The 72,089-nt window shown below is 43.9% G+C and overlaps 1 long non-coding RNA gene across 2 annotated transcripts; it reads left to right on the top strand.

The window, feature by feature from the left end:
* Positions 13,381-61,701, top strand: LOC110259999. 2 transcript variants are annotated; one of them, XR_002342638.1, is made up of 3 exons: positions 13,381-14,908; positions 59,943-60,119; positions 61,479-61,701. It is a non-coding gene; the product is annotated as an uncharacterized LOC110259999 (long non-coding RNA). The 2 variants fall into 2 exon arrangements; XR_002342637.1 differs by lacking the exon at positions 13,381-14,908 and having other exon boundaries at positions 58,621-60,119.

The following is a 72,089-nucleotide window of genomic DNA, read 5'->3' as shown; positions in this document are numbered from 1 at the left end:
GGGTGATGCTTTTTTCTAGCATTCAAGCAGAGAGACAAGAACCCCCCATCCCACACAGGGTGGAAACCAGCGTGCCCCTCCTCAGAATGTCTGAGATCCTTGAGGTGCTTACCTGTCTCTTAGTCACCTCTCGCTCAGATTTCTTGCTTCCACTGCACTCTTGAGCAGTGTATGTTTTGGGCATGTCTTGCCTCCTAGAAATGCTCCATTCTCCCCACTGTTTTGTTCCATGCTGGCCTCTGCCCTAATTCCTTCATTCTCTCCAAAGCACCACCAACATGACGCTGTGTTGCCTAATAGTGTTTGGAGCAATGGAGAGGTTACAGGAACAAAAGACCTTGCTAATGTGAAAGCCCATCAATTACGGTCGCCTGGGGAAATTTCCAGCTGACCATATCACCTCTTAGACCCATCTTGATGCCATTTCCACAGGCCCCTCCTTCTCCCCTCTCCAGGCCTTTCTTCTCTTTATGGGGGCCAGTCTTCTCCAAATTCCTCTAGCTCTCTAATCCTTGCTCCTCACGAAACTCACATCTACCTCTGCAGATCTACCAGCTCACTAAGGTGTTTTGCTAAACAGACTTTGGGGTTCTGCCCTTAAGAAGCAGAAAGACCTGACAGAAGCTTTGCAATTACATGATAGAAACCATAACTAGCACATTTGTTCCCCACAATCTCTATAAAAGAGAGGAGGGCAGTATCTTGGTTAGGTTAGGATATCGGAGTGGCTCACTGTCAGAGACCCACAATAACAGCGGCTAAATGAAATGGACGTCTGAGCTGGACTTGGGACACTGCTACTTGAAGTCATTCTCAGGGAGGTAGGTTCTTTTTATTTGATTGCTCTGCTATCCCTAAGGTGTTGTCTTCATCACCTGGCTCCAGGTGGCACAGAGCTATATTCTAGTCCAGCCTGCAAGAAGGAATAGAAGGCCAGGAGAAGGGCCTTCCGTCTAAGGCATAACCTGGAAGCCGCCTCCACCATGGCCCCTCATACCTATTGGCCAAAACATAATCTCAAGCCTGCACAAGAGGCTCTGAAACCAAGTCTTTATTTTGGGTGGCCATGTACCCAGCTAAAAATTGGGGTTACTCCAGAACTTCACTGTCCAGTGCTGGCAGCCAACAGTCACATGTGGCTATTTAAATCTTAATGAATTAAAATTAAATAAAATTTCACATTCAGTGCTCCAGTCAGCCTAGCCTCACTTCAAGTGCTCAACAGCCATGTGTGGCTCGAGGTGACGGCAGTGCCCCATGTAGACAGAGAAGGTTTTCCTCATCACAGCAGGTTCTACTGGACAGTGCTGCTGGAGAAGAGAGAGTGAACATGGGGCACAATTGGCAGTCATTGTCACCAGCAATAGAAAGATTTACTCTGCGCCTTTCAAGATTAAGTCCCTTGGGGTCAGGGACTTTGTCCAGATCTACAGGGTGGCTCTGTGCTGTGGCTGCTCCCTCATTTGAGCTTGTCCTGCAGCTGTTCACCAGGCAATATCAGGGGTCAAGGATCTAACCCGGGCCTGGCACATACTAGGCAGTCACTAGATGTTGGTTCCCTCTCCCTGTGCGCCGCCATCTTCTATGCTTCCCTCCACACTCTAGTCCTCCTCCCCTTTCTAGAACTTACAGTGTCCTGTGCTACTTCCCTGAGGATGAGACATCATTAATCACTCCCTCATCACAGAAGAGAAGATGAGGAGACTTGGCCAAGGTGAGGGAGTGAAGTGCCTCCAGGGTGGGGCTCCAGTTCTCTCTTCCCCTCTCCTCACTAGTGACTGTGCTCTGATACAGGGGAAAGCCTGACAGTGACAGGTAACCACATTCTCAAGCTTTTTTAAGAATCCATGGAAAGAAAATAATCACATATACTTGCTGAAGAGGGAGATGATCCTCTCTAAGCAACGCAGCCCTCGGTCTGCAGGTACATTCATCCTGCACAATGTTTGCTGGGGACCTCATAGGCCACCTAAGAGCACATGCCATATATACACACCACTACACACAAAATCGATCTGTAACAATACAGCTCAGGGAAGCCTACTCAGTACCCTGTGATAGCTTATATGGGGAAAGAATCTGAAAAAGAATGGATATATATGTAAATGTATGGCTGATTCACTTGGTTAATACAACAATGTAAGCTACCTATGCTCCAATAAAATTTTCTTTTTTTGTCTTTTCAGGGCCATACCCGCAGCATATGGAGGTTCCCAAACTAGGGGTCGAATCAGAGCTGTAGCTGCCAGCCTACGCCACAGCTACAGCCACAGCCACACCAGATCTGAGCCGTGTCTGCAGCCAGATCCTTAAACTACTGAGGCCAGGGATCGAACCTGCGTCCTCATGGATGAGAGTCAGATTCGTTTCCGCTGAGCCACAATGGGAACTCCTCCGACATAATCTATATTTAAAAAAGAACCCACATCATATCTTCTTCTGAAGCACTGCTGGGCCCTCAGAACCAGGTCACTTTGTCCTCTTGGCTCTTGGCTTCTGGGTACTGTGGGACCCTAGAGCCCCTTTCTCTAGACCAGCAGTTCATATGCTGTGTCCAGAGCCCCCGGACGGTGAAGGCCAAGGAGGGAGGAGCCAAGGGTGTGTAAAAGTGTCAGCGTTAGTGCCTCATGTCAAATATCTGTGTTTGGGCTCTTGGGAAAGAGGGAGGAAGCATGAAATTGCTAATTCTTAAACTTCGTGGGGTCACGTACCTGTATGAGAATTTGAGATCGTCTCCTCAGAAAAAATGCATGTATACACCAAAATCTACAGACACTTTAGAAAGTTCATGGACCTACTTAATTAAATTATGTTACCATTTGGCGTGGAGTCCCAAATGGTCACTCACTGTGGTTTCTTAAAGTTTTACAAGAGAGGATTATCAGGCTTAAAGAAGTCCTGCAGGGCCCTAAGCTCCTCAAGGGTCGGGCTTAATAGAGGTCATTTGTAGACAGATGTCCCAGTTTATAGGTTCCATTTTCTTTCTTTCTTTTCTTTTTTGGATTTTTTTTGTTTGTTTCTGGGAACAGGAGGAACTCCTTCTCTAGAATGACACCCCAGGGATAAAGGCAGCCACATCCACCAAGGCTGAGAAAATACACAGAGGTTCAGCCAGGAACAAAAATTTCCCAAATTGGAAGATAGGGAAATGGAAATGCATGAGAAATGAAAATGCATGAGGCTCAACGGCACAAACTTTCAAACAAGAAAATAAAATTCTTGATTCGAAATCTCCTTGGGGAGCAGAGTTCTTTGCTCTGTGATGGGAACAAAAGGTTATTGCATTGCATGGTGGATGTTTTCTCATTAGAGTGTGGGCGGCTTGATGAGAGGCTTCCTGAGGCCTCTTGGCTCAAGTGCAGGGAGCAAAACATGAGTGGAGGTTGGAGGGAAGGGTGGAGCAGCCCACAAATGCAGAGACTGGATTATTAGGATGTGTGCTATCACCTGGGGGTACCATCAGTGACGCTTAGCTCTTCCTGCTTTGTCTAGAGCTGCAGCTCATGGGGCAACTGGTGTTCATAGCTTTGGAAGCTCTGCCCTCTTAAATCAGTGGCTCTCAGCTCTGGCTGCGCATCAGGGCCCCCTGGACAAAAAAGCTACTGTTGCCCAGACACAGCCATTTGACTGATCTACAGTGGGACCCAAAAGTCTCTGGAAATAAAAGCTCCTGGGTAATTTCCATGCACACCTAGGGCAGAGAATTACCACTTTAAAGGGTTGCTTGAAACTATAGCAGGTTTTCTGAGGAGCTGCAGAGATTTAGGAACTCAGTAATCAGAGGGAAGTTAAAAGGACTGTTCCTTTAACAAACATGACTCCCTCAGAGATTTAAAAAAAAATTACATCATCAAAGAAGGCTGACCAGGAAAATGGGCTTGTGAGTCTGACATGCGTCCTCCTTTCAGTCCTTAAATAAAAGAATCTGATCAGCTTCGGTAATAGAACAGAACTTCTATTAAATAGTTGATGAGAATTTCCAGGGAGAATTAATCAAGAAAGAGTTTAATACTATTTCAATTACATGTGAGTTAAATAATGCACGACATAAAAATTTAAACCAAACAGAGATCCAGTAGGCTGTGGGAGTCCCTCTGGTTAGGGGTGGAGGTGGGGGGGAGGGGGTTACTGACAGATGGAAGGTGGGGAAAGTTGGCCATGCACATGTCTTGGCAATAAAATCTACTGATTTTACACTTTGACAGGGTTTAATACTATTCCAAAGAGGTGCAGGTTAAATGTCACTTTTCTTCCAACTAGATTATTCTCATGTTTAGGAAGTAGACAGAAGGTTAAGGGTGACACCTGGGGACTGTTCAGTCGTGTATCATGTGTCGGAGCAATCAGTGAATTGGATGTTTTAGTTTGGGTTCCCACGGAAGTATGCTCTAAAACAAGGATTCCAGGACAAGCAGGTCGTTAGGAAGGGGATCCCAGGAAACACTGGAAGGGGAATGGAGAAGGGAAGCTGTGAAGGCAAGAAAGATTGCAAAGGATGTTATCAAACAGTGATCACTAAGGACAACTAGACAACTAGGTTTAACCTCAATGTGCAGACACGCCTCAGTCATCTCACGCGAGATACAAGGAAGCTGGGCTCGTTATCCATCATGTCCCCATCTACCATGGGTTGAAGGCTGCTTCTAGGACAGTAAGCCTCCTCCTCTGGCTCCCCGGCCAAATAAAGGCTCACAGAGACAGGGTGGCAGGGGTGTGAAATAAGCAGCCTTTGGTATACAGAAGTGAAAACAGAGATGATATAGGCAAAGTAGTGACAGTGTCTGCCACACCAGACGCCCTGCTGAGAGTAAAGCTGTTATTCATATGTCCATCCATCCACTCAACCAATAGAATTATCAAGTAGAATACATACGCAAGTCAGAATAAGGGGTAGCCACACCCTCACACAAACTCTTACAGATTTCAGTACAGCGGCTTTGCAGAGAAGAGCCAGGAGGGTACACCAGCCCACCACACTTCTTTTTATCTGCCTGCCAGTTTCCCAGCCCACCCAATCATGAAATCCAGGAAGTATTGTTTTCTCTGACTCTCCGAAAATCTGCCGTGCTTAACACTTCTTCCTTTCATCCCCCACTCCCACACCCAAAACTGGATGACAGGTTAGCAGGTGGGATCCCATTGAACCTGGCCCATAAGGGATAAGGGGAGAAAAGTCACTTGGTAAGAAGCACTGACACTAAAGGTGATGAGAATCACTTGACGGAGCTGGGCTTGGTTCTCCCGACTTTCCTGCCATTATTAAATGCTCTGCTCCTGTCAATGTGACCTTCTGCCTCATCCTCCAGCCCCAACCAAAAGCATGGATTCTTTAACAGCTTCCTGATATTTCTTTCTATTAAGCGATAATCAAAGAGATTCTCAGCAGGGAGAAGCCAGAAGTAGACAGGAATCTAGGGTTATGACAGGGGGAGGAGAGGAACCATCTCTGGTGAATGAAATTAGAATGCAGTCATTTTATGGGCTAATCCTTTAACAGGGCCAAGCAAAACCACTTCCAAAATAACCTACTAAATATTCAGGCTTTACAAAGTAACCAGTGCTTTGGGGGTTAGTAGATGCAAACTATTGCATTTGGAGTGGATAAGAAATGAGATCCTGCTGTATAGCACAGAGAACTATATCTAGTCACTTAGTCACTCGTGATGGAACATGATAGAAGATAATGTGAGAAAAAGAATATATATATATATGTATGTATATATATACGTGTGTTTGTGCTTTGCTGTACAGCAGAAACTGACAGACCATTGCAAATCAACTATCAAGAAATTTTTAAAAAGTAACCAATGCTTCACAAAACCAGATCATCTCCCACAATCCTTGACCTTCCTTTCTGCAGGGCAGCGTTTGGGGTAAGGCAGGAATCAGGGAAGAAGGCAGTAGAGGGAGGGGAGGCCACAGATGGGGAGTATCTGGGGAGAAATACTGGCATCACCTGGCCCAGAGAACCAGGCTCCTGTGTCTGCTCCATTTGCTCAGCTCAGGAGGTGGCATCAGTCAGAGAGACAGCTATTGCCCCTTCTCTGAGAGTTTGCGTATATCTTAATTCTCCTCTAAAATTCTCTGCTCCATCCACTAAATCGATAACACTTTGTGGTGTCAGGGGCAATGAGGACATTTGAACCATAACATCTTTTTTTTTTTTTACTTCAGAATGCCTGGAAAAATGTCAATTAAATTTCTAGTGCTTCAATACTTTCAATTAAAGACATACATTAAATACATTATGCTTCCTCCAAAATTATGATTTTTAGAGACAAAACTAATGTAGCCTGAGAGTCTCACCCAGTTCTGGCAAACTTTTAAAATTCTCTTTACAGCCTTTTCTGATTATAAAAATAATTCACCTTATAAAAATTCAAACAAAACAGAGATCAAGTAGACTATGGAGTCCCTCAGGGTCAGGGTGGGGATTATGAGCAGGACAAAGACGGGAGTGTCTGCCATGCATATTACTTGGCAGTAAAATCTCGTGACTTTGCACTTTGACAGGGCACTAATGTCAAAACGGCTTCATCACACTGCCTCATGGGGATGGAGGGGAGGAGGCAGCAGCCTCCTGGCCTGTCCTACTATACATATCATACAACATGGTTCCAAATGAGTTCTCTGAGTGCCAAGCACTGAAACGACATGGATGAGCAGGGCAGAGTCCCTGGCCTCCATGGTCTCCCCTCTCCAAGCCGGTGGTGAAGGGAGATGGATCTAAATAAAACAGCAACACTCTTCATGCACCATTATAATCAGTGATGAGAACTGCTAAGGGAAGGAACCAGATTCTCAAGAACAGTTAACAGAGAACTCTGCCCTAGAACGGGGTTGAGGAAGACTTCCCTGAGGAGATGATGCTAAGATTAGAAGGAAATGTTAAGCAGAGGAAGGGGAGATGGGGAGCCCTGGGCATTGCAGATGGTAGGAATAGCATGTCCAAATGCCCTGTGGCAGGAGGGGATCTCTGCAGTTCTAGGGGCTTAAGGAAGGCTTGTGGGGAACAGAGGTAGTGGATAGTGCAGTGGAATAGGGCAGGGTTTGTCAGCCAAGCTAGAGATCTGGGAAAACTCAGGAAGGTTAAGCAGGATGTGCAAGCATGAGGGTCAGTGCAGGTGGAGGCAGGCTCATGCTGGTTACAGTTGGAGGGTAGGCTGGGCAGGGCAAGAGGAGTGGCAGCATTGTTGATGGGTGTAACCCCAGCTGGTGGGCTATTGTAGTTGTCCTGGAAAAAGTAGCCAGAGGCTTGCCTGGAGCCGGGATGTGCCCCCAAGCCCTCCTACAGCCACAAATGCAGCATTATTACTTCGGTACCTGGCTTCCAGGCACCAGTCCACCCAGCCAGCCCAACTGTATCAGCTCCCCTGAGGGAGCTTCCTAAGCTCCTATACACATTGGTTCTCATTTAGTAGGTCAGAAGAGGGCTTGGATATCTGGAGTTTTAAAGCTTCTCCAAGTGACTCAGATGTGCATCCACATATTTTCCATTTTCTCCACAAAAAATTTCCTTGGAAAAATGGTGTTGACCCCTGGACAGGAGAGGTGTCAGCTCAATTGCACCACTCCTGTCAGTGTGACTTCAATCAAACAGTTTCACCTCATGAATCTCAGTTTCACCATCTGTAAAATGGGCATGATCATTTTCTTCTTGTGTGCCTGGGAGCTTGTTTTGAGGGTCTAATGAGATGATGAATTTGAAAGCATAACACAAATACCTGGTATTCCTTAACTGCAAACAGATAATAATTTTCAGTGTGGAAAAGTCATTCAGATTTTTTTTTAATGGCCACACCTGTGACCTATGGAAGTTCCTGGGCCAGGGACTGAATCGGAGCTGCAGCTGCGACCTCAGCCACTGCAGTCAGGTCCTTAACCCACTGCACCACAGTGGGAATGCCATCATTCAGATTTTATTACTTGGTATTTTGGCTCTTTATTCTCTGACTATCTGGGGTAAGAGACAGTTGTCTAAAGGCGCTGATGCCGATTCCAAATGCCCCCCAATTCTCACTGAGGAGAGGGTGCTTCTCCCTCCCTCCTTCCCTGAGTGTCTGCCTTCCTTCCAGGCAATGGCCACCAAGTCCCCATTCACCTGCTTATATGCTCATCCCCACTGTGGTCAGTACTGACCATTCCTGCTGCTTTTGGTTGTACATCAGCTAATGTTTGTGTCAGGCACTAAACTCTCTACACATATTATTAAGAACTATCCCTGTCATCTCCTTTAAGAAATAAGGGAATTGAGCCTTAAAAAGGTCAGTCATTTACCGAAGGTCAGGTGGTCAGGAAAGCAAGGAGCCATTGGAACCCATTAGTCATTCAGTTGTACCATCATTTGTAAGAGAGGCCATTTCATTCCTCCCTGAGGTATGACTCCTAAAGCCAGGGTGGCCTTTATTTCCACTCTTTTTTAAAAAAAAATTTTTAATCTTTTTTTTTTTTTTTTTTTTTTGTCTTTTGTCTCCTTAGGGCTGCACCCTTGGCATGTGGAAGTTCCCAGGTCAGGGGTCAAATGAGAGCTACAGCTGCCAGCCTATACCAAACACAGCAACGTGGGATTCAAGCTGCGTCTGTGACCCTCACCACAGCTCACTCCAAAGTCCGATCCTCAACCCACTGAACAAGGCAAGGGATTGAACCTGTGTCCCCATGGATCCTAGCCAAGTTCATTAACCATAGAGCCACGACAGGAACTCCCTGTTTCCACTCTTTACCTGCCTTCTTAATCCCTGTGTCCAGAGATCTGATCATTAGGCTCAAACTTCACCTTTGCCTTTCTTCCAGAGGAACAAGGTGCCATCAGGCAATGGTGACTCTCGCAATGAATGGAGATCTAACCTTGAGCCTCATCAAACAGTGGAAGTACTCATAAAGTTGTGAGGCCCTCGATAGCAAGGGCATCATTCATCTTTGTGACTGGCACAAAGCAGGTGTTTGGTAAAGTTTGTTGATGAATGAAGCACTGGCAAGATGACTATGGAGGAGAAAAAGCATTTATCAATCTAGCGCTGGCTTCCAACAACTTGCTTTGTATTTGGAACAATAGCAAAGCTAACTTAAAAGAAGAGTGGTGCTTTACAGTTTATACACAATGCATCAACATAATATTTATCCCACGAGGTGATTTTTATCTCTATTAAAATGGAGACAAAACTAAGGCTTGGGAGGTTAAATGACTTGCCAGGCTGCAGAGTGACCTGCTGCACAGAACACCGACAAGGAAGTCAGACAGATGGATTATAGTCTTGAATGAACTAGTCATCAGGTGGCTCTATGGCAATGAACTAGGTACTCAAGCCCTAGCATCCCCCCTTAACTAAGACTTAAATGGAAATGATTATAGCACCATTTACACAAGATTTTCTTTTCTTTCTTTCTTTTCTTTTTTCTTTTCATTTTATTTATTTATTTATTTATTTATTTATTTATTTAATCTTTTTAGGGCTGCACCTGTGGCATATGGAGGTTCCCATGCTAAGGGTCTAATTGGAGCTGCAGCTGCTGGCTTACACCACAACCACGACAATGTGGGATCCGAGCCATGTCTGTGACCTATGCCACAGCTGAAGGCAATACTAGATCCCTAACCCACTAAGCAAGGCCAGGAATTGAACCTGCATCCATATATATACTAGTCGAGTTTGTTACTACTGAGCCATGGCAGGAACTCCTGATTTTCTTGAATATTAAATGAGATCATGCATAAAAGTATCAGACACATAGTAAGTGCTTAGCAAATACTGGCAGCTTAATAGAGAGATCTAAATAATCCAGAACTAACTGGAAACATAAAACATTTACGGTCTTAGCCTCTTAGCTGCTGACATAGAGTTAAAATGTTAGTTTATAGGCTTCTTCCTAAGCAATGCGTTTATTCTCAAAGAAAACGTGTTCTCACTTTCAGATCACATTTTCTGAGTGTCCCAAACCCAGGACTAGAGCTGGCAGAGAAGACCTAGCTATAATTTGTGTCATGTCTTTTCATTTGTAAGAAAGGCAGATATCTTACACAGGACCTGCCTCAATAGAATCAGGTTGAGGAGCAAATTGAAGCATGTATGCAAAACCCTTAGCACAGTGCCTGGCATGTTATGAGACATCATTTGCTAACTCTTTGCAGTGGATGTTTGGTGTTGGTCTGCCTGGCTCCCACCTCTCCTTTGGGGAACAGTTCCCGTCCCATTTCACATGGCCTTGGTAGGAGTGGAACCCAGACTGGGCTGATCATGATAGCCTTCTTCCCAAATGCAGCAGGAGAGAGGCCAACATGCAAAAGTGAAAGCTGGGTAGACAGAGCAAGGGTCCTGCCGTACTTGGGACAAGCTTTGATCCCTAAATCTGGGTTCCTATGCGATAGCTCCTTTTTCAACTCCATGAGCTGTCCTAAGATAAACAAAAAGTTCCCCTTTGTTTCAACAGTTTGAGTTGGGTTTCTATAACACACCATTAGGCTCATCAGGATGTGAAGGCCTGAGGCTGTAAGCCTGCGCGACAGGAGGGTGGGGTGAGGCGACGCCCTTTCAGGTGCCCGCACCTGAGAAGTGAGAATGTTCTCGACACATCCTCGACACATCCTCCATGTCTTAGTCACTGACAGTTCAACAGCTCTGCCTCTCACCTGTCCTGCATGAATTACATCATGTGGCTCGCCTCCCCTCCCAGTCTCAGAGACAAGTAAGCTGAAAACTTAGAACGGTGTCTTAGCGATGGGAATACCCCTCACCTGATTATCCGAGGTAGAACATCCAGCTATCTCTGTAGGTCAGTCACGGCCTGGGCCAGCGGCTAGAAGAGAAGCAAAGTGGGCATAACAAGCAGTGAAACAAACTGGAAGACAGGGCGGGTTCTGTATTTTACCCGCCTTTGGATCCCTGGGGTGAGCACAGCATCAGGTACTTCACTGAGTTCCCTATTAAGGTCGCAGTGAGTGGAAGGAATCTGACCAGGCAAGAAGCATGTCTTTAGTTCACTCCAGTTATAAGGCCACACTGGACGAGGCCCTATGGGGTGAGCTGAAAAGGCATGAGACTAACTGCAGATGGGAAGTGTGGGAGGGTCGTGGAGCAGTTTCTGCTAGCATGTTCAATTTTGTTGACCAGGTAGCATTTGACCTTGACCAACTGGAGGGGTGCAGGGGGAAGGGTGCCCTTTGTGGCAATGGAGTGGTATGGGCAAAGTGCAGGTCCTGAGAAGCAGCATCAGCAGCATCCAGGAACTTGTCAGTAAGGCGAATCCTCACCCCACCCCAGACCTACTGATTCAGAAACTCTAGGGGTGCGACCCAGCTGGCTGCATTTTAACACGTCTTCCAAGTAATTCTGATGACTGGCCTAGTGCAGTCAGCATGCAGAGACGGTCTGAGGGGTCAGGCAGGCAAGGTGGGCTGGCATTTGACTGCAGGATCCTAAATGACAGATTCTAGAACTAGGGCATTTTCCCTATACCATTGAGAAGCTACTAAAAGTTTTAAAACATGAAATCATTTTCACTCATTCATTCAACTCCTATTTATTGAGCACCTAACATGTCCACATTGGGCACCCGGATCCAACAGAAAACACACCCATATTAGTTTAGGCCAGTGTTTTAAGTAGCTTATTTGGATACAAGATTGCTATTGTCTGTCTTTTTAAAAAAATCTGATTTACTAATGGAACAAACACCTATGGGGCTTTCCAGAAACAACTCTGCCTTTGTCTCTGCCCTCAGAAGCTGTTCAGCTAAACAATTACACAAGTTTCAAACACAAGTGATGGGAACTGATGGAGGGAAACAAAGGCGCACGCATGCACATGCACACACACACACACACACAGACACACACAATAGAAAGGAGTGGGACAGGAGGGCCAAAGGAATAGCTTCCAGGTATAAAATAAGTCCCAGGGATGTCACCCACAGTACAGTGACTCTAGTCAGTACTGCCGTAGGTATATCTGAAAGTTGCTAAGAGAAGAGCTCTTAAAAGATCTCATCACAAGGAAAAAAATCTTAACAAGGTGAGGTGATGAAAGTTAGCTACAGTTATTGTGGCGATCATTTCACAATATATACATACATTGAATCACTATGTTGTACACTTAAAACTAATACACTGTTATATCTCAATTGCATCTCAATGCATTTTTTACATAAAGGCGTGGGGCCAGGGTGAGCACTTTCCTTTAGGTGTGCTGCCTGCCAAAGAGCTGCTGTTTTACTGAGTTCTCAGATGGACCTGCAGTCTTGGACTTTGGAAGGTGAGGGCCAATTAGCTCAAGGTGCTTCTGAGTTTACCTAACAGTTTCAGGAAGTTGTGCCCCCCGGGGCAGCCAGGGGGAGGGGAAGAGAACGGAAGAGGCAGGCTGTGGGAGGCTCTCTCCTGTTCTCACACATCAATTCTGCAGGTTGCTTGAGGAAAATGGAACTTGGTTTCAAAGGCAAACAGGTCTTTCTTTCGAGTTGAATGAAACAGCCCCTGTGTTCTGGAGGGTCGGCCATCCTCAGGACAACTTTCAGCCCTCTTTCTTGTCTGGACAATGGTCAAACTGGGGATAAAGATGGGGAGGCTGGAGAACTTCTGGGATCTGGGTCTCTGGCCCCATGACTCCTCCTAGTGCCCACCTGGCAAGCTGAGCTTGGTGGGCGGGACCCTCTGCTCAGGAGAAACCAGCTAAGGCGAGTGGCACCAAGGGGCTGAGGACAGGATTCAGAGGTGTCCTGGGGCTATTTCAGTTTGCACTTTGACTCTCTGGCCTCTGAGAAAACAGAGACAGGTTTCTGATCTCCCCTAAACCCTCTGTCTCCTGAGTCAGCTCTCTTGTCAGGATCCCAGAAAGACTCCAATTCCTCTCCTACCTAATAGAGCAATCCTTCACTTCTTCCTCTGAGCAGTCCTCAGCTCGCTCCAGATCAGAGGAAAGGACCTGGAGAGAGATGACAAATCTCTTTGTCTAGCATCACCAGGACCGTTAGACCTGTCCAGTCTCCTTGTCCTATATTTGATAATGAAACAGCAGCCTGACTGATGCAAAAGCCCCCTCCTCATTGGCTTCCTGGGGAATGTTTATTGGAAAAGAGCATTTCAGAGAGCGAGCGCCAACTTTAACATATCCGTAGGCAGTGTGTCCTCACCCTCACTGTGGATCTTATTTTAAACTAATTACATTACACAGGGGTGGGTGGCAGGGAGGAGACGGGGTATTATAATTGGGGAAATTTTTTTTTAAAGACCCAGTTTTAAAAAAACAAACCCTCAGACCTAATTTAGTAAATTTCAATTACAAGGGGAGTTACTAAGCTGAAGATCATTTGCATTGTATCCTTAATTACTGCTTCATTTGTACCCGAGATCATCAATAGAGATTCTGGGGAACGCATAGTCAGAGTACCTGATGGATCCTAATGAGGCCTTTGTTCTTCCTGAGCCTTTCTTGTAAAGCTCTTTCCTCCCTCTGTGGAGAGGCACAGAGTTCTTCAAACTGGGCGGAGATGTCTTAAATTAGAAATGGAGCCTATGAAGAAACCAAGAGGTTTTGAAGCTAGCTTCACCATGGCAGCTTCATGCCACCTCTGCTCTCTACCGGCCCCTCCTCAGGGTTTTACTCCTCTCCCCTTGAATGCATGAGCTCTACGAGGCTGCTGCAGACGCATCTGCTCCCACGCTGGCCACAAACGTCCATCTTTCTCAGGCAGCAACAGAGGAAATAAATAGCCTTTCCGGGCCTTCCTCTTGCAAATAATGGATATGCTGCCATAGATCTTCCTGCTTCTGCTTTTCCTGTCTCTAAAGGAAGTGCATCCAGTGGTCCCTGGCCACTGGGTCTTTGTTGGAAAAGCTGTTTTCCAAGATCATTTGGCTTTAAAAAAAAGCGATGAGCCCACAGGGACTTAGAGATTGTGTGTGTTGAGATTCACTCTATAGGAGACAGCCTCTTTCTTTGGCGGGGCAGAGGTAGGGGGAGGAAGTAAGAAAAGGGCAAAGTGAATAAAAATCTCACCTAAATCCTGCTGACGCCTGCTGTTCCTTCAAATGCTACCTCCCACCCTGCAGGGCTTTACAAAGCACTTGTTCATCTATTGCCTTGTAGGTGGAAAGAGAATTGCCCTCTTTCAACAAATGAGAAAATGAGGCTCAGAGAAGTTAAGTGACTTGCCCAAAATCACTCAGCTGGGGGTGACAGACTAAGGATTTAAGTCTAGGTCTCTTAATCTTATGTTTTTTCCAATACCCCAAAGCACCTCCCATGGGCTGCCAGCAGCCTGAACATTTAGCCCATTTGTGGAGGCTGGCATTTGGATCCCACTGCAGCGTGTTACCCACTTAAGCTTTATTTCTGAATCTGTATATTTAAGCAACAATTTTGTTTCAGAGGACTCCAGAGAGTGGCCTTATTTAACCTTCCTCTGGAGGTGTGTCTATCTGGTGGAGAACCATGAAGGGGCTGGGAGAGGAGGGGAAAGGAGGAGCCAGCAGGGAATTTTCCCAGTTTTCCACTGGGTGAAGCTGAGGTCCAGGGAGTCAGACAAACCCAGGATCCTCCTGGCATTCTGAACACTTGCCAAAATCTCTGCTCTTTGCTCTCATGACTCGTCTGGGCTGGTTCCAAGTGTGGAGGAGTGCAGTCAGCAGAAGTGTTTGTGCTGGGGGTAGGGGGCGGCAGGACTGATGCTATGAGGAAGGAGGGTGTTTACACCAAGAGTCCAGCCAAGCCTGGGGTCACAGGGACTGGTGCAGAGCAGAAAGTGTCCTCTGAGCTGGAGGGGTGTTGATCTCCTCCAGAAATTCTTGGATACAATAGCTTCTTCTGCACTAGCTGGCTATCCCCTCATGGTGCAGATGGAACACTCTGGTGAAAAGTTTTGGAGCTAAATAACTGGGTTCAAATATCATCTCTGCTGATTAGCTGACAGATCCTGGGTAAGTCTCTTAATCTCCCCAGGGATCAGTTTTTTCATGTTTGAATGAGAATATTAACATCCCCTCTTTGGGCTGTTCTGAGGTTTAAATGAACGATGTAAAGCAAAGAGCAAATGGTGACTTTGATTAGTAGGGGGTTTGAGGCAGCCAGGAAGTGGGAGGATAATAAAAAGAAGCTTTTTGTGATACAAAGACATTATCAAGGAGCAGGAGTGGGTTCGGTGGTGAGATCGATTGCAAGGACTTTTGTAAATAGCCCATATGCTAGCTCTGGGGGAGCACTGAGAAACTAGTTTGAAAAGCATAAAAGTCATAAAATAGCACCAGTATTTTTTTCCCTTAGTGTGAGCAAAAATATTCAAGCAGACAAACCCAAGCCAATCTTCTGGGAATAAGACTCTAAATATTACTTGTGAGTCACCTCAGCTTCCTTCCAAGAGAGAGACACCCCCATCCCTTCACGAAACACCCCCATCTATGACGCATTAGGGTTGTAGCTTCTCAGCTTCTCCCACCAAAATCATAGTCCCTCTTGGGCTGGACGACAGCCCTGTGTTCTGGTAATGTGTCTCCTCATTTCTGTCCCTCTGGTGGTTAAAGCCAGTTTCCAAAACATCCCATCAAGAGAACAGGACGCTCGCCAACTCCTATAGCGGACAGTAGGTGGCGCTGGACCCCATGTTATTCAGGCAACTAACACTGCTTCTCTTCCTGGAAAATTATTTCTGCAGTGAGGTCCTCTCCTTCCCAAAGAACTGGGGGGCTACTTCAGTTTATGCCACAAGCATAAAGGGCCACAAGAAGATCATCCTTGCTTTTCTGCTAACTGGGACACCGTCCTGGTGTGGCTGCACAAGGCAATTCCCAGACCTGAGGCTGAAGACCTAGCGGTCATTTGCTGAGCTATATATAACTTGTTAGGAACAAGTAGCCCTTTTCAGTTTCTGCTCTGCCCAGAGAGGCAGGAAGGAACAGAACTTTCTCCCTTAGGAGGAGGTGGGTGTAAAAAAAAAAAAAAAAAGAGGCAGAGTAAGTTCTTTTGGATGGTAGTGGGTTAAGGATCTGGAGTTGCCATAGCTAGGTCACAGGCAGCAACTGCAGCTCAAGTTCCATCCCTAGCCCAGGAACTTCCACATGCCGGGTGTGGCCATTAAAAAAAAAAAAAAAAGGCAGATCTGTAAGGCTCCTTGGTGAGCTGCCCAGCATCTGCCCTTTCCTCTGGGACAAGAGCTGAGGGACCCCAGGCAATTTCATTCCAGGCCCTGCCCCCCAGGGGGAGACCATCCAACCTCAGCAACCCTGAAAAACTGAGTTGTGGATTGTTTTCTGTCCAGGGATGGGTTGCTTCCTTTCATTGCACTGAAAGTACACCCTCGCCTATATCAAGAGCATATTGGGACCCTGACTGCTGTAATCACAAAGCTCTTACGAACAGTATAAAAATAAGTGCCAGTGTAAAGGAATTTCCAGTTTTCTAAGAATTATGAGCATTCTTTATAGGTGCAGAGGCAGGTGAGTTCCATTTTCTGTTTGCAGATGAAGTGATGACACCCCAGTGCCTCACTGGAGCTGCTGGGACTGATGCCTCTTTGCAATGATGATGATCATTACTGCTTATTATCATTTTCACAGTTATGTTCCCTTCCATGTGCAAGAGGCCAAATAGACATTTGCTTAAAGACAACTTCTGGCTACTGCTTTCTGTTTGGCTGATACTATCTGGGCAAAGAAGGGCTGAATGTGGAAAACCACCAAAGGAGGGTGAACACTGAGCACACCTTTGACTTCTTGGCCAAGGGTGTGGGGGGGTTTCCTTCAGAGGAAGGAAGGAGGTTAGGCTCCGCAGAGCTGGAAGGCAGATGTGCAGGGAGGGCAGATGTGTTGGCAGAGCTGTTAAGAAGGCAACTGGGAAGTCCCCATCAACCAGCCAATGAACACATTCGTGGTACCTACCATATAGAAAAGAAATGGTGTGCCTCTGTGAGGTCACAAAGACCTTTAAGTTTTTGCCTCTAAAGAGCTTATGGTTCACTGTCATTGGGACAAGTATGGCATACACGATAAAAAGAAAATAATGACTCAGAGAAGTCTTAGAGAATGTCCTAGCTTGGTTGTGTGGAGATTCCCTTTGGAGCAATGAGGAGGGACTCGGGGGCAGGGGGAGGAAGGGACTAGGTTGGGATTCCTGGTGGTCTTGAGTGGACCTTGTCATCTGTATAACATGTGGCTTGCCCCTAGGTCATGTCTAGGCTATAGATGTCCTCCTGGGATGAAAGTGGAACCAAAGGCCCAGAGTGCCTGGTGATATTTTGTACCTGCTAGATGCTTGTGTTTTGACCCGGGGAATCAGAGAGCAGTCACCTGGGGCAGGTGAACTTTCTACCTTCTAGCCCTCCTCCCTACAAGGTTCTGTTCCCCAGGTCCTTGGAGGTGTGGGTGCAGTTCCCACATCCACCATCCCCACTTCCAGTCAGTCCTCAACTCTGCTGCTAACGTTCCCCTTCCTCCCCAACCCCACGCACCACCAGTGCCACAGCTGAGGCCTCATCACACCTGGTCTGCTGGGCTTTTCTTTTTAAAATAAATAAAATGATTTCTATAGGAAATAAAGCCACATGGAAATGAATGCACATGCATAAATCTGACAAAAGCATTTACAGTAAAAGTAAGCCTCCCTTCACCCTTGATCCCAGGTCCCTTGCCTCCCAGGTCCTCCCCCAGAGGCAGCCACTGACCCCCCACCTGCAGTCCACCCCCTTCTCTCCCTACCAGCCCAAGTCTTGTCCAACAACCCTTTTCTGCTCTCTAGGACCTTGTTTTTATTTTATTTTATTTTATTTTTTGTCTTTTTGCCCTTTTTTCTAAGGCCGCTCCCACGGCATATGGAGGTTCCCAGGCTAGGGGTCCAATCGGAGCTGTAGCAGCCAGCCTATGCCAGGGCCACAGCAACGCGGGATCCGAGCCGTGTCTGCAACCTACACCACAGCTCACGACAACGCCAGATCCTTAACGCCGGATCCCTAACCCACTGAGCAAGGACAGGGATCAAACCCACCACCTCATGGTTCCCAGTCAGATTCATTAACCACTGCACCATGACGGGAACTCCACCTCGTTTTTTTTTTAAAGCACAAATTGATCCTGTTATTCCTTGTCCTTGGATATATGAAAATGCAAACTCCTTGGCCCAGCCTGCAGGCCCTTTCCTATCAGGCCCCACAACCTTCTCCAATCTTCTTCCACCTCCAGCCCCACTCGCAAGCTCTGTTCCAGCCAGGCTCAAGCATTTACAGGGGCCTATATCTGTACTCTCATCTGACACAGTGCATTTTTTTTGTCACACCCTTAGCATGTGGAAGTTCCCTGGCCAGGGACTGAACCTGCGTTGCAGCTGCACCCTGCACCACAGGGGAACTTCCTGGCATGGTATAATTTAAAAAATAGGAGTTCCCGTCGTGGTGAGGTGGTTAACGAATCCGACTAGGAACCATGAGTTTGCGGGTTCCGTTCCTGCCCTTGCTCAGTGGGTTAGGGATCCGGCGTTGCCGTGAGCTGTGGTGTAGGTTGCAGACGCGGCTTGGATCCCGCGTTGCTGTGGCTCTGGTGTAGGCCAGTGGCTACAGCTCCGATTGGACCCCTAGCCTGGGAACCTCCATATGCCGCGGGAGCGGCCCAAAGAAATAGCAAAAAGACAAAAAAAAAAATAAAAATAAAAAATAATTTTTGATTTACTTTTTTGAATAGATAACACAAATATACACAATCCTACTCCTCCACCCACCACTATTTACTAATTTCTTATATTTCCTTCCAGATAATGTTGATGCATATTCCTTTTTTGCCCAAATCATAATATGCAATTCATACTTTATTTCGCCACTATATCCTCCCCTTTTCATCCAAATGATAACATGTAATTCTCATTGTCTATGTCTACTTTTTTTTAAATTTAGTAATGAAACCCTAGAAATCTTTCCATAGCAATTCATAAAGAGCTTTCTCATTGTTTTTCGCAGCTCTGTGGTATTCAATGGCTTGGATATACTCTAATCTGGCAAACTTTTTCTATAAAAGAGCAGTCAATAGTTGAGGTTTTGTGGGCCATCCAGTCTCTGTGAAACCACCCCCCTCTGTGCTCTAGTGCAAAGGCAGCCCTGGATGGTGTGGAGACAAAGGGACCCAGCTGTGTTCCATATAACTTTATACATGGACACTGACGTTAGAATTTTATATGATGTTCATGTGTCACAAAATAGAATTCTTCTTTGGATTTTTTCAACCATTTAAAATGTTAAAATGATTCTTAGCCACAGGCTGCATAAAAGCAGGCAGAAGGCTAGTTTAATGAGACTTTGCTGATCCCTAACTTAGTTTATCAGTTCTCAATTAATGAGCATTTAAATTGTCTCTAATCTTTTGGTGCAATTTATAATCATGTACATATGTCCCTTCACATGCATGCAAATAGATCTCCCTGGAGGGTCAGGTCTGAGAAGCAGAGTTGCTGGGTCAGAAGGTATACGCCTTTATTTTGCTCAAGATTGCCAAATTGCCCTTTTGGGGCTATAACTAGTGTACATGCCCACCAGCAATAGATGTGAATGTCTGTGTCCTCACAACTAACCATGTTTTTTCAAACTTGGGTTTTTTGCCAAGCTAATAGGTTAAAAAAAAAGCATCTCAGCACTTTCGATTTGTATTTTTCTTACCATGAGGGAGGTTGGACATCTTTTCAAATGTTTAACAGCCATTTGCATTTCTTTTCTGTGAGTTGTCTTTTCATATCCTTTGGTCATATTTTTATGAATCTTTTCTTTAGAGATTTGTTTATATTTTCATAATTTTAGGAGATTAGCTCCTCCGTCTGCCGAGTCACACATACTCTTTGCAGATTTTCGTTTGTTTGTTCCTTTGCTAATACTTGGCTTGTTTGGTGTGCACAAGCTCTTTTTAAAAACTTTTATTGACTAAATTTATCAATCTGTTATTTTATAGTTTGTAATTTTGAGTCATAATTAGGAAGGATTTTCCCACTCTAAGATTATAAAAGAATTCTCCCACATTTGCTCGTGGTAGTTGTGTGGTTTTATTGTTAACATTTAAATGTTGAATCCATTTGGAATTTATTCTGGTGCATGGTGTGAAATATGGCTTCAACTTAATTTTTTTTAGATGGCTACCCAGGAATCTCAACACCATTTATTGAAGAGTCACTGGATTTAGCGTGCCACATTTATTACATGCTAAATGTATTCATATTCTTCCTAAACTGTGCTATTTGTCTATCTATTCATGTGCTATGAAGTTTTCAATTATAAAGGTGCTATAGTATTTTTTGCTTATTGGTCTGGTCTAGTGTTTCTCAACCTCGGCACTACCAACATCTTGAGCCAAATATTCTTTGCTGTAGAGGACTGTCTTGTGCATTGTAAGACATTTAGCAGTGTGCTATTAGATACAAGTAGCAGATACATGTGTGTGTATGCACACACACACACACAGTTTGTTCTGTGAGCCTGGAACAGGGTGGTGCTCTCTCAATACTGCTGGATGAATGCATAAGTGGGTACTTCTTTTACCCTTCTCCCACCAACAGCCACAAATTTAGTCAAAGATGAGAGGAAGATGGGATTTGTTACCCAGAGTGCAGCCTTGGTGCTGAGAAGCAACTGGGGGTGGGGAATGTTTATGTGTATAGAGGGCCTACTATGTGCCAGGCACGCTAGCAGATTAGATGTGAGCAATCTCCTGCTTAATACCCTGCAGTCCACAGTTACTAAGATGCACTAAGCTGCTTAGGAACAGGAAAAGGAGAACTGGAGACAGCTGGCCCCTGTGGTTTTTTGGGAGAGCAGGATAGTGTTGACAGCGTGAGCCCTGGAGTCTGACAGCTTATGTTAGATTCCTACTATATTCTTTACCAGGTACTTAACCTCTTTAAGCCTCGGTTTCTTCATTAGTAAAATGGGGATATTAATACTTCTCACATCAGAGCGCCTCTAATAATGCGAGGTGTTTAAACTGATGCATAGTCATATGAAATATATGGTAGGCTCTTATTATTTCATTTACTAACTTCAGACTGCTTGAAATTTTTTCCCAGCTGTGGGCTGGTTTAAAGGGCTCTGAGACTACTGAAGACTCAGAAAGGGATGGTTTTCCTGGGGTGGGGGTGCCTTGCAAAGAGCCAGGGAAGACCTGGCAGGAGCCTCCAGGAAGCAGCAGTGCCCCCTTTGGCCAGTTATTTATAGCCTAACAAGTTTTCCCTGGTCCCTCACCGTGAGAACCTTGGAGAGAGGAGAGAGACAGATGAGCACTCCAAGGTACAGGCTACACTGAGGTATAGGCTACAGTGTGTGGGAGAGAATGTTGGTGTTTGGGGGCCTCTGTCTGACTTGACTCTAAGGTAAGAAGACCCCAGCACAGATGTGGGCCAGAAGCCAAGAAAAGCCAGCCACCAGATAAGAGGTGTCCTCCCAAAAAGTTGACACCGAAAGCATTTACCCAAGATCTTAAATGAAGGGAAATTATCCCATTCTATGCACAGGAGAAAATAATAAGTAGCACCTATTGAATGCCGCACACTGTGCTCGCTGGTTTACAGACAGTTACGTGACCAGCCCTCACACCTCCCTCTCTCAGAGCATGTCTGCATCTGGTGATGGAATGGGGTGGAATTGCTATAGGCAGCCCCTTCCCCCATTATCACTTTCCTTATTAATTCTAACCCTGTTTATCTCCAGCCTAAAAGCTCTCTCCCACTGCCACCCTCCTGCTCTGTGTGGGCTTGGCTGGGAGCTAAAAGCACACTGAGTGAATCAGATATGAGTACATGCTTTAGTCTTGGTTTTAGAGGCATTTAACGAACAGCCACTCATGGAGGAGATGGGGCTAAACAACATGACCCTGGCTGTACCCTCATACCTCCTGCCTACAGCACCGTAAAGAGCATGCTTGCTCCCAGTGAAACACTGCAAGAGAGTAAACAGAAGTAATCCAAAGAACACATGCTTCTCTTTTGCATTTCCCCTGATACCTGCCTGGAAGCCGTGAGTGCTGAGAAGATGTCGCTAATGGGTTTGCCCTAGTCTTAGTTGCATGTCTATGGATGCGGCCCATCCAGACAGTGGGGTACATAAGCCGTCTCCTTTCAGAGGTTCTTCCAGAAGGGAAATGGTGTGGCCCATTTATTTCATTTCCACCACAATCTTTGTCCAGGAAGTCTGTCACCTTATCCCCCCCAAATCCACAACCCTTTCAAGGATGTCTCTGTCCTTAGCCGTAATTTACCTGCCTATCATACTGTGATTTATAATTAAGAACATAGATTTGGTCTTTGACTTCTCATTTTACTTAGTGAAACTTTACCTGGTTAATGCCTCAAAAGGCATGTAAATGTCACTTCCTCAAGAAGGCCATCACTAGCTCTAATGACTCCAAATAGCATCACTCATCACAGTTTCAATTTTATATTATTTGTGCAATTATTAATGAATATTTCCTCTCCCAGTCCATGACGGCAAGTGGTATCTTTTTTTTTCTTACCACACATCTTCAGTGCTTAGCAAAAATGCCTGAAACATAGCAGATACTTGACATTTATTGAGTAAATAGAGAATGACAGTAAGCCTAGCAGATATTGCTAATATTTATATTGCAATAGAAATATTATATTTAGAATATTTATAAATATTGTCGTGAACATGTTAGAAATGTTGTGATCTTGCTAACAACCTATCAGGTGGGTAGTATTACCCCTACTTTACACATGAGAAAATTCACCCATGATCTCATAACTACTAAGAGGTAGGATTTGAACCCAGGGAGCTGGCTCCAGAGGCTGAACCTTTAACCACTGTGTTATTCTAGCCTGTGCTTTTTTTCTATGTTTTTGCAAATCCATAAATTTCCTTTGGGCTTAGGTTATTATATCATGCCTTGTATCTCTCACTTGCAGTGACATTACAAAATTTTTTTGACAAAGTGTTTTATCTGCCAAATAGCACTGTAGTAATATACATACTGTGTTTTAGCCAAAATAAATTGTATGTATTAATAAGAATTTGGTGGCAAAGCTATGAATGGACATCACAGTACATGGGTTGAGAACCACTGGTCTACTGGCTGATAACAAATCATTTGTATATTTAATTGTTCCATTCTCTTTTATGATTACAGATAAAATTTTTCTCACCATTCCCCTGAGAAAAATATGTCTTCCTGGGCTTGGTGACACGCTTCATCTTTCTGCTTGGCAAACCTTTGATCCTGAGGACAGGCAAGGTCTCCTTCTATCCCTAATTCCCCAAGATACCCCTCATCTGACATGTGCAGCAGTAGCTGCCCTTGCCAACTCCTTGCATGTGGAGGATGCCTATGCCACTTCAAGTACAATTGGTCCCAAGGCTCTCCAGGAGAGGGGACTGGTATGAGGGGAAATCTCATAAGGGGGAGACCTTAGAAACCATCTGAACCCGAAGTGCCCGCTATGACAGACTAAATCTTCATTCTACTCAAGCCTTCTCACTGTCTCATCCTCCTTCCACCTCTAGCTCCTTTCATTCAACAGATCTCGATGGAGGACCTAAGATGTACAGACACACTGACCTCCCAGCTCTACAACCTGCGGTCATGTCAGCATTTCACTCAGTGATCTTCCTTTTTTGGGTTTTGTAGTGTAAGTACCAGGGCAATGACTCACACTTAAAATCTACAATGGCGCACATTTAAAATTTTCAAATACCTGAAGAGTACAAATTGTCTATCACAATTTCTTAGTCTTTCAAGAAAGCAAACCCAGTTGGAGGCCAACCTCCTGAAGGCATTCTGCTCTTTTCTATTTTTTCTTTTTTTCTTTCTTTCCTTTTTTTTTTTTTTTTAATCTTTTTGCTATTTCTTGGACCGCTCCCGCGGCATATGGAGGTTCCCAGGCTAGGGGTCCAATCGGAGCTGTAGCCACTGGCCTACACCAGAGCCACAGCAACGCGGGATCCGAGCCGCGTCTGCAACCTACACCACAGCTCACGGCAACGCCGGATCCCTAACCCCCTGAGCAAGGGCAGGGACCGAACCCACAACCTCATGGTTCCCAGTCGGATTCGTTAACCACTGCGCCACGACAGGAACTCCTTTTTTCTATTTTCTGATTGCGGAACACTTAGATTGTCTGGGCTTCAGCCCTCTCCTGTGGCTTCTGAAAAACTGGACCTTGATGACAGCCTCCAACATGGCTTTAGGTGTGGTGAGGCAAGGATCTGAGTGACCCTGGGTCTTACAGGGGTTCTCACTTGGATCCAAAAAGACACTTCCTATGGAGTAGTGGTTATGGATCAGGCATTGTCACTGCTGTGGCTCAGATTTGATCCCTGGCCCAGAAACTTTACCATGTTACAGGACTGGCCAAAAAAAACCAAAAACAAAACCAAAAACAAACAAACAAACAAAACAAAACAAAACAAAACCCTACTTACTTGACAATATAGGAGGATAACTGCCTCCAGGCACACCAGGGAAAATTGCCAACGTGGAAGACAGTAAAGGGATGTTACTTGGTCTTTTGGCCTACAGAGGTTAAAGGTACTTTTTACGTGATAATGAAAAATTCAAAATAACCTAAATGTCTATCAAAAGGAAATAAGTAAGCTGGAGTACATATGTTATTGTGGAATACTAGATTGCCATTAAAAATAACTTGATGATCTATGTGTACTGGCATGAAAACGATGTCTAAAACAGATGGTTAGTGAGAAAAAAAAGTTTCGAAATAGCAAATATAGTATAATTCTGTGACATAAAAATATTTTAAAAAGATGTATTTTTCAAAAGGGGTGTAAATGTGCATGTGGTATTTTACATGTGTAAATTAACAGAACAAAGATGAAAAGAATCTCCGTCAAGACCAGTTACCTCCGGAGGCAGAGGTAAAAAGGATGATGAAGGGGAACTTCTTTAAACCTTGAGGGGTGCTGTGCTTCTGAACACTTGGACCTTTACAGTAAGAATATATTCACATGTTTAAATAATTAACTCCTTCTCCCCAAAAGAAGAGACAGAGAAAGAAAGAACTATTATTAATGCCGAGGAAGGGAGGGAAGGGAGGAGGGGCAGTCAGTGAAAGGCCTCTTTCATTCTGGATTCTGTATACTTCTGTATTATTTAAATTCATGCAACAGGAACACATTCATGTATTTCTTGTGTAGCTATTTTTTGTCATGCAAAGGCTCATATATGCACTAAACAGCTAATATTTTTTACTCTGCTTGATGCTGAACACCGTGCTCTGTACTTGATCTGCTATACTCATCACAATATTCCGTGAGTCACATATTTTCATCCCTTTTTATAAAAGAGGAATCTGAGGCCCAAAGACTGGTTAGTTCAGCTGTCCGATGGCCCATCTAGCTAGCAAACAGCAGGGCTGAGGTTCAAGCAGCTCTGCCTGATGGCAAAGCCCACTCCACAGCTGGGGCATGGTGGTCAGTACCAGCAGGAATGAGGCTTCCTTGCCTTTATGTAAGGGAATCCTAGTCAAGATGGAAAACATGAGAGAAAGGTTCAAGAAATGAAGAGACTGAGGAAAACAAGCAGAGAAATTTAACGGAAAGAATGGCTCAGAGAAATACGCCTAGTGAAGTTGAATGACATCAGAAAGACAGACAGTTTGGTGCCTTAGCATACACGTCAACATTTTCATTTGGTTCTGCACACACTAGAAGCCTCATGTCACACTTTAGCTCTGTCCAGACCATTCTAATAATAGCCCGATGGAATCCTGAGGTTGGAAGAGACCGTGGGAGGTCACTGAGTCTATCCCCTGCCTGCAGAAGGGAGTAAGTATTCTCTTTATGGGAAAACCAAGACAAGGAGTAACTAAAATTACTAGATCAAAGTCACTCTCCCACCCCACCCCCTAAGTTAGCAAAGGAGTTGGAATTGTGCGCTGGAGTCAAGGGTTCTGACAGCCTCATGAATCAGCATGTGGAAAATATATTCATACCGCAGCTCTCTACAAAGGAAACAACTGCCCTCCCCCTTTTCCAGCTATAAAACATCTGGCTGGTGGTGGGGAGAGTGGCAGCTGGGGAAACAGAAAGGAGTCACTCTGATGTCCCTTCTTCTAAGGTGGCTTTGGGAGGAGGAATGGCAACGGTGTTGGGAGCTTAGGGCTGGAAGGAGTTGGGTGTCGCTTGTTCATGCACTGCTGGTGTCACTCTTTCTTCCCGTTACCTACTTCCTCTAGATGTGGCTCTGTGAGCATACTGGATCAGGCCAAGGGTGTTATAAATGATTAAGGGCCTTGGAAGAGATTAGGAGAATTACATTTGTATATTCCATCTAGCCAAAGGCTGAAGGACAACTGCAGGCAAGCCTCTGAATTTTTCACATATGAAAACTAAGAATAACTGAAGCTGGTTCCAGGGCTTAGTGCTCTGAATCATGAGGATGTAATGCAGAGACAAGTTCTCTGAGGGAAAGAGGCTCCTCAGTCATGGGCACTGAGAGGACTCTTAATAGTTGGGCAGGATTTGAATGAAGATTTAAAGTCTGACAATAGCAATCTAGGAAGCAATCCATAGGGCCACCTTTGGGCCACCATAGTTAACTGGGCCAGGACTAGGGCGAAGCTCTCACCTCCAGTGCAAAATATAAGAGGATCCAAAAACAATAGAGAAAATTAATAAAACTAAGAGCTGGTTCTTTGAAAAGGTAAACAAAATTGACAAACCCCTGGCCAGACTCACTAAAAAGAGGAGAGAAAGAACTCAAATAAACAAAATTATAAATGAAAAAGGAGAAATCACAAGGGATACTGCAGAAATACAAAAAACCATAAGAGAATACTATGAACAACTATATGCCAGCAAATTTGACAATCTCGAAGAAATGGACAATTTTCTAGAATCTTACAGCCTTCCAAAACTGAATCAAGAAGAAACAGACCAACTGAACAGACCGATCACTAGAAATGAAATTGAAGATGTCATAAAAGAACCCCTTCAAATAAAAGCCCAGGACCAGATGGCTTCACAGGCAACTTCTATCAAACATATAAAGAGAAACTGGTGCCCATCCTCCTTAAACTCTTTCAAAAGGTTGAAGAAGAGGGAATACTCCCAAAGACATTCTATGATGCCACCATCACCCTAATTCGAAAACCAGACAAAGATAACACCAAAAAAGAAAACTATCAGCCAATATCTTTGATGAATATAGATGCAAAAATTCTCAACAAAATCTTAGCCAACCGAATCCAACAACATATCAAAAAAATTATACACCATGACCAGGTTGGGTTCATCCCAGGTTCACAAGGATGGTTCAACATACGCAAATCAATCAGCATCATACACCACATTAACAAAAGAAAAGTCAAAAATCATATGATCATCTCAAGAGATGCAGAAAAAGCATTTGACAAAGTCCAACATCCATTCATGATCAAGACCCTCACCAAAGTGGGTATAGAGGGAACATTCCTGAACATAATCAAAGCCATTTATGATAAACCCACAGCAAATATAATACTCAATGGGGAAAAACTGAAAGCCTTCTCACTCAAATCTGGAACAAGACAGGGATGCCCACTCTTACCACTGCTATTCATCATAGTTTTGGAAATCCTAGCCACAGCAATTAGACAAACAAAAGAAATAAAAGGCATCCATATAGGAAGAGAAGAGATCAAACTGTCACTGTATGCAGATGACATGATACTATACCTAGAAAACCCTAAGGACTCAACCCCAAAACTCCTTGAACTGATTAATAAATTCAGCAAAGTAGCAGGATATAAGATTAACATTCAGAAGTCAGTCGCATTTCTGTATACCAGCAATGAAATATTAGAAAAGGAATACAAAAATACAATACCTTTTAAAATTGCACCTCACAAAATCAAATACCTCCGAATATACCTGACCAAAGAGGTGAAGGACCTATATGCCAAGAACTGTAAAACTTTAATCAAAGAAATCAAAGAAGATGTAAAGAAATGGAAAGATATTCCATGTTACTGGATTGGAAAAATCAATATTGTAAAAATGGTCATACTACCCAAAGCAATCTATAGATTTAATGCAATCCCTATCAAATTACCCATGACATTTTTCACAGAACTAGAACAAACAATCCAAACATTTATATGGAACAACAAAAGGCCCAGAATCGCCAAAGCAATCCTGAGAAACAAAAACCAAGCAGGAGGCATAACTTTCCCAGACTTCAAGAAATATTACAAAGCCACAGTCATCAAAACAGTGTGGTACTGGTATCAAAACAGATAGACAGACCAATGGAACAGAATAGAGAACCCTGACACCTATGGTCAATTAATCTTTGGCAAGGGAGGCAAGAACATAAAATGGGAAAAAGAAAGTCTACTCAGCAAGCATTGCTGGGAAACCTGGACAGCAACATGCAAAGCAATGAAACTAGAACACACCCTCACACCATGCACAAAAAATAAACTCAAAATAGCTGAAAGACTTAAATATACGACAGGACAACATCCAACTCCTAGAAGAAAACATAGGCAAAACCCTCTCTGACATCAACATCATGAATATTTTCTCAGGTCAGTCTCCCAAAGCAATAGAAATTAGAGCAAAAATAAACCCATGGGACCTAATCAAACTGAAAAGCTTTTGCACAGCAAAGGAAACCCAAAAGAAAACAAAAAGACAACTTACAGAATGGGAGAAAATAGTTTCAAATGATGCAACCAACAAGGGCTTAATCTCTAGAATATATAAGCAACTTATACAACTCAACAGCAAAAACGCCAATCAATCAATGGAAAAATGGGCAAAAGACCTGAATAGACGGTTCTCCAAGGAAGATATACAGATGGCCAGCAAACACATGAAAAAATGCTCAACATCACTGATTATAAGAGAAATGCAAATCAAAACTACCATGAGATACCACCTCACACCAGTCAGAATGACCATCATTCACAAGTCCACAAATAACAAGTGCTGGAGGGGTTGTGGAGAAAAGGGAACCCTCCTGCACTGTTGGTGGGAATGTAAACTGGTATAGCCACTATGGAGAACAGTTTGGAGATACCTTAGAAATCTATACATAGAACTTCCATATGATCCCACAATCCCACTCTTGGGCATATATCCGGACAAAACTCTATTTAAAAGAGACACATGCACCCGCATGTTCATTGCAGCACTATTCACAATAGCCAGGACATGGAAACAACCCAAATGTCCATCGACAGATGATTGGATTCGGAAGAGGTGGTATATATACACAATGGAATACTACTCAGCCATAAAAAAGAATGACATCATGCCATTTGCAGCAACATGGATGGAACTAGAGACTCTCATACTGAGTGAAATGAGTCAGAAAGACAAAGACAAATACCATATGATATCACTTATAACTGGAATCTAATATCCAGCACAAATGAACATCTCCTCAAAAAAGAAAATCATGGACTTGGAGAATAGACTTGTGGCTGCCCGGTGGGAGAGGGAGGGAGTGGGAGGGATGGGAAGCTTGGGGTTATCAGATACAACTTAGAATAGATTTACAAGGAGATCCTGCTGAGTAGCATTGAGAACTATGTCTAGATACTCATATTGCAACAGAACAAAGGGTGGGGGAAAAAATGTATACATGTAAGAATAACTTGATCCCCATGCTGTACAGTGGGAAAAAAATTTAAAAAAATTAAAAAAATTTAATAGGATCAGTCAACAAGAAAAAATTTTAATGCCATACTTTAAAAAAGATAAAAATTAATGCAAAAAATCCATGATAGGCAATATATCAAAATTTCAAATAAAGATCAGTATGGGGCTGAGCCATATAGGAGCCTGAGGCAAAAGGGAAAATGTGTGTTCATGGCTTCAGTGAATGACAACCCATCAATCATATTTTCCAGATCTACTTCTTTGCTTCTCTCATTTTTAATTGACAAAATTATCATGTTTGACCATTTCTCCTAAGGGACAATTTTAAAGATTTTTTTAATTAATTAAGCAGAACTAAAATCATAATAAATTCTATTTGGATATAAATCAAGTATGCAAACTTAAAATAATGTTGTCTGTTTTAATATACCTGTTTTTCAATCTTTCAACATTTTTTTCAACTACTTTAACGTTCCATTAAAAAGTAATTAAAAAAATGCACGTGGGGTTGCACAGCTTTCCTTCCGCCTCAGATTCCAACATGGCCCTGCATGGCTCAGGTGGTGAGTAAAGCACATCCAATGGTCTCCAGTTGGAAATGGGGTGTGTTTGTGTTAAGCATGGGGGTTCTTGCTGATGGCTCCTCCCTTCAGTCTACCTCTCTGGGGTTGCCTTTCAGGATTAGGTTTGCAGGGAATCATCTCATCCCATTTCACACCTTTCTAGAGGCCATGAGATTACTGGGAACTAGGGATAACGTTATTCCACTCTTATTGTTTGACAAGTGAGTCTTTGACCTTTGGGGAGGGGATACCTGGAGTCCAAGGGCACATAGCACATCCTTGATACAGAACCTATTACTAGTAATTTTGTATACCAGGCACCTTTAAGAAACACCATTGGAAGTTCTTGGGTAGAAGAAGCTGAGATAATGACTTTTTTTCTTATTTTTTGTTTAAAATATATGTGTGTGTAGTGGTTCAAAATTCAAAAAGATATAAAAAGGTAAACATTGAGAAGCCTTTCTCCCACCCTGTTCCATACTCCCCTCCCCCTCACATACAAATAGGCAGTGACTTTTAGTGTTTTCTTGGCAATTGAGGCTTCTTTTAAAATAGTATGAAAATGAGTTTATGAGTTAGACTGAGACCCACCCAACTCCTTCTGGACAGGACTATCTAGCTTGTGCAGAGTGCTGAACAAAGTTGTCATATTTTGTGTGTGTGGTTGACACTGGCAGCATGGAGCCAGCATTGTGCTCGGGTGCCACCAGAGCCCACAGGCACCTGGGCCTCTCTCCCAGACTGACATAATGTCTAGTGTTGGTGCTACCGGATACCCCACAGCCAGGCCAACAAGGAATAGGTCTGAGGCCATCAGCATGGCTGGCATCTTGGTCTAATAATAACCTCCAAAGAAAAGGGTATCAGTGCTTCCTAGAAACACATGAGAGAGTTTGTAATGTGTCCCCATTCAGCTGCAAGCAAGCTTCTGCATACTCGGGATTACACGCATCCTCGCAATCGGAATGACATCCCAAACCACAAAACCAACTCTTTGTTTTTGTGGTCACCATGTACCCTTAAGATAACAGTTACTCCCAAAGCAACTGATTTCTCTTGCTCTCTTGGTTATGGTTGAGGAGGTCATGAGTTGCAGGGAGTGGGAGAGAGGAGCAGCCATAGAGCCAGGCTCCCACAGGGGCCTGCACTGGAGTGTAAGCAGAAGCCAGGCTGGGAGAAATCTCAATACCAACTGGAAAGAAACGCTGACTGAACCACCAGGGCACATTAGCTTTACACTGTGCCAAAGGCGTCTTCTCCTCACGCCTCTTTCGGCCATATCCCTACTCACTACTTTTCTCTGTAAAGTTGTTTCCCACTGAGTCACCCTCTAAGGCTTGCTGGCAAACTCTCACCTGCTTTTGGCTTTCAGCCCAGGGGCCCCTCCCAGACTTCTCCACTCATTCCCACCCTTCACAAGGTCTTGGAAACTTTGTTGAAAGCTTGAGTGTGTGAACTGCCAGGTACCACAGTACATCCTGAGCAGAGTGGATGAGGAAAACAGACTGGACCCCCTTGCCCTCCCTGGGTCCTCTAATTCGAATTTAGGAGGACATGAAGACTACGGGGTAAAGAAAAAGTGAACAGTTTGTGGTTCCACCCTAGGGCAACATTACCTAGCTTAGAGCAGATGCATTTTTTGGTTCAGTTCAACTAGCATTAATTGATGCATTCAAGAAAGTGACGATTACCGTGGAGGTAAATTTAAGAGTAAGAATCCTCTGTTGGTGGGGAGGGGTAATGAGTGGTAGCCAGTGTTCAGAGAACAGGAAATGACTAGAGAACTCTGGGAAGACAGACTGTGAAATTATGGCAAGGATCAGATGCCTAAATGCTGAAGGAAATCCATGTGAAGGACAGGGAAGCTGCAGGTTGGGTTCTGAAGGGAGGTTACTTGATGAAGCAAGACCTCAAGCACTTTCCCTAAACCCCAGACCCATGCAAGCCTCTCCCTTCCTCCATTTGTGCAATGCATATCTGTACCGACTTCACCATGGGTGCTCGAGAATCAACTCAAGGAATATTTTTTTCTGCATATATTTTTCTATCTCCTTGGATATCTTTCTCCATTTTTAGAAGAAACATAAGGTTTTAAAAATCCACGTTTTATCTGAAAGACTGATTTCATCCTCACTAGTCCATTTCCTGAGATATAACATATCTCAAGATGTATCTCATGTGCTAGGTCCAAGGAACACTTTGACACGTGTTCATAAATGATCATCAATATGTGCATTCTCAAGGGCTGCTGGGTATTCTTCTGTCAGTTTGTGGGGTAAAGAGTAGAGCAGTATCTCACAAAGTTAGACAAAAACCAAGTACTTAGGCTTTCTAGACTATGACACCTGTGGGTTCTAAAACTATGATTTTGAGGTCACACTGATGGAATTTTCCTTTGTACTCTGACTGCTGTCTGAAAATATTTATTTTCATCATATGGATTAAAGAGAGCTTCTATTTCTATAACTTAATCAGTTTGACCTAGATAGTGGTAAATAGCTCATGCTTCACCCATACCCTTCTAATATAATACAGCACAACCAAACATGCCTTTTGAAATTCTGATTAGCTCAGGGCAGGGGGGGAATGACTTACCTTACATTCCACCTGCTGTTAAAGGAGATTTCTCCTAGGTTCACCCCATAAACACAAACCACCGGGGGGGAAAAGAATCAAGAACTATTTTCTCTAAGACAAATACCATATGATATGACTCGTATGTGGAACCTAAAATATGGCACAAATGAACCTATCTACAAAACAAAAACAGACTCACGGACATAGAGAACAGACTTGTGGTTGCCAAGGGGGAGGAGGGGAGTGGGATGGATGGGGAATTGGGAGTTAGTAGATGCAAACTATTATATTTAGAATGGATAAGCAATGAAGTCCTGCTGTACAACACAGGGAACTATATCCAGTCTCTTGGGATAGACCATAATGGAAGATAATACGAGAAAAAGAATATATGTGTGTGTGTGTGTGTGTGTGTGTGTGTATGACTGGGTCACTTTGCTGTACAGCAGAAATTGGCACAACACTGTAAATCAACTATACTGTAATAGAAAGAAAGAGAGAGAGAGAAACATACAGAGATAGATAGACAGACAGACAAATGAGAAGTATTTTCTCTCACGGCAAAGTGGAATAAACTTGAACTTCCTTCCTTCACATGTGAACTGTTAGAGATCTCTCATCTTACCAAATACCAGTTCCTCCCTCCTATGGGCTGATCCCTGCCATCTTCCCAAGGACTTCACTCCTCTGGGAACCCCTTTCTCTGCTGCCTTGATAACTCTCTCCTGAATCATTCTCATTTGCAAAGAAAATAAACATGAAACACTTCCCTTCTTTCATATCCCCCAGCTACAACCCCACCTCCCTGTTGCCTATCATACCCAAATTTCTAGAATAACTTCTCTGCCCACTGCCAAAGCCTCTGCCTTCATGGCACCACTGAAATGACCCATCACGGCCCCCAGTGACTGCCCTGATACCCAGGTCCAATGGGTGTGTTTTTGTCCTAATCTTTTTTGACCTGACTGTCCCCTCCTCCTGGACCCTAGCTTGGCTTCTACGTGCTGGTTTCCTTCTTCCCTCTCTGCCTTCATCTGCTTAGTTTGCTACATCCAACTTCGAACATGGGGGCAACTGAAGGGTTTGATCTCAGCCTCCATCCTCCTCTATCTATATCCTCCCTGGGTCATCTCATCAGCTCAGGGACTGAAATTCCCTCTTTAGGCTGTTGACTCCCAAATTTCTCTCACCAACCCAAGACTGGCTCACAGAACTACCTGTCCAAGTGGCTTATCTCTGGTCAGTGTCTCATGGATGTCCCACATCCAACCAATTCAAAATAAGGGCCGATATGAGCATTTGAGAACTAAGGGAATTTTACTGATGATGCCTGGTGCTAAAATTTGTGTGTGTGTGTGTGTGTAAAGTGTGGCTAGAGTTCTATTCCCACTCAACATGTGTACAGTATCCTGATAGGGCTTATTTCTATTGCACCATTTGGCCTTTCCCTACTAATTCCATGATTTATTTTCTTCTTCCTCTTTTTATTTTTTTAATTTTTTTTTTTCTTTTTGTGGCCATACCTATGGCATATGGAAGTTCCCAGACGAGAGGTTAAATCAGAGCTGCGGGCCACACCACAGCCACAGCAATGCAAGATCTGAGCTGCCTCTGCAACCTACATTGCAGCTTGCAACAACCTGGATCCTTAACCCACTGAGTGAGGCCAGGGATTGAACTCACATCCCCCCAGACACTAGGTAGGGTTCTTAACCTACTGAGCCACAATGGGAACTCCTAATTCTATGATATTTTTTAATCATGACCCCTATACCCCAACACCAACAAAAGTCCACATCCCACATATTTCTTGGAATTTTGGGAAATGTTCTATAAACTATGATTGCCTTGCAGGTACCACAGGGCCAGGCCATACCCTTTGAGGTGGTATTGGAAAGACAGTTTCCTCTGAAGGAAAAAGATGTTCTTACTGCCGTTCAATCCCAGAAGAGTTGGTTCTGGGCCTTAGATGTAAGTGAGGGAAACCATAATCTCTCTGGGTTCACGGCCTGGGGATACTGAACATGCTAGTAGTGGGCAGGTTTCTGAGTTACACAAATATAAAACAACATTTGAAAGTTTTTTGTGTGTCAATGTACTCACTAGTCCATCTCCCAGCCTGGCTGTCCCCTAAGGTCCTAATTTATCAACCATGAAGCTTCCTATTAAGGGGGATTCTCTGGAGCAAGACCACACAAGAGGGGCTGGCCCGTGGTTCTCCATCCTGCTACACCGGGATTACTGGGGGAGCTTTAAAAACTGCTGATGGCTGGGACCTTCCCCAGAGATTCTGATTTACATGCTGTGTGTGTGGCCTGATTCTCAGTTTCCCAGGGGATTTGATGCACAGCCAAAGTTGAGAGCTCAGCTATGGGCCACCCTGGCATTAGCTTCACAGGATGATTTCTAGCAGTAGGATTTCAGCTCGGGAGAGCCTCGGACTTGCATCTATCACATGACACCTTCTGTAATGTTCAGTGTAGATTTCTCTTTCCTAATACACTGAGTTCTTTGAGGACTGGGGCTGTGCCGCTGCACTGCTTCTCTATGTCCAATACACCATGGAGCTCAATAAACTTTAGCTCAATGCACAGAGGCATGCCTCAAGCAAGGTAAAATAGGTGGTTGTCCCCAAACCCCATGCCCTGGCATTCACCTTTAGAGCCCCCACACCCTCAGCTGCACATTGGATGTCAACCTTGCGTCACAATACATTCCAAACTTGGGTCCCCCATGTTCCCATGCCAGGCACTCTAGGTGGAATTGTCCTCCGTGCTTACACTGTTCTGCTGCTATCTCCTCCACAGGTCAGGGAAACTCACCACCATAGGTTAGTTTCCTATTTTCTATGGCTGAGGACGGTTAGCCCAGAAGGTCTCATCAGCCACTCCAAGCCCACTTTTCCACTGGCCCAGGAATATGTTTCCCTGAACGCTGGAAGGCCTGGAACAGAATGGGTGGTTCTTTGAAAGCTCCTGGAGGCTGTGGGAGCAAGTGTCCATGAGGGATGGTTTCTCTTTGGGATGTGTCACTAGTTTGACACTGTCACCTGTCATTCTCTGAGTCTCAAGAAGACGTCATATAGCTCAGGACTCTGGGCTGGGCGTGGTGGGTGGTGGTGCTGGCATTGTTTGCATTTGAATTGGAGCAGCTCTGTTTCTTGAGACTGAGTGCTTCAGAATGGGACGTCTTAATCCAAGGCTGATAGATTGATTTTAGGGAGGAGGTTCCAGGACTCTCTAAAATTGTATGCAGGATATTCCATCTGATGCATTAAGCACATTTCTCTAAAGAGGGAACCCCCCAGTTTTCTTCATATCTTTGAAATTGTCCATGAAACTGCAAAAGTTTTGGACCATTGACCTCCCACTGTCTCCCCACGGTTTTAACTTTCCTCTGTTTCTAGAAGGCCTTGAGAGGGTGAGTTGTAACATCATTCTAGCACAAGATATGGAATGAGATTGTCCAGGTTTGACCAGCCTCTATAGACACAGAAAAAGACTATAGGTTATTTGGTTTTCTGAGAACTTGGAAGACAAAGGAGTGTATTAGTGCCATCTATCCTCCTCCATTTTGAACGCTGATTTGTGTGTGTATGTGTGTGTGTGTGAGACAGTGTGTGTGTGTGAAAAGTTGAGAGAAAGTGTGAGAGTGTGTGAAAGCATGTGAGTATGTGTGTATGAGTGTGAGAGAGTTGCTAAAGTGTGTGAGTTGTGAAAGCATGTGAGTGTGTGAGAGAATATGTGTGTGTGAGAATGTGTGAGAAAGAATGGTGTGTCAGTATATGTGAATGTGTGTGAGTGTGTATTAGAAAATATGTGTGTGACTGCGAGAGAGTATTTGTGAGAGAATGTATGTGAGTGTGCATAAGAATGTGTGAGAGGAAGTGTGAGTAGGTGAGCATGTGAGTGTGTGTATGGGAGTATGAGAGTGTATTTGTGTGTGAGAAAGTGTGTCTGAAAGTATGTGAGTGTGTGAGAGAAAGTGTGAGAGGTCCCTGTTGGCAGCCCCAGTTTTCCCAGGCTCTGTGACGCTTACTCAAAATGACTATAATCTCCTCAGAGATGAACCCCCTGCCACCAACACCCCCAGTCCTGCCCACCTTTAACTCCCCCCACACACACCCCTCATCACCTGGTTCTCCAGGAGAGGGTGGGTTTATTTTCAGCAAGATACATGCCTGCCTCTGCTCCCTGGCAGGGGCTGTGGTTGAAGGGCAGCCTGTATCCCTCCAACTGCCTGAAGAGGTGCCCCCAGGGCTCACCCCACTCTCCTTGGCAGCCGAAACAGTCACAAGTGAGGACGGAGTCCTGAAGAGCAGTCCCCACCAAGTTGGGGTGACTGAAGGTCTGGAAGGTCAGGCCTGCCTGCTCTGCTCCTGCCCAGCAGGGTGGCCCACAGCTGTCCTAGGGGGTGGGTACCCAAGGATCCCTCACCATCCTTCCCAGAGGGCTGGCAGTGGCCTCCCTCCTCAAGGACCCGGTGCTGGGGTAGTAGAACAGCGGCATGGCATCAGAGGGCACTTTTCTTGGTAGATGCTGGGCCCTGAATTCAGCAGAGAAGCAGCTCCTATGTAAGGAACGTGGAAATCCTGGGCTTTGTTATGAAACCGTGGGGGTCTGAACCCATTGCCTTCTCTCCTTGCCCAGAATTTTCTGTTTAAACCCCACGCATATATGAGCACCTACTTATATACACAGGTTCAGTAGCTGGCACCTGCCCTCAAGGAGGCTGCAGTATAGTGTGGAAACTAACTGCACACAAGAATATCTATAGTTTCCAAACAGTAGCTAGTATTTATGACATGTAGACCACAGCAGATACACTGCTAAGCACCGATGATGCATTTTAATCCTCTCAGTACACCTGAAGTAGGTACTGCTGTTAGAATTTACAGAGGGAAATAAAGCTCAGAGAAGTTAAGTAGCTTGCCCTAGGTTACAGAGTAGGTAAGTGGCTAAGCTGAGCATCAAGTCCAAGTCCATCTCCAGAACCTGTGACAGAACCACTACTGGAAGCTAACCCTACAGGGACGCCAAGCAATGGTGAGCAACCCTGGGAGGGGTACAAACAGTAGGTGATTCAGGAATTCAGAAAAATGAGAAAACCAGGTGATGAGAGAAAGGAGAAGAAGTGGAGTGGGAAGAAGAAAAGGAATTCTGGGAAAGAAAGCTTTAGACTCTGCCAAGAAAAATCATTACTTCCACTAAAATCTTGATATTGAAAGGATGCCTGTGGTGATCTCAAAAACTGTGCTCAATTTCTCCACTCCGACGGGCCAACTTAGCTACCAGTGTGGGAGTCCTTGTTCTGCTCCCAGGCCCAGCCCATTTCAGCTGATTTCCGGGGTGCTGTCTGGGTTTCCTGACAACTGACAACACTCTAAAGCTGTACCCCATCCTTTCAGATCCCTCCTCCTAGCTGTGCGTGCTTTGCTTTGAACAACCTATACCTGTGGCTTCCTTAGAGGCCTGCCCTTGGGCTAATGGCACCACTTTCTCCTTCAGGAGCAGGAAGCTCTGGGAATGTGTAACCATCCCCTCCTGGGTTACCTATAGCCAAGGACTGACTGTAGGATGAAAGGTCAGCAACCATCCCTCAAGGTGGTATAGATGCTGAGGTGTAATTTCCACTCCAGAGCTCCTTGGTGCTGGGCTGGTGCTGGGCTTCACCCAAGGTCACGTGCACATCCCCGCCCTGCTCACTTCCCTACTCCCTGCAACTGCTCGTGGGAGCATGGCCTTCATAATCACATGTGCCTGAACCTCATCCCAGGGGCTGCTCTCAAGAACCAAACTTAAGACAGTGTGGCTGTGAAGTTCTAGCAACATCTCTAGGGAGGCCAGTTGACTTGAGGTGACTGGACACCATGCCAAGCCTGAGGCTCCAGGAACATTTTGGGCCAAAGAAATCCTAAAGGAAGAGGGAGAGCTTCCAGAGAGCAGGGTAAGAACGTGGGCCAACATTCACCCCACCCATAGGAGTACCTGCTGTACACGGTGATTCTGGGGCAGCCATGGGCCTTACTCTCAGAGATGGGACTCTGCCCCACTGCCCGGCTCATCCCCACGTCACCAGCATGTGAGGGGCTAGAGTGAGCAGGAACAGAGGAGGGGAAAAGCGGTAGCTCCTGACAGATATGTAAAGTGTGAGGGAGAGCATTCTTGGAAGAGCAACAAGATGAACGCTGAGGAGGAAGTCCTCCTGGGTCTTCCGTTCTTCAGTGAAGCTAGACCTGGGGCCACAGCCCTGTAGCCTGCTCACTGAAGGTCAGACCCCTCTAAGCTACCTGCAGTGCCCTCAGCTACACGACTGGGACAGCTATTGAATATGAGCCTTTCCTTCCTTCAGTAACTCCTACTCCTTCCAACCACAGCACACTAAGGTGAGAGCAGGTGCTGCTGCCCACGGGGGTTACCTCACCTGAGGAGCCCTGTTCCCTGAGTTTCAGGTACAATACTCTTTAAAGAAGACATACAATGATGTGCACTCCCTCTATAGGGATTCCACATCACCCCCCCACCACCACACACACACACACAGAGCCTCCTGTAGTCTCTCATCCACACGTTGACCTCAGTCAAGGCCTGCTGGGTCAAGGTAACTGATCAGGCCTTAAGGTCTGTTGTAAAGTCAGACTCTGGAGTGTCTGCATTTTCCTGACTGAGTAAGCCCTAGCTCAGAGCCTGACCCAGATAATGACCTGCTAGGGCACAGGAAAAGCGGCAAAGTTGGGAGAAAGAAAGTGAAGCACTGAAGGAACTTGAGACCTGGCTGACAGAACTTGAGAGGGGCCCCTCCCCTGCTCAAGTCATCGTGACTCTCTCCCTCCACACCCGCTCAGAGAGTGTGACCTGCTGCCTGTGGAATGCAGGTGCCTCCCTCTGCAGCCTTGCACAGAAGAAGAACAGCTGTTCTACCTCTGGGGAAAAGGAGTCTCTCTCTCAGCCCCAAAGGGATGCTGTCTCCTGCCTTCTTCCTCATTCCTGGAGTTGTGGCAGTTCTCCCTCCCTCAGTGATGCTAGGCGTGGTCTTCAATGGAGTTCATCCTCCACTCATGGGTGTTTATCCATCATGAGCCAGGAATGTGCTTGCTCCTCTCAGTCTGGGAAGGTCCTGAAATAGTGCACAATTCCTCCTCCTTCATCAGAACTTCCACTGATACTTATCCCCACAGCCAAACTCGGGCCTCAAAGTAGGCCCGAAAGTTCCTAGTGGTATATTTCCCTTTATTCAGAAAAAGCAGGGAGTTCCCGTCATGGTGCAGTGGTTAACGAATCCGACTAGGAACCATGAGGTTGCGGGTTCGGTCCCTGCCCTTGCTCAGTGGGTTAAGGATCTGGCGTTGCCGTGAGCTGTGGTGTAGGTTGCAGACGCGGCTCGGATCCCGCGTTGCTGTGGCTCTGGCATAGGCCAGTGGCTACAGCTCTGATTTGACCCCTAGCCTGGGAACCTCCATATGCCGTGAGTGCGGCCCAAAGAAATAGCAAAAAGACAAAAAAAAAAAAAAAAAAAAAAAAACAGAAAAAGCAGCAAATTCAAATTCTCTTAGGAATAACTCAATTCAACATTAGGGCTATTCTGGACAGTTGTGTAGGTTGCATACTGCACAAATATGCCCTGCTGAAGGGATGAGTAGAGGCTGAAACTCAGCCAGAGCCTTATTTGCCAAGCCATGTATTTTAGTATGGAATGCTTCCTTTTTTCCCCTTTGCTCAAAAGCACTCTTTGCTCACTGGGCTGTGTACCTAGAAGGGGTACCTTCTCCTTTTTTATACAAAGGTTCCTTATAATCTAGCTTCTGATCTGTCAACCTTGCTTCCCTCACATTTGTCTGCCTAGAAATGTTCTTGTCTTTGCAGTCTCAGAAAAACAACATCTTTTCCTTTTCATCTCTTCCCCTTCTGTCTGAGGATGATCTAACAGAATCAGAGACCAACAGTCTATCCTGGCCATTGAGAAAATAATGCCCATGTGCCCTCTCAGATTCTCCATCCTTGATGAACAGCAGCCCCAGTCACTCTGGACAGAACTGCCAAAGCTGGTTTACCTATTCACTCGGTCTGGTCTTCCCTCTTTCCCTCCTGCTGTGTCCAGCAAGATCACTTCTTGAGGCTTTCTCCTGGGGAGGTGAACAAAGACGAACCTAAAAATATCCTCCTGCGCCTGATGCATCCTTCAGAAATCGAAGATAGACATGATTCCAATTCCCCTTTGATCCCCTGTGTAGTATTTATTTGCCTTTGTCGGGTCTTGCTCTGCTAGGCTATGAGCTGGAACTAAGCACTGCAGCTAGGGGCAGTGCCCAGCACAGAACAGAGCTTAAGCAAAGATTGTGGAAAGCACCTGCCAGGTATACTGCCCTTACCAGCTTCAGTCTGTCTGAAGCAGTAGAGGCACACTTATATTTCAGACCCAATTAGAAGCCAGGCCCATGAAGAAACAAGCTGACTTCTCACTGTGCCTTGTCATAACAGTGTAACTTTGTTTTCAGTAGTGTCTAGGTGAAGGAGAGCACCTTGCTTCTGAAGAAGTCAAAGCACCTATTTATCTCTTTAGTCATATCCTACTGGATCTCTTCTCTCTGCTGAGAGTTTCAGGGATGTTTTATCTATTTGTCTTCTTGGGCTTGGTGCACAATTGAAGAAAGAACAGTTTCTCCTAACCAATGTATGCAAGAGCTTAATGCTGGGCAGAGGGTAGAGCTGAAAGAGTGACATTTTGACACCAGGACTGGAGTTGTCCTTGGGGATGAAGATAACACATGACCTGTTTGGCTCACGCAGCTGTAGCACCAAGAGTGGTTGAAATGCTTTGGTAAACCCTTAAGTGCTGAACTTATGAGAGTCACTATTACCTTAGGTCTAATCCTTCTGCTTTCTGTCCTGTCCTGTCACAGAGAGAATATTGAACTTGGAGGACCTCTGTATTGGCAGAAAAACCTACCTCCCAAAACATGACTGTTTTCTCATCATTAGACCTTTATTAGCAATTGTTGGAATGTTTCATAAGCTTTGCTGTGAATACTTAGTAGTGACTTTTCCTCTTCTGTATCAGGAGGCTTCAGCAAAAATGCTCAGTCTGGGTTTGTTCTCCCTTCATCCTTGAAACTATAGCCCTGATCCTGCGACTCACTCCAGAACCTTACCATCGGAGCCCAAAAGATGTAAAACAACTTGGGGAGAGTTATCTGCTGAGAAGCAATTTAAGTTGCTGATGCTAAAGAAAGAAAGATAAGGGAACTGATGTCAATTGCACATCTAGCCTCCTGTGCAAGGCCCTGTATTAGGTACTTCTAAATGTTAAGATATTTAATTCTTAAAGAGAAGTGCCCTTATATTACATAAAAAGAAAGTGAAGCTTTGGTTAAGTAGATTTCCTGAGGTTACCTGCAAGATGGTGATCAGCTTTTGAGACAAGACCACCACCGGATTTAAGACATGGGATTGTTGGAGTTCCTGTCATGGCGAAGTGGTTAACGAACCTGACTAGGAACCATGAGGCTGAGGGTTCGATCCCTGGCCTTGTTCAGTGGGTTAGGGATCTGACATTGCCGTGAGCTGTGGTGTAGGTTGCAGATGCAGCTCCGATCCCCCATTGCTGCGGCTGTGGCATAGGCCGGCGGCTGCAGCTCCAATTCAACCCCTAGCCTGGGAATCTCCATATGCAGCGGGAGTGGTCCTAGAAAAGGCAAAAAAAAAAAAAAAAAAAAAAAAAAAAAAAAAAAAAAAGACATGGGATTGTTTCCATTACCCTCAGAGAGTTCTTTCATTCCTCTTCCTGTTATACACAACCCTATGGGCAACCCCTGTTCTGATTTCTACCACCATGGATTGGTTTTAATAGGTTCTAGATCTTCATATAAATGGAACCATACATTATGTACCTATATGCCCAGCTTCTTTCACTGAATATGTCTCTGAGATTCATCCAAGTTACAGGGATAGCTTGGAGATATTGCGAGTTTGGTTCCAGACCACTACAGTAAAGCAGATATTGAAATAAAGTGAGTCATGGAGTTCCTGTCACAGCTCAGTGGTTAACGAACCTGACTCTCATCCATGAGGATGCAGGTTCAATCTCTGGCCTTGCTTAGTGCGTTAAGGATCCAGCATCACCGTGAGCTGTGGTATAGGTTGCAGATGCAGCTCAGATCCTGCATTGCTGTGGTTGCAGTGTAGGCAGAAAGCTATAGCTCCAATTCAACCCCTAGCCTTGGAACCTCCATAAGCTTCGGGTGCAGCCCTAAAATGGAAAGAAAGAAAGAAAGAAAGAAAGAAAGAAAGAAAGAAAGAAAGAAAGAAAGAAAGAAAGAAAGAAAGAAAGAGAGGAAGAGAGGAAGAAGGAAGAAAGAGAAAGAAAGAAAGAAGAGTCACATGAATTTTTGGCTTCCTAGTGCATGTAAAAGTTATGCTTACACTATACTGTAGTCTATTAAGTGCATTATGTCTAAAAAATAATTTAATACCTTAATTTAAAAATATTTTATCACTAAAAAATTCTAACCATCATCTGAACCTTCAGCAGATCATAGTATCTTTGCTGGTGAAAGGTCTTGCCTCATTGCTGATGCTGATGACTAATCAGGGGGGTAGCTGCTGAAGGCTGGGGTGGCTGTAGCAATTTCTTAAAATAAGGCAATAATGAAGTTTGCTGCATTGATTGATTCTTCTTTTCATGAACGACTTCTCTATAGCCTAAAATACTGTTTAGTAGCATTTTACTCACAGAACTTCTTTTGAAATCAGCCTTAATCCTCTCAAACCCTGCTGCTGCTTTATTAATTAAATTTACATAATATTCTAAATCCCATGTTGATATTTCAACAATCTTCATAGCATCTTCACCAGGAGTAGAGTCCATTTCAAGAAACCACTTTCTTTGCTCTTCTATAAAAAAAACAAATCCTCATTTGTTAAGATTTTCTCATGATATTGCAGCAATTCAGTCATATCTTCAGGCTCTACTTCTAATTCTTTTGCTATTTTCACCACATCTGCACTGATTTCCTCCAGCGAACCCCTCAGAGTTATCCACGAGGGTTGGAATCAACTTCTTTCAAACTCCTGTTAATGTTAATATTTTGACTTCTTCCCATGACTCATGAATGTTCTCAATATCTAGAACGGTAAATCCTTCCCAGAAGGTTTTCGGTTGACTTGGCCTAGATCCATCAGGGGAATCACCATCTATCACAGCTATAGCCTTACAAAATGTAAGCCCTGAAAGTCAAAATTACTTCTTAATCCACAGGCTGCAGAATGGATGTTGTGTTAGAGAGCATGAAAAGAACATTAATCTCATACTTCTCCATGAGAGGTCTTGGGCGACCAGGTGCATTGTCAATAAGCAGTAATATTTTGAAAGGAATCTTTGTTTCTGAGCAGAAGGTCTCAACAGTGGGCTTAAAATACTCAGTAAACCACGCCGTAGACTGATGTGCTCTAACTCAGGCTTTGTGGTTCTATTTTTCGTAGATTTAGCATAATTCTTTTATTTTTTATTTCTTTCATTGATAATGATTTTTATTTTTTGCATTATAGCTGGTTTAGAGTGTTCTGCTGTACAGCAATTTTTACTGTACAGCAAGGTGACCCAGTCACACATACATGTATATTCTTTTTTCTCACATTATCATGCTCCATCATAAGTGACTAGACATAGTTCCCAGTGCTACACAGCAGGATCTCACTGTTAATCCATTCCTAAGGCAATAGTTTGCATCTATTAACCCTAAATTCCCAATCCATCCCACTCCCCACCACCTTCGCAACCCCAAGTCTGTTCTCCATGTCCATAATTTTCTTTTCCATGGAAAGGTTCATTTGTGCCATATATTAAATTCCAGATATAAGTGATATCACATGATATTTGTCTTTCTCTTTCTGACTTACTTCACTTAGTATGAGAGTCTCTAGTTCCATCCATGTTGCTGCAAATGGCATTATGGCTGAGCAGTATTCCATTGTGTATATATACTACATCTTAATCCAATCATCTGTTGATGGACATTTAGGTTGTTTCCATGTCTTGGATTTAGCATAATTCTTAAGTGCCCTCAGATGTTTGGAAAATAATGATAAATGAGCATTAGCTTCAACTTCAAGTCACCAGCTGCATTAGCTCCTAACAAGAGAGTCATCCCATCCTTTGAAGTTTTGAAGCCAGGCATTGACTTCTCTCTAGCTATTAAAGTACTAGATGGCATCTTTTCCCAAGAGAAGGCTGTTTCATCTATATTGAAATTTTATTGTTTAGTGTAGCCACCTTCATGAATTATCTTAGCTAGATTTTCTGGATAACTTGCTGAAGCTTCTATGTCAGTACTTGCTGCTATGACTTATACTTGTACATTATGGAGATGGCTTCTTTCCTTAAACATTATGAACCAACCTCAGCGAGCTTCAGACTTTTCTTCTGCAGCTTCCTCACCTCTCTCAGCCTTTCTAGAATTGAAGAGAGTTGAGGCCTTGCTCTGGATTAGGTTTTGGCTTAAGGGAATATTGTGATTGGTTTGACCTTCCATCCAGACCACTCAGAGTTTCTCCGTATAAAGAATAAGGCTGCTTTGCCTTCTTACTGTTTGTGTGTTTGCTGGCATATCACTTTCAATTCCCTTCAAGAACTTTTCCTTTGCTTTCACAACTTGGCTGTTTGGGGCAAGAGGCCTAGCTTTTGGCCTATCTCAGGTTTCATGCCATCCTCATCATGCTTAATCACGTGTAGCTTTTGCTTTAAAGTGAGAGATGTGACTATTCCTTTCACTTGAATACTTAGAGGCCACAGTAGGGTTATACACTGGCCTGGTTTCAATATTACGGTGTCTCAGGGAATAGGGAGGCCTGAGGAGAGGGAGTGATATAGGGGGAACAACTGGTCACTGGAGCAGTCAGAACACACACAACATTTATTAAGTTTTCTGTCTCACACAGGTGTAGTTTGTGCATCCCAAAGCCATTACAATAGTAACGTCAAATATCACTGATCACAGATCATCATAACAAACATAATAATAATGAGAAAGTTTGAAATATTGTGAGAATTACCAAAATGTGACACAGGGGCCCAGTGAGCAAACACTGTTGAGAAAGTGGCCCTGGTAGACTCGCCAAATGCAGATTCTTCAATTTGTAAAAAACATAATTTCTGCAAAGCACAAGAAGACAAGGAGTGCCTGTATTCCGTAGTTCAATCTTTTTTATTGCTGAGTTCACTCTGTGTATTCTTTTGTACTCTGTTGTAAAAAAGAGCATAACTTCTTCTCCTGCTGATGGACTTTGGGCTGTTTCCATCACCTGTGATGAAGAACCATGTCCTGAGGCACCTCAGAGGTGTGCAGGGTCCACTCAGGATTAGCCGCTAAAGTAGAGGTCAAAACCACCGTGTTACATCTTGCTGGGAAAGAGCTGATTAGCTTTCTGGGGGCTGGGATTCCCTTGGCTTCTTCACCCTTGGTGCGGCACCCATGTTAAGGGAGAGGCAACCAAGGTGAAGTCAAAAACCAGTAAGCCAGGAGTAGTCAGAGTTGCTTGATGACTGACTGCCAAATAGACCTGTCCAGATATGCCACCAGAGCTCACTGTGGTGAGTAACTCTGCTTCTGGAACAATGGCTCTTCTGTACTGAACAAAATTCGAAAAATGAACTGGACTCCTACCGACTATCACATTCCAAAACAATGAACCAACTAAAGGCTAATGGGAACCTCCAGCTTCTGCTGGAGTTTAGATCAGACAAGTAAATGCAAGGGAATAAAACAAAACTGTAACTGTCTGGAGTATATTCAACTTATCATTCATTCGGAAAGCAGAATGTGGTGATATATCTCTGACAAGTTAATTTATGGAACAGGGGAGGGATAAATCGAAAGTATGGGATTAGCAGATACACACTACCAAGAGGACAGTGGGTGACAAGGCTGGGGCTCTCAAAGTGGGTCCATCAACTGGGTTCACTGAGGCCCAACTTGGAGAATTGAACAAAACAGGAGGTGTGGTCATCCACAGAGCTGGACTTTCAAAGTGATTCCTCCCTCTTGGCTCTCTCTTCCTCTTCACCTCCAAAAATCAGGAGCAAGAGGAAATGCATGACTGGATCCAGGAACACAGCTCCTCGACAGAGATCCACAATGAACCACCTACAATCTCCAGCTAGCCACAGCCCTGCTTTCCTTTCCGTGTCCTTACCTGGTTTCATAGGAAGTTTTGTGCCTTTGGCTTTTGACTATCAACAAACTCTGAGATACATTTGCCACTCGAATATCTCAAGTATAGAAGACTTTGTCAGTTAGATAATCTATTCTGATTGGTCTTTTCCCTCATCCTAATTTTATTCTGGCATTTATATTCCACTAATGCACTGCGCATTTCCTATAAGCCACATCTAATCCTTTGTAGAATGAGGTGGGTATGAATAAATAAAAAGTCATAAAACCCGGCCTCGGAGCTATGTTGAAACCACCTACATCTTTTCACCCAGTAGGGGTGGCTGATACAATGGTTCCTTCTTCCTGTGAGTACAGCTGCCTCTAGAGGTGATGCTTTCCAACTTTTTCACCAGTACTTTGAATTGTCACTTATTATTCATTCAACAAGATCTATTGAGTACCCAATATATGTCAGGTGTTGGGGAAATAAGCATATCTCTGCTCTTATGCAATTTATGTTGGAGTGAGAGAGAGACAAGCAAAAAAATAATAATAACAAATCATGTGATTTTAGATAAATGCTATAAAGAAAAAGAAATCAGTGTAGGGTGATTTATTGTTTTAGCTAGAATGTCAGGGAAGGCCTCTGGGAGGGGGCGATATTTGAACAAAGACTAAATGGATGGAGGTGAGCCACAGGATGTTTTGTATAAAGAAGAACTTTCTAGGCTGCAGGAATAGCCAGGCAAAAGCCATGTGATGAAGATGAGCTCAGCCCATTCTAGGTGAAATCTAACTGCCATCACCAGGTACTCCACGACATTCTGGCCTAACCCACCCTGTCCTAATGCAGTGGCCTCCTGGCTAATCCCCCTGCTTCCACTGTTGCTCCTCTTCAGTCTATTCAGCACACAGCAGCCAGAGATATCCTTTAAAATCATAAACCAGAAGTTCCCAACGTGGCTCAGCAGTAACGAACCTGACTAGTATCCATGAGGATGCAGGTTTGATCCCTGACCTCGCTCAGTGGGTTAAGGATCCAGCATTGCTGTGAGCTATGGTGTATGTAGGTCGCAGATTCAGCTCAGATCCCGTGTTGCTGTGGCTGTGGTGTAGGCCGGCAGCTGCAGCTCCAATTTGACCCCTAGACAGGGAACCTCCATATACCAGCCCTAAAAAGCAAAAAAATAAATAAATTTATAAATCAGTTCACCACACCCTCTTGCTCAAAAGATTTCAATAGCTTTCCATTATAATTAGAATAAAGTCCAAATTCTTTACCACAGCATATGAGCACCTTCATGAGCTGATTCCTTATCTCCTGTCACTGCCACTACAACCACCATCACCACCACCACTTCATGCTGCACCAAATGCTTCCATGATAATTATATTAATTCGTTTATATATATTTATATATATAAAACACCTATAATATGGCAGACACTATTCTTAGCATTTTCCATATAACAGCTCACTTAGGCTTCACATTTAACATATAAATTTATGTATAATTTATGTAAATTTAACTTGCATACAAATGTAAAGCCTCACATTTTCACATAGTAGCTCATTTAAACTCCAACAATGCTGAGGGAAAAGTACAATTATTATCATCATCATCCCCAAATTAGGGATAAGGAAACTGAGGCACTGATCGAACAAATAATTTGTCCAAGGCTAAGGAACTAGCAAGTGGTATACCCATTTCGAATCCAGGTAGTCAGCCCTGGGGAGTCCAGGTGCTTAACTACCCTCTGTGGCCACATTCCTGCAGTGAGGCTCTGCCTCCTCTGCAAGGGTTGATGGGTGCAGTACCTGGTCAGGATGTTAATGGGAGCATCATGCTCTCCTACTCCTTCCCCGCATCGCTCTGGCTGGGATGCAGATACAGCCAGATACAGCGGTGAGCCATCTCAGAGAAAGCAGATGAAGGAAACAACTGAAATTTACCAAAGCAACCAAATAAAAGGAATGTGGGTCTCTGACAGGGTGGAGTCCCTATATCCACCCTGGATTGCTTTAGGGGGAAAAGAAATCAACTTCTGCCTCTATTATTTCAGATCTTAATTACAACAGCTGAATCAATATCTGTAATGATATAGTGGATAAAGTTAATCTGGAAAGCAGAGGTCTGCCAGCAGCACAGCCACCTTTCCCCATCTCAGAAGCCATGACATGCCAAGGGGCCAGTTCTATCTCCAAGTGGGGCTGGAGACTGCTGAAGACCACTGCACCAGGCTGTACAAGCCAGACAGACTCACAGGCTAGATGTGGGGCGGGGCCCATCTCCATGACAAAAAGGTACTGATGTTTTTATTTCTGTAGAATCATAAATGCCCAGTAGTTTTTATGAGTGCAAAGAAGAAAATTATCAAATCAGAGCAAGGCCTCTAAAGAAAAAGGCTGACACCTCAAAAAGAGGCCTCATCTCACGAAACAGGGCGTGTACACATTTGGAGAACGTAAGATCACAGGAGAAACTAGATAAGCAATCTAATCTGATCTGAAGGCTGGGAAAGAGAAAAGAAGGGTCAGGTGAAGGAGGCCAAGCTGAGTCGAAAGATTTGAGCACAGTGGTTTGGGAGGTGCAAAGAAGGATTCAAAGTGTTTTCTTCAAGTCACTTTTTTCATTATAAAATCGATATGATAATGATAGAATTTTTAAGCTTCTGTGATTTCACTAATCTTTAACAGAACTTTAAAAAGAATATTTTATATATATACCCCTTCACATCTTTGTACCCATAATTATCAATCTTATCTACAAATGTATTCAACTTTTAAAGTTTCTAATTATACCTCCCCATAGTTCTACACACTCACTGCAGTTATTGGGCAAGTCACTTAACTCATAGATCCTTAGTTTTTTCATCTTTAAAATGGGGCTAATAATACCCAGAAAGGTTGTTAATGAGGTTTAACTGAAGTAAAGAAGGTCAAATGCTTAGCAAAGGGCCTGCCCCACAGTCAGTGTAACCCAGAGGCATCCCTTCTCCTAGAAGGTTAAAGTTTCCCTCAAACTCCAGTTCAGGGTACCTGAGAGTTCAAAACATCCCCTACAATTCTGTGAATTCCTAACAATGAACTTCCTTAAGCTTTCCTCTGCCTCCATGCTCATAAGATATTTTTCATCTGTTCATATCAAAGCAGTAAAGGAATAACAAAAGCTTGGTATGTAAATCAAGTATGTAGTAGTCAGTTGATGGAATACTATATAGCAATGAAAAAGAACAGACCACTGCTACAGGCAGTAAAACAGTACAGCTCATGGTCACAAGGTTGGGCGGAAGAAGTTAGACACAAAATGACACATACTCTATGATCCCCTTTCATAAAGTTCCAAAACTAAGCTACGGTGACAGATGTCACATCAGTGGTTACTTTGGGGGAAGATGACCAGGAGGGGGGGATCAAGGAAAGCTTCTGGGATTTAGGTGATGTCCTATATCTTGATCTATGAGGTGGTTACTTTGCAAAAATACAAGTGTGTTTACTTTGTAAAAATACGTCACATAGCTCACCCCTAACTTGTGCAGTTTATTTTATGCTCTACTTCAATTAAAAAGTTAACTTATGTAGTAGGGGAGGGATAAATTGAAAGTATGGGACTAACCGATACACACTACCAAACATAAAACAGATAAATGACAAGGATTTACGGTATAGCACAGAGAATTATATTCATTATCTTTTTAAATTTTTTTTATTTTTTTGTCTTTTTAGGGCTGCACCAGCAGCACATGGAAGTTCCCAGGCTAGGGGTCAAATTAGAGCTATAGGTGCCAGCCTACACCACAGCCCAGTAACACGGGATCAGAGCCGTGTCTGCAACCTACACCACAGCTCACAGCAATGCAGGATCCTTAGCCCACTGAACAAGGCCAGGGATCAAACCTGTGTCCTCATGGATACTAGTGGGGTTTGTTACCACTGAACCACATCGGTAACTCTCTATCTTCAATATCTTGTAATAAATAATAATGGAAAAGCATTTTTCAAAAGAATAAAGAGTTCCTACTGTGGTGCATTGGGTTAAGAATCCAATTGCAGCGGCTCAGGTAATTGTGGAGGTTTGGGTTTGATCCCCAGCTGCATGCAGTGGGTTAAAGGACCCAGTGTTGCTGCAGCTGCTGCATAGGTCAGAGCTGTGGCTGTGATTCAGTCCCTGGGCCAGGAACTTCCATATGCTGTGGGTGAGGTCATAAAAGAAAAAAGACTATAAATACATATACATTTGTATGTATAACCAATTACTTCACTGTACACCTGAAACTACACAGTATTGTAAATCAACCATATTCCAATAAAAGAAAAAAAAAAGTTAATTTACAAAGTGAGGATTTGAGCTGTCACAGGAGAAGATTCCAACACAGGATGCTTCACTTTCTGCCATCTCCCCTCTAGTGTCCAAACATGTTTTCCACCTTTCTCAGGCAGAACAGTTTTCACAACACTTGGGGGTCCAAGGAGAAGCTTGGGGTCTGCTCTTATGTGTTATGGAGAGGAATTTCTTTCCCTCAATTCCTTTTTCATTCATATCATCTTGATTAACTCTGTTATGTATGTGTGTTTTTTCTTTTGAATAAACTTTCAGGAGTGAGATTTATGACTTTTTATTCCTAAGGCCACTTTGCTTTCTTATGAATCAGGCTGTACCCTGTCACAACATCCAAGGGATTTTCATATATAACAATTAGTTCTTGCTGTATGAAGACCAGGAGAAAAGACCTCCCCTGAGGGCACCAGCCTGACTACTCTCAGGCCATTTCCCTGAAAGTGATGATACTTCTCTAGAACTCAAGGTGATTGTTCATCTGAAACATGTCATTGTCCATATTCATGCATTCCACAAACACTAAGCGTCTACCCGGGGTCTGGTACTGTGCTGTGTACTAGGATGAGCATTACAGTGGTGTGTGGCCAGCATGGAGACCTCTGTTTTCTGGCAATGTGTCCCTCAGATGAAGGGTCCACTCATGATGCAGCTGGTGCACACAGACATGAGAGAATCCTCAGCTTCCCTGTGTACTAATGTTAGATCTACCAGACTCAAAACAGAGTCTAGGATTACAAACATCACTCTTAGACATGATGAGTTACTTCTTGGCAGGCCTAAGAAGCTCTGGTCCTTTTCTCTTTATTACAATTCAAAAATTCTCTGAAGAGAATCTGATTGGATTACTTGTTCATGTCCTAGACCAATCACTGAGGCCAAGATGGTGGAATCATGTAGGAGACAGCTTCCATTTGGACCATATAGTTCTTGGGAAGGAGGAAAGGCATCCCCAATGAGGAGGGCATTTTTCTCAGCGGTAAAGGAGGTGTTGGACAGACCAAACAAGAAATGATCTTTATGACAGGGTAAGCATGCACATGAACAGCAGACCTTGTTTTGCTTTGATCATCTCAGAAAAAAAGACCCTGACACAAAAATTCAGGTGCAAACAGTTTTTCTGGAAGGAAAAACAAGAACAGAAGTGAGGAAAGGAAAGCATCCATGAAGGAAACATTTCAAAGTCAATTACCTCTGAGGCTAACTGGAGCTTAATCCCCCGGACAATAGTAGTCTATACAGCAAGATCACCTCAGAGTTATCCCACCTGAGCAGCCACTTCTACACCAACTACCATCAACCACTGCTGGAGGGCTGCTCTGATGCTTGGGGAATATTAGTTCTCTGGAACTTCTGGCCTGTCATTAGCCAGACAGAGCAGGCTCTGGGTGCGATAGAAAGCCCTGGCGTAGTCAGAGATCTGGGTAGCGTTCACACACTGGTTAAAGCCCAGGGAAATTTTTTTGGGGTGCTGACAGTGTCTGTTTTGCACATGCTTACGTTTCAGGGACAGAGACAACTGTGGGCAGCCCAGTATTTTTATACATAGTGTCAAGAGAAGAAGAAACTTGCATTGCCTCTCAGGGCTCATGCGGGTGAGGCTCAGGTCAGAATAGCTACTGGGAGGTGGGTAAAGCGAGAATGTCACCTGAAAATCTGTTGTTTCCATCAAGGCAGTCTACCTGTAGTGCTGGGCCATGCTGCCAGGTGCAATGACCCTGAACAGGGTGTTCATGTCTGGGCACACCTGTTGGTTTCTTTCCATGCAGAATAGCTAATCAGTGTATTTCATGGCCCTGGCACTAGCAACTGGTTTGAGGATGAACATATGGCCCACATTGGTAAATTCAGAGTTAATTCTAGAATATTTTCTAGAATAACCAGGAAAACACCCTTTCTTTCTGTAATTCTTGAAACTGAGAATCTTTGAGTGCGGAGCTACAGGAGCTACTGTAACCTACCTGAAGAAAGGCAACAGAAAAAAAAGAGCCAAAGACTGTGGAAAGACTGAGGGCTGACGACATCACACTAGCTATTGGATCTAGCTAAGTCTGAATATCAACCAACGCACTCCTGGCTTGTCAGTTATATATGAATGCCCTGTTTTGCTAAAGCAATTTCTTTTTTCTTTTTTTTTTTCACCTGTAACTTGTACCTGGAAGAGTCGACAAATACAATATATGAACTCGCAAAATGGTAAGATTTCCAGGCAAGCCCTGGCTGAAGGAAATAAGAAAAAGGTCAACTTTCCTCAAAGCTTCCCAGGACTAACTTTTTGGAGCCCTGATACTTGACTACAGGCATCTTAGGTGTTATCAAGAACATGATTAGTCCTTAGAAGTGAATTTGAACATTTCCTTCTTTATTTCTGGCAGATAATTGTTGCTAGGATGCTTGCTAGAGAAAAGCCTACATTAGCTGATTGAAAAAAGTAATGACTTCTAGAGACTTCCCATGAGTTATTGGCCAATTACAGCCTCAGCCAGACCTTTTTCTGCCTCTTTCAAGGCTAATCAGGATAAGAGATCAGAATAAGATCTCATAATAATAGCTAATGTTTTTGAGTGCTTAGGTGCCTGGCATAGTTCTAGGAGGTTTCATTTATATAACCTCACTTAATCTTCACAATAATGCTAAAAGAGAGGCAGTATTTTTATCCCTCTTGTACAGATGAGGAGCTGAAGCACAGAGAGGTTAAATCACTTACTTGAAGTCACACAGCTGGTGCATACTGGAGCCAGGATTCAATCTAGGAATCTAGAGCCTCCACTCTTTTCTAATCACTGCTCCTAGAGAAAGGAACCAAATCTGCTTTCCGCTAATGCTATGGCACCAGCCAAGCATGTTCCTAAGCTACTCCCACAAGTGAGGCGTGGACTGTTCCTCTCAGGATGAGATGGGCCAGGATTAGTCAGGCATTTGTGGGCAGAGACTGCTTTGTGGAATTAGTTGGAAATGCAAAACATGGCTAAAGTCTTAGAGGACATTCCTAGGGGAATGTGGGATCTAGCTCCTTTCCTTGTCCCTTTCTTTCTCGTTTTCCATAGTCATCATACCAAAGCACCTTGTCCTCCAGGGCTTCTTTCTTCCCTCACTCTCAGGTAATGGCCTCACCACTTGTTCTGCCAAGAAAATAGCATACGAAACCCTCAACCTCCTGCTTCCATAAACTTAACCAGTATCTCCAAACAGCCCTGGGTTCCTGTGTTCAGCCTAAGAGGATGTGTCCCCTGTCTCATCAAGGCTTTGCCTTCACTCCAGATCCCATTCCTGTTATCTCTGAAGATTTCCTGGGCCTGGTTATTTCCTTTCTACTCTGGCTCCCTCTCCTCAACCAACAAGCCTGCCCAAGGCCCTCCCCATCTTAAAAAAGAAAGGAAGGGAGGGAGGGAGAAAAGGAGGAAGGGAAGGAAGGAGGGAGAAAGGATCAAACCACCCACTCCTTTTAATTGCCGCTCCTCATGAAAGAGTCCATAACAGCATTCCTACTTCCTCACACCACGTCCCTCCACAGCCGGCTGCAGTCCATCTTCTGCCCACCACACCGCTCCCTTAACAAATTGCTCCTGTGCTAGGCATAGATGACCTCATCCCATCTGACATCCCTATAGCGAGCACTGGCAGCCTCCTTATCCTTTCGTGAGTGTGAACAGTAACGTGGCACGAAAGAGTGCTGGCTCAGGAGATGGACTACCTGAGTTCAAAGTCTAGTTTCTACCTGTGTGACTTTAGGCAAGTGACTTAATCTCTTTGAGCTGCACTTTCCTTTCTTAGAGGTACTTAAAATAATGGTGGTAGGTTATACAGTCAGGTAAATTAGATGAAATTCGGTATCTTCCTAAACAGAGATTAATAGTGTTTCTCTGTATTAAAAAGCCTTAATGGGAGTTCCCGTCGTGGCGCAGTGGTTAACGAATCCGACTAGGAACCATGAGGTTGCGGGTTCGGTCCCTGCCCTTGCTCAGTGGGTTAAGGATCCGGCGTTGCCGTGAGTTGTGGTGCAGGTTGCAGACGCGGCTCGGATCCCGCGTTGCTGTGGCTCTGGCGTAGGCCGGTGGCTACAGCTCCGATTCAACCCCTAGCCTGGGAACCTCCATATGCCACGGGAGCGGCCCAAGAAATAGCAACAACAACAACAAAAGACAAAAAGACAAAAGACAAAAAGACCAAAAAAAAAAAAAAAAAAAAAAAAAAAAGCCTTAATGACTTTCTTTGGCCTGGAGTATGAAGTCCAACTCCTTGGCCACAAATACAGGGCCCAGTCCCATCTCCTGCCTCTCTCCCTCAACTCCACTGACACCAGATCACAGTGACACTGCCACTGCAGGTGGCTAGTTCAGAGGGGAACGTGGGGGGTACTGTGCTGGAGCCTCTTTTACAGAAGTCAGTGAGCTGCAACCCATTCAGAGCTCCCCCCTCTGAGCTATGGCTTGAATATTATTTTTAAACAAGAAATAAAATATTAAATTTTCAGATTTTACCTTCCAAAGATAGGACAATTTTGAAATTAAAAGGCATTTAAAACTAGGATTAGGAGTTCCCACTGGGGCACAGTGGAAACGAACCTGACTAGTAGCCATGAGGATATGGGTTCGACCCCTGGCCTTGTGCAGTGGGTCAGGGATCTGGAGTTGCCATGAGCGGTTGTGTAGGTCACAGAGGCGGCTCGGATCCCGAGTTGCTGTGGCTGTGGTGTAGTACAGTGGCTGTAGCTGTGATTCCACCCCAGCCTTGGAACTTTCATATGCCATGGGTGCAGCCCTAAAAAATAAAATAAAATAAAATAAAATAAAATAAAATAAAATAGGATTAAATGTGGCAAATAAAGAAAAAGAACATATTTGGGGAAAATAATATTATTTCATATGTGTATAGGTATTGCTCAATATGCAGATATTTCAAATGCTAAATGGTTTCTAAATTTTGTAATAGAGTTGATTTCAGCAAGAAATGCAATACTTAATTCAAGAACAATTTTGCAATAAAGACCTGTTATGGTATTCTTGAACTTGGTTGTTGTTTTTCATTAGTTTGGTTTTTATTCTTTATTTTGAAATAATTACAGACACAGGAAATTACAAAAATAGTAAAAGAGGTTTTATGTACTCCAGAGATTGATTCTTAACAGATGCTAGAAACCAATATACTAAAATACGTCTATAACATTTAAAATTTTGAAGAAAATTTACTAAAGAGGGGTTTTATGAATTTTACATACATTCCTGATATAAATTCCACTTGGTCACAATGCATTATTATTTTTACATATCGCTGAATATCATTTGCTTATATTTTGCTCAGGATTTTTGTATCTATGTTCACAGGTGTATTTATCTGCCATTTCATTTCCTTAGATGTCTTTTCAGGTCTTGATATTTGGGTTATACTGATCTCATAAAATGAATTTGAAAACTTTTCCTTCTCCCTTTTGAGAGAATTTATGCAAGATTTATACTATTTTTTTCCTTAAATGAATCTAATTCACAACTGAAATCTAGGCATAGAGTTTTCTTTGTGGCGAGCTTCTTATAATGATTCAATTTCTTTATAAAATATAGATTATTTAGATTTTCTGTTTCTTCTGTGTCAATTTTGGTAAGTTGTATTTTTCAAAGAATTTGTTCATTTCACCTAAGTTATTGACTTTATTTGCATACAGTTGCTCATATTACTCCCTTATTACCATTATAATGCCTGTAGAATTGGTAATGCTATCCCTCCTTCCACTTACAAATTACATTTGGCATATGGCATATGGAAGTTCCCAAGCTAGGGGTCGAACCAGAGCTGCAGCTGTCTGCCACAGACACAGCAATGTGGGATTCAAGCCGAGTCCTCGACCTACACCACAGCTTACGGCAACACCAGATCCTTATCCCACTGAACAAGGCCAGGGATCAAACTGGAATCCTCATGGATTGGAGTCAGGTTTGTTAACTGCTGAGCCACGGAGGGAACTCTTAATTTTTTTTTTCTCCCTTTTTTTTAATTGATCAATTTTGCTAGGGGTTTAAAATTTTTATGAAACTTTTTAAAGAATGAATTTTCAAGTTTGTTTAAAAAATCCTACAGTTTCTTTTCCAATATATTGATTTCTGTTTTTACACTTATTTATTTTTTTCTACTTTCTTTTTTTTGTTCCTTTGTTTGTCTTTTTGCCTTTTCTTGGGCCGCTCTCCCAGCATATGGAGGATCCCAGGAGCTCACGGCAACGCTGGATCGTTAACCCGCTGAGCAAGGCCAGGGATCGAACCCGAAACCTCATGGTTCCTAGTCAGATTTGTTAACCACTGTGCCACGATGGGAACTCCTACTTTCTTTGGGTTTAATGCCTTTGTTAGTTTTTCTTTTTCTTTTTTAATTTCTTTATTTTATAATGATTTTTATTTTTTCCATTATAGCTGGTTTAGAGTGTTCTGCCAATTTTCTACTATACAGCAAGATGACCCAGTCACATATACATGTACACATTCTTTTTTCTCACATTATCATGCTCCATCATAAGTGACTGGATATAGTCCCCAGTGCTATACAGTAGGATCTTATTGCTTATCCGTTGCAAAGGTAATCGTTTGCATCTATTAATCCCAAATTCTCAATCCATCCCACTCCCTCCCCCTTGGCAACAAGAAGTCTGTTCTCCATGTCCATGATTTTCTTTTCTGTGGAAAGGTTCATTTGTGCTGCATATTATTATTATTATTATTTTGCCTTTTTGTCTTTTTAGGGCTGCACCCGCGGCATACGAATGTTCCCAGGCTAGGGGTCGAATCGGAGCTATAGCCGCCAGCCTACACCATAGCCACAGAAACACCAGATTTGAGCTGCTGCATCTGCAACCTACACCACATTGCAACACCAGATCCTTAACCCACTGAGTGAGGCCAGGGATCAAACCTGCGTCCTCAGGGATGCTAGTCAGGTTCGTTAACCGCTGAGCCATGACAGGAACTTCTGTGCTGTATGTTAGATTTCAGATATAAGTGATATCATATGGTATTTGTCTTTCTCTTTCTGACAGTTTTTCTTTTTAAAGTGGAAACTTGGATAATTAATTTTAAACCTTTCTTCCTTACTAATATGATCAGGTTGGTGCTATTAATTTTTCTTTAAGCACTGATTTACCTGCACCCTACGAATTTTGAAATGACTTTTTTATTATCATTCAATTGAAATATTTTCTTTTTTTTTTTTTTTTGTCTTTTTGCCATTTCTTGGGCCGCTCCCGCGGCATATGGAGGTTCCCAGGCTAGGGGTCTAATCGGAGCTGTAGCCACCGGCCTATGCCAGAGCCACAGCAACGCAGGATCCGAGCCGTGTCTGCAACCTACACCACAGCTCACGGCAACGCCAGATCCTTAACCCACTGAGCAAGGGCAGGGACCGAACCCGCAACCTCATGGTTCCTAGTCGGATTTGTTAACCACTGCGCCATGACGGGAACTCCGAAATATTTTCTAATTTCTCTTAAAATTTCTTCTTTAACCCATGGTTATTTAGAAGTATGTTATTTAATACTCAATTAGTTAGAATTATCTAGGTATTCTATTAACTTTTAATTTAATTCCATTGTGTTCAAATCTTATAAGATTTCAGTCTTTTGAAATGTATTAATATAAAACAAGTGTGTTAACTCACTTTATAGATGGTGAAAGATGGCCATCAGAGAGGTGTAGATAAAGTACCATGGGAATTAAAGGAGGGACAGGGAAATTCCAACTAGGGTCAATCATGGAAGGCTCATGAAAGGAGGTGGTATTTGAGCTGGGTCTTGAAGAATCGATACGATTAAGAAGTAAGGAGTTAGAGGAAGGAAAAACTACAATTAGGTTCAACTTTCCTTAAAAGGAGAAATGATGATTATCTTTTATGAAACCCAAGATCTCAGAGCACTGCTGGGAAAGTGACTACCAAACTATGGCCCCAGTGTTCTTCTCTAAGCTTCCTTGAAACACCTGCTCCCAAACAACCACCTAGATACTTCCAACTCTGAATCTGGCCATCCTCTGTTTTAGAAACTGAAGCAGCACCATTTATTTTAAACTAGCAATGATAACAACCAGATTTCATAACTCAAAAAGTATTTTTCTTTTTCTTTTCATGATGCTCATTGTTCTGAGGTTTCTTTTTACACCTACAGATCTGAGATTTTAAGAAGGATACACTGGGAAGTTTTTATTCCCAGTTATAGCCTCTTCTTTCTTGGGCAGTTTAGAATTCTCCATGACGTCACTGGAGGAAAGCTCTACTTGTCACTACTGTCATGTGGCAAGAGTCATTCTTAGAAGTGTCGCAGGCAGTAGGCAAGTGCCTTTTGGAGATCTGTGTCATCTGAAAATAGCTCCTGGTCAGAGTCCTCTGGGTGAATGTTGCAAACAAGTTTCGGCCTGAGTCCATTATCCTCTAGCCAAGCAACATGGGGGCCACCATTCAGCTCTGCAGGCATCTTGGGGGCTTACAGCCACCATCCCGGAGTTCAGGGCAGGGATGGTGTTCTTTCCTGCTTCACGTGCCCTTGTCTCCAGAGTAGCGTTTGTGGAAGTTCATCTAGTGAATGAGCAGGGCCCAGCTGAGCCTCCCTATTCCCTGAGCTCTGCTCACAGCAGGCATGGCCTTTACCCTGCACTGCCCTCTCAGAGGTGAGACGGTTGCCCTTATCTCAATTCTTTCTTAGGGACTGGGCTCCCAGTGTGGAAGGGTTGGTTTGGAATGTTTTCTCACATCTACTCTGATGTGCTAACACCCACATTTCTGCCTAAAGTTAATAGTTCTGCCAGCCTTACCAGATGTCATGGACTTGCTTGTGTCACAGATGCCCTAAGGGGAAGGGGCTGTGAAGGGCTGATCCAGAATAAATACGGTCCTTGATAGCTGACTCTCAATCGACTGAGAAGCCACACCAAAGTCTATCAAAACCTTCAGTTCCAGATAGAATCAGGTAATATAATTCCTGGCAAGAAAAGGGTATTCCAAAGTCAGGTTTAGGGTTAAGTCCTCTGTGGGTCTAATGAAGCCTATTTGAAAAAAAAAAATCAGCCTGCCCTTTCATTTTGTCCACCTGAAGTCAGTGTCCTCTGGCCAGAGGCCGATTTGGGACATGCTTGCATACCTGCTGTGAACTAGAAATGCCTCCTGCCATATCAGTAAACAAAGGATGCTGCAGTCCTCAGCCACTGCAGCCACTCCCGACAGTACACCCTAAGGAAACTGAGGATGAGCAAACACAGGATATTGGCCCCAGAAAGCAGAGGTGCATGACAAAGGAATGACTTCAGTGAGCCCAGACTCTTGCATCTTCCCAAACATAGAAGAGCTCTAAATTCCTTAACTTGCGATATCTGGTGTTCTTTTATTAACAGTAACTTTTTTTTTTTTTTGGTCTTTTTGCCTTTTTAGGGCTGCACTCGTGGCATATGGAGGTTCCCAGGCTAGGGGTCTAATTGGAGCTGTAGCCACCGGCCTTTGCCAAAGCCACAGCAACGCCAGATCCGAGCCGCGTCTGCGACCTACATCACAGCTGACGGCAATGCCGGATCCTTAACCCACTGAGCAAGGTCAGGGATTGAACCTGAAACCTCGTGGTTCCTAGTCGGATCGTTAGCCACTGAGCCACGACGGGAACTCCAACAGTAATCTTTTGATGTTGCAACTACCTGGTCTTTGTTGCAAAAATTCTACATATCCTGGCTCCCTGCCTCTCCCTCCCTCTTCAGAGCAGTCTCTCAGAGTTATCTGAGATGCTGTGTCCCAGTTTTATCTGCTCAATAACTCCCAACTTTTAAAATGTGCATTTTTTTTTAGTTGCACTGCCCATATGTAACACACTTCAGCTCTGGGTTTACAATGACGTCTGCAGCAAGGTCCCACCTCTAGTGAGCAGCCCCTCCCTAACTTCTGCAATTCCAAGGCTGCAAGGGTTCCCTAACCAAGATGGTGGTAAAGATGAAACTCTCCCCAGAACACTTGAAGTGTTCTTCTGGGACTGTGTCATCTCCAGTGATAGCATCCGGTTGTTTTTCAGGCTGAGTGATCTTGACAAAGCCTGCCAGCTGAGTTCTTAACACTGGACAGAGACCAGGCAACTGGTTCCTCACCCTCCAAGAAAATGTGAGGAGCCTCTGGGCTAGAGGTCCCCTCAAGGCTCTTACACCTGAATGAGACTCACGAATTTAGGGACAAACACTTCAAACCCGAGTCTGATGCCTTCTTCCTAGTGTGTTGCTTATGTTAGTAGTGCCCCATCTACTCCCCAGTGACTTCTCTACTGACCACTCCCTGTTTTCCTTTCTCTTTGCAGAGGGGGCTAATATTTGAGGAGTGCAAGATTTGGAGGCTTGCAGACTGAGACTGGAAACTAGAAAGTGACCAAACAGAATGCCCGATGGGACCTTTGGCATCTGCTTGTCAAGGGAGAGGGGGAGGGAATGGGGATGGCCAGAAAGGCCAAGGGAAGACTCCTTGTAAATGTCTCCTACAGATTTTGATAATGCATTTATAAACCAAGCCAAATACTATGGAAAGACATGTTTCAGATGCAATGGGTTTGACAGGTTAGGGTAACATCAATGTCATACTTGTTTGAGATGTTTCCAGCATCTTGCCAGAATATACCAGAGCAATAACTATTACAAAAACCCCATCGAAACAGGAGTGTCCTGAAGTGCTCCACCCTCCACTTTAGGGGTTAGGCTCTGCGTATTAGCATACGTTCATGACACTTAATAGAACTCCCTCCCTTTGTATGAGATGCTTGGGCTCCAACATAATTGGTTTGCATTTAAATGCCCAAATATGATTATATAACTTTGATTCAATTAACAGGTCTGACTTGATTTAAACCTTGCTCACGACTGAGCCAAATAGTCACCTAAATAATAATTAGAACAAGACAAACCAGCCTTGCTGGTCTCCAATGTTGAGGATTGAAGGAACTTCCGAGTCATCAGATGTAGTTGATGGATCTAGAGGTCCAACTCCCAGAACTATGCTTACTTACCTTTCAGGTCCAAGGCTAATGGTCTGGGGTGCACCCGCAGTGGCCAGCAAGGGCTCTGACAATTGTTCCCTCTTTCCAACTCAGCAGTGATAAAATGGAGTCCAGGAGAGGTGACATTGCCAGGCTAGGTTTATTCCATCAGCTGAAAGCAGAGTAAAAACTTAAGTTCAGCACAAAGGGCTGTAGAGTTCATCCCATCCAACTTTCCAACAAGTATGAGAACCTCTGACTGTCATCACACTTCCGCTCAGCCTCTGTCAACAAAAAAAAGCCTACTACCTCCACCAGTCTTGGATGACATCCACTAGGATAAACTCTTCTTTGTGTTAACCCCAAACCCACTTTCCTATAACTTTCATAGAAAGATCCTTTTATCATTATTAAATGTCATTTCCTAACTTCTTCAATTCTACTCCTTCATAGTTGACCCTGGATCTCAAAAGACTTGCTCTGCTAAGATATGCTGACCAACAGCTTAGATTCATGGTTTCTTATGAAACCCGATCATGGGCCCTGCCTTGAATTTTTAATGTTGCAGCTGCCCCACCACTGAACACCACCACAGCCCCAGATGTGGCAGGGGTCAGAAGAATTAAGAAATCCAGAACAGTGCTGTACAAAGTCATTTGAAGACTAGAACAAAACTGGAGAGGAAAATATAATAATTAATTACAGCTGTTCCCAAAAGAGTGACATATGTTGATGAAAGAACCTGAATTGTTTTTCTGAATAGATTTTTGTATCAATTTGACAGTGTCATTTACAGTTAGATAATGATGATATTGCGTGTCTTTCATGATATTAGACACGGATCAACCTGAGGGCCAATTTGCGGATCAAGACGATTAACTAGGTGCTAATATGACCAGAGCCGTCTTATACAAAGCTTCCTCTGGCTGGGAGGAACAATGGGAAATGGAACTGATATCCATTTTGTTCCAACCCAACTCATTCCCAGGCTCACCCTAGCCATCCTGGAGTCATCCCTGATGCCACATTACAAGGTCATTCCAGGCAAAGGCCAGAAAGGAGTACACCGGAAGACATCCATATTCCTGTGATGACACTTGTCTCAACTTCCACTTCTCTCAATGATGAGAGACTTGTGATAGGTTTTCTCTCCCTTGTCGATTTACAGGGCCAGACTAAGCTGAATCCTAAGTTGGTTTTCTCAAAGGCAGGGTCTCTACTTGATACCTGCGAAACAGGATCGAAGCCTGGGGATACTAGGACCACTTGGCTTCTCTCCTGTCCCACAGAATAAGTGTGAATAAGGAGGCAGAGGGAGATGGGAAAAAAGATGGAGGAGGTGACAGGAAAACAGTGTCAGAACCCAGTTTATCATCCACAGCAGGTACTCGCCAGCACCCCACCACACAAGGGCTGGCTTCCCCAGCCCTAACATCAGAACAGGACTCCCAGACCTGTTTTTGTAAGAAATTTGCAACTAGAGGTAGAAAGCAAAGAAATTCTGAGTTGGTAGTGAACTGTGGTGGGAAATCAAAACCTAAAGACAGCAGCTGTCCTACCCAAGAAGCCAAAACCCTTCTCTCACAGAAGCTGTGGGCCAGAGATGCTTTACTGAGAACCCACTTGTGCCAACCCTGAGGGTACGATGATGAAGCGGACATGCTCCTTACCTCCAGGGTCCATGCCTCCACAGCCTGGTGGCAATGGCAGGCAGGTACACAGCTCCCTACAGTAGAGCAGCCCAGGTGCCGTGTAAATCATGATGAATTCTGTCTCACCAAATGGACTGTCTAATCAAGATACTGCGTTACCTGGACAAGTGTCATCACAGGAATATGGATGTCTTCCAGTGTTCTCCTTTCTGGCCTTTGCCTGGAATGACCTTGTAATGTGACATCAGGAATGACCCCAGGATGGCTAGGGTGAGCCTGGGAATGAGTTGGGTTGGAACGAAATGGATATCAGTTCCATTTCCCATTGTTCCTCCCAGCCAGAGGAAGCTTTGTATAAGAAAGCTCTGGAGGTATTAGCACCCGGTTAATAATCTTGTGTTGTTTAAAAAATCATGGCCCTTTGCCCCTTGCCCCACCCAGTTTGCTCAAGTCTCTTCCTCCACCCTGTTTCCACTCATGCTTTACCCTCAGAGTACCTACTCTTTATCCTCAAACACGCCATGCTCTTTAACACCATCGAGACTTGAGTGTCCCTTGGACCTAACATCACTCTCCCCAACCCTCTCTCAGCTCTCTACACCCTGAGCTCTGATGTCACCTTCTTGCTGTAGCTTGCCACAACAAAGCAAAATTAATTACTCCCTCCTCCAAATTCCCATAGCACTTTGTTTGTCTATATCTCTTATCATATGACATGAGAGCATTTGTTCCCAAGTCTGTCTCACTGGTTAGACAATGTACTCTTTGGAGGGGAGGGATCATTTCTTATTCCTATGTACATCCCCAGGGCCTGGAACATAGGAGGGACTCCAGAAATGCTGTTGAGAAGTGGTGAGAGCAACAGCAGCACCGGAAGATATTTTTTGTGCACCAAGGGTCCTGGGAAGCTCCTTGGGGTCAGGAGCACAGAACAGGCTCTTGAGTGACAGAACCTCTTCTTCCTCCCTTACCACATTCTCCAGGGGGGCTCAGCTTGGGTCCTGGAGGAGATGGTCCATCAGTTCTAGTGCAAAGAAGGTATTCTGGGGGCAGAGTTTGGTTTGGGGGCTCAAAGTGTCCTTTGAAGGACATTAGGTTATTTCTAAAATCCATGTTGATGGCTTCCTAAGTAAGGGGTACAGACAGAGCCATTGAGTCACCATTTATGATCTGGGTAACTTTGAATAAGTTATTTAATTTCTCTGAGCCTCAGTATCTTCATTTATACAGATGGGGAGATCATCAAACCCCAAGCTGCTATGAAGATTAATAATTACTATTGGGAGTTCCCATTGTGGCTCATCAGTAACAAACCCAACTAGTATCCATGAGGACGCAGGTTCGATCCCTGGCCTTGCTCAGTGGGTTGAGGATCTGGCGTTGCCTTAAACTGTGGTGTAGGTCACAGACGTGGCTCAAATCCCGCATCGCTGTGGCTGTGGTGTAGGTCAGCAGCTGCAGCTCTGATTTGACCCCTAGCCTGAGAACATTCATATGCCACTGGTGTAACCCTAAAAAGCAAAAAAATAAATGAATAAATTACTATTCATTGGAGTTATGGTAGCACTACAGCTCTGTAAACATCACCTAGTGAGAAAGCCACAGAGACAGAATCAGAACCACTATACCATATGAAAAGGACATGGAAAAATGCAAAACACTACACACACACGCGTTAGCTATAGCTACTTACTGAAAGTGCATTTATACCTCAAAACCTTTGTCCTATTCAAATCTGAAACTGGAAAGAAAGACATTTTTCCTGGGCCATAGTAACTAGCTGTTACAAGAAGTACAAAGGGGAGGGGAGGGAAGGGTCAGCTAGTTGTCCACCAATAAACTGTGCCTCATCTTCTATAGGCTGAGTTATTTCTGGGAAGTTGCTGCCCAAAAAGGGATTACATTTCCCAGCTTCCCTCGCATGTAGGTGGGGCCATGTAATAGGTTCTCCTATGGAATATGATTGAATGATAAGTGTCACTTGAAGGTCAAGATGGTTAAGAAGAGGGTGTGAAGAGCCCAAAAAGAAAAACAACCCAAGTGTCCATTAATGGATAAATGGATCAATAAAATGTGATGTATACATACCTTCGAATATTATTCAGCCTTAAAAAGGAAGGAAATTCTAACAGGTGCTGCAACATGGGTGAAACTGGAAGACATTACGCTAAATAAAATAAACCAGTTGCAAAGGACCATTATTGTATGAGTCCACTTATATGACGTCCTTAGAGTAGCTACATTCACAGAGACAGAAAGTAGAACAATAGTTGCCAGGGGCTGAAGGAGAGTGAAGAATAGGAAGTGTTTAAAGGGTAGAGTTTAGTTTGGGAAGATGAAAAGTTCCAGAGATGGATGGTGATGACAGTTGCACAACAATGTGAATGTGCTTAATGCCACTAAACTGGACACTTAAGATGATAAATTTAATGTATATTTTATCACAATAAAAAAAAGAAGAGGATGTGACTTCTCTACATTTGCCAGTTAGATGCAGAGGACTTTCAGGCCCTAGGATGGAAAGAGCCACACGATAGAAATAGCCATATGACAAAAAGCCACTTGCTGACTAGGAATCTGGCACTGGACTCTTATGTGAGTGATAAGTAGACTTCTAATGTGTTAAACCACTGAAATCAGGGTTTAACTGTACAAGAGCTAGTGGAACCCTGACTAACACAACCTGCAGCCAATACTCAGGGTTGACGTCACAATGTGACAACACTCAACACGGTCCTCTGAGAACAAGACAGGGGATGCTTTCAGAGCTGGGCTTGGTTTAGGGCTGAGCAGACCTTTGTGCTGAGGTCCCACCTCCAAGTTCAGCAGTTCTCAATGACTGAAACACAATGCCTTGGCTGTAAGGTAGTTTCCAAGGGCTTTGTTATTGAGGAAACCCAGAGGAGTTTGTCTCCTTGGAAGGCACATAAGTCATTCAGTGATAGGAAGTGGGTGTGGGCTTGGGCTGCAGGAATGCAGAGGGGAAAGGAACTGTGGTCCTCTGTCAGCCAGGGGCAGACATGAGAACCTGTCCCCACACGCTGTCCTGGCTCAGTCTGCCCAAGGCAAGGGGCTCCATGTGGTTCCAACTGGGCAGCAGCCTTAGCTGAGCATAGCATTGAAGGGACCAGGGATTGTCTTATGCTCAAATTAATTACTGCCAGTGGGACCTGCACCATGGCTGCTGGCTGTGCCACAAACTCTAGGATCAGCAACAAGAGAAGTCCCAGCCTCAGGGTTAGAGGAGGTGGGAGCAACCAGGACAGGCTCTGGGGCTCAAATGAGGTCACAGAATTACAAACTGGCAGCAACTGCACCAACCATGCAAACTATTGTCCAGGCTCTAGCCCCTCTAGCTTTGGCAGTCACCCAGAAGCCCTGGGTTTGGCAGTGCCTGAGAAGTCCCCAGCCTAAAGGCATGAATCTCAGGTGGCTCCAGAGGCCCAAGAGACCAGGAGTGACCATTGGGTTTCAGATAATCATCCTGGGAACCTGTATTTCTTGGGCTCATCACAGGACAAGTGACCCTGGGAAAGAAAGAAGGTCATTCTTGCAACAGAGGGGATAAGTCGGAACCAAAGTAATGGGACTGATAAAAGAGATGCAATCTCATTTCATTCTCAGTTTTGCAAAGAATTTACTGTTTTAATGATTTAGAACAATTCAAGGTTACCCTATAATGACAATATCCTTCCACGCATTCTTTTGAGCTCCTAGCCTGGAAAGAAAGAGATGGAATGAGGTATAGGGAACCAGGAACTGCACACTAATTTGACAGTTGTGCCAAAATCTGGCAGGTCTACAGGGGTGAGTCATGCAGGTAAAGGTCATGTAAATTGCATTTAAAGAAAAAAAAAAAAAAGGCTGAGAATGACTGGGTTTTCCAGATTTTTTCAAGGATTCAATGTTTGTTAAATGCATGAATGCCTCCCTGTCCCTGTCATTATAGCTTAAGATCTCCAGAATTCCCCATAGTGTCCATCAACAGTGCTCTTGGCTCTCAGCTCTCTTTAGCTTGTCCCAGGCATTCACCAAACAATGTGACACCAGGCTCTGAGGCTTTCAGAGATGACAGACTGCACAACAGCCTAAGAAAAGATAAAACACAGACTCAGGCTTTTTTGGTATCCCCCATCTCTTGGAGTCAGTCCCCCATCTTCCTACAGGGTGATGTCTGTTTCTTTCTTCACCTCTGGGCTAATGTTTGTATTTTCCTTCACTAAGGCCCAAATGGTATGAAAACACCCTGCCTATGGTCTGGGCCTTATTTTTAAAAAGCTGCTTGACTTCCCTGGCATTTTCCACACTCTTACGCAACTTCAGCCTGGGCCTTGTACAAGAGCCTGATGATAAATATCAAAAGCCAGCCTTTGAAATGGTGCCAAGGCTGCCTGGGTCCCTTGCTCCTTCCCAACAGCTGGTCCCAGGGTCAGTTCTGAGCCTGTCTGATTGAGCAGGGCCCAGCTAAGAGTGGAAACCCTTCGGGAAGGGAAGCCTGGCCTTTGCCAATCAGAGGCTGAGTCAGAGCTGACAATCTGGAACCCCAGGTCCCACAACATGATGACGCTCTCCTTGCCACTAGCTTGCCAGGATGACCCAGCCCTCCTCTTCGGCTGTTAGTGCTCACCTGCGTGGGAAGCACCCTCTGGGTCACAGGAATGTCTTCCCATTCCCTTCAGTAACAGGGTGGGTTGGTGGTGGTTGTGGTGACTTGAGGTCATTCAGAGCCCTGCCTGCTCAGTCTCCTCTGTGCCTCTTGCCCTCGTGATGCCACTGGGAATGGGCTGAACCATTCCTGACACCTGGAGTTGAGCAACACTGCAGGGAGGCCATGGGAGAATGAGGATAACCAAGCTGGGCTCATGATGCCTTGCAAAACACAAAGCATGTGAACCCCCACCTCAGGTCCACTTCCTTGGAAAGGCCAATGCCTTGGGTGAGCAGAGGGAAGAGTATACCTTTGTTCTCAGGATCACCTCTGTCTCCTAGTTTCTGCTTCTACTGGATTCTTGCAGTTTGAATTACTTTGCCACCTCGCACACTGTCCTGGACCTGCACTCAGGCCTTGGCTTTTGTTTTCACCAAAACCAAACCAAACACCCATGGGAGACCTCTGTGTGTGTAGTGTACTCCATTAAGGGCTGCTCAGGCCAAGAGGGTTTAGGTTGCAGCAATGCAAACACTTCAAAAAGAATTTTTGATTTTTAATGGTCCCTCCTTGAGGCCACCCCACCTCCAGAGATTTCTCACTGCCCAGACCACCCCCCGTTGCTAACCAAGCCTATATTTCTTAAAAGTGTGGTTCATGAACCACTTATACAAGAATTGCCATTTGGGGTGGGGGGCATCTGTTGGGGCTTGTGTGTGTGTGTGTATATACATGCGTGTGGGGGAGAGACAGAGAAGTTTGTATTTTTGGCTTGTTTGTTTGGATTTTGCTTTTTGTTAGGACACTCATTTGCAAGGGAGTCTTTATGTTTGGGGGTGTTTTCCTACACTGTTTACAGCGCCCACTCACTGGAGTGACCTGTTAGACCACACTAACAAAATCCAAAGAATTGAAAGGAACAATGAATGCCTCAAGTTCAAGGGTCACATCCTGTGTCAATGCCTGCACATCCCTTAAAAGAATCCTGAAACATTATGCACTCCTCTCAAGCATTTTTGTGTTGGTATCTAAAATTTTTCATCTTAAGTTTAAAGAGCTACAGAAGATTCAAGTTCACTGTAAATCTGAAATATTTTAACAGTTTAAACATTTTAAAATTACTATTGTCACCGATTTAAATGTATCCAAATAGAATTGAAATATTAAAGCAATTGATACCCGCATCATCCTTTTAAAAATATTATGAATTGGAGTTCCCGTCGTGGCTCAGTGGTTAATGAATCCAACTAGGAACCATAAGGTTGCAGGTTCGATCCCTGGCCTTGCTCAGTGGGTTAAGGATCTAGCATTGTCGTGAGCTGTGGTGTAGGTCACAGATGCAGCTCAGATCTGGCGTTGCTGTGGCTCTGGCCTAGGCCGGCGGCTACAGCTCCGATTCGACCCCTCACCTGGGAACCTCCATATGCCGTGGGAGCAGCCCCAGAAAAGGGAAAAAGACAAAAAAATAAAAATATTATGAATGCACACTTCAACAGTCAGAAATTTTAAATTATTCCTTTTTCTCCTTGAATTTGTATTTTCATTTCCCTTCCCCTGTAGAATTTTATCATAATATTATATACATTAATGATTAAAATCTTTTATTAATCATCTTATTATAGTTCTCTTAAAAATGTATACAAATTCAAAATTTAATTTTTTTCCCTTTTCTGTGGCTACAAAGCTCTAAAGCTATGCTGTCCAATACTATAGCCACTAGCCACATGTGGCTATTAAATTTTTTTAATTAAATAAAATTTGAAATTCACTTCCTTATTCACACTAGCCATATTTCAGGTTTTCAATAGCCACATGTGGCATATAGAACTGTATTAGATGGAGCAAACGGAAAAAATTACAGTCATCACAGAAACGTCTATTGGATCGCACTAGTCTACAGCATAAAGATTTTCTTCTAGAATGAGTTATCATTACAATTAGCAGTAACACACAATTCATCAAAATAACACAAATACATCACATGTTTATTGAACATTCTGATAAAATATTATTATTCAAAAATGTTTATTGGAAATGCTTTTCTCAGTGAGGTGGTTAGTGCTTTTTTTTCGTGTGGATAAGCATTACTTTCTCTAGAATGAGAGTGGGTTCAGTATCAATTCTATCTTTAATTTTTCACTTTAAAAAATGTAAGTGCCAAGAAAACTTATTCAGAGTGGAAGGGTTTTATTGTATTAGTATTATTTGATTCTTTGAACTCTTTCTGAGTGGAATACCAAAAATCACACATAAGGACAAGATTATTATTAATAATTTATCATCTGATATCATTAAATGTTCACTAGTTTCTCCTTTACCTTTGTTAAAATAATTGGAAAATATCTGATTTGCCAAAGGATTTGTAATCCAGTCATCAGAGTAATTCACTTTCTCAGCTAGAACCAATACTCTGAATTGTCCCTTTGATTGGAGTCTGGACATTTTTACAAATGACAAAGTGACAGGATGGACTACATCTTTCTTCTGAACAACATGGGAAAGGGAGAGGAAACGGAGAACAGCTCAAACACAGGGAGACCAGTTTTAGTAAAGAGGACATCTGGAAGTGAGCATCTAGATTCTTTAATAGGATTTGTACTGCAAACTTTTAGAATGTCTTCATGAACCCTGGGAATATTGCTTACCCCAGTTTAAAAACCACTGCTCCAGGAATCCAGATGTTTCTCAATTCAGCCCTTACCCTTTGGTCTCTTAGCCTCCACATTTCTTTATTTTATTTTTTATTTTTTTGTCTTTTTCTAGGACCACATCCGCGGCACATGGAGGTTCCCAGGTGAGGGGTCGAATCGGAGCTCTAGCCTCCAGCCTAGACCACAGCCACAGCAATGCCAGATCCGAGCCGCATCTGCGACCTACATCACGGCTCATGGCAACGCCGGATCCTTAACCCACTGAGCAAAGCCAGGGATCGAACCTGCAACCTTATGGTTCCTAGTCAGATTCGTTAACCACTGAGCCACGACGGAAACTCCAGCCTCCACATTTCTTTACCCAAATATATGAATTTGTACCCCCACGGTTAAAGGCCTATTTTTTCTCTCTTCCTTTCTATTTCTTTCCAATATTTTATACCTAAAAAAGATATCTATAAAGATACACATATATTTAAATGACATATAAATATAGTATATACTAGCAAGTATAAATTTACCTGTAAATTTATATAGTATATAATAATTAGGCAAATACCTATGAATCCACCATTTAACTTAGTGCCAAATGATCCTAATGAAGTAGAACAATACCAAATGACCCTAATGTCTCAGTTTCCCTCATTCAGGGCACATGATCAGATGGTACTTCCCCACTCCCTTGAAGATATACATGGTCTTGTGACTTGTTCTGGTCAACAGAATGCCACTTCTGGATGTCCTATAAGAGCCAGTGCCTGCTTTGTCACATTCCCTCCCCCCACCACACTTACTAGAGACACAGCAATTGGTGGAGATCCTTTTCACTGGCCCATAATGAACCTTTGTTGTATTTAAGCCATCGAGATTTCAAGGGCTGTTTGTTATGGCAGGATAACTAGCCCCACTGTATCTGAAACTTCATGTATATCCCTTAGTAGTCGTATTCCTTTCCCTCTTTCAAAGAGATAACCAGTGTTAAAACAAGGTC

This window comes from Sus scrofa, chromosome 3, assembly GCF_000003025.6.
Source record: "Sus scrofa isolate TJ Tabasco breed Duroc chromosome 3, Sscrofa11.1, whole genome shotgun sequence".
NCBI classification, from domain to species: domain Eukaryota; kingdom Metazoa; phylum Chordata; class Mammalia; order Artiodactyla; family Suidae; genus Sus; species Sus scrofa.
The sequence above is the reverse complement of the archived record's forward strand: the minus strand, read 5'-3'. Positions and strand labels throughout refer to the sequence as shown.